The sequence below is a fragment of the Pseudorasbora parva genome, chromosome 16 (genome assembly GCF_024679245.1).
Source record: "Pseudorasbora parva isolate DD20220531a chromosome 16, ASM2467924v1, whole genome shotgun sequence".
Lineage (NCBI taxonomy): Eukaryota > Metazoa > Chordata > Actinopteri > Cypriniformes > Gobionidae > Pseudorasbora > Pseudorasbora parva.
This window is the reverse complement of record NC_090187.1, coordinates 966,182-1,027,129: the sequence shown is the minus strand read 5'-3', so window position 1 is coordinate 1,027,129 and position 60,948 is coordinate 966,182. Positions and strand designations below refer to the sequence as shown.

Genomic DNA, 60,948 nt, shown 5'->3' with positions numbered 1-60,948 from the left:
TGGATGAACTTTTATGATGGACAGATGCACTTTTATAATGGATAGATGCACTTTTATGATGGATAGATGCACTTTTATGATGGATAGATGCACTTTTATGATGATAGATGCACTTTTATGATGGATAGATGCACTTTTATGATGGATAGATGCACTTTTATGATGGATGGATGAACTTTTATGATGGATGGATGAACTTTTATGATGATAGATGCACTTTTATGATGATAGATGCACTTTTATGATGGATAGATGCACTTTTATGATGGACAGATGCACTTTTATGATGGATAGATGCACTTTTATGATGGATAGATGCACTTTTATGATGGATGGATGAACTTTTATGATGGATAGATGCACTTTTATGATGATAGATGCACTTTTATGATGGATAGATGCACTTTTATGATGGACAGATGCACTTTTATGATGATAGATGCACTTTTATGATGGATAGATGCACTTTTATGATGGATAGATGCACTTTTATGATGGATGGATGAACTTTTATGATGGATGGATGAACTTTTATGATGCTCTTTTATGATGGATAGATGAACTTTTATGATGCTCTTTTATGATGGATGGATGAACTTTTATGATGGACAGATGAACTTTTATGGGCTTTAAATTTTGGACTACCTTTCACTGCCATTTTAAAGCTTGTACGAGCCAGGGCATTTATTATTATAACTCTGATTGTGCTCGTCTGAAAGAGGAACGTCTTCTATTTTAAAATGCATTATCAAGTTAAAGGAATTTTAATAAACATGCATTTATTCTAGTATGTAAATTACTGGTGCATATAATCAAGAAAGGACTCGAAGAGTGGCAGCTGCGCTCTCTCTCTCTCTCTCTCTCTCTCTCTCTCTCTCTCTCTCTCTCTCTCTCTCTCTCTCTCTCTCTCTCTCTCTGTATCCTCTCGGATGAACATCACTTCTCCGGACTCTACGATGAAAGCCAGACCTCTCCTCATCCTCCACTCCTGCTTCTCTCTGCTTTCTCTTCTGTCGGGTGAGTCAGATCCGAACCTTCGGCTACTTGTTGTGAAATATTAATATGCTCAAGTGTTATTTTCACGAGTGCACATGAGACACATATACAGATAAAATAAACGATTTTGCATAGGCTATATTTATATATTTACTGTGTTTCGTGTAGATCGGATGTTGGATTTTTTTTATAATACACGTTAATCTCTCTGTGACAACATGCCCCGATATTCCACGGACTCGGACATTAAACACATCTAACACACACTATTGTTTTAGGCACAATAAAGATAGCCATATCTTACATTTAAAGTCTAATGTTGTACAATGATCAAACTATCCTTACTAATAGCTAATGATATTAACATGTCAGGCTTGATATTAAAAAACGTGCATTGTGCAATAAAGAAGTGCTCCAAATAAAGTTAAATTATAATTGTTGTATAAGTAAGTCTCAAGCAATATGTCAGTAAATATGTGACCCTGGACCACAAAACCATTAGGGTCGATTTTTGGAAATTGTGATTAATAAATCAGCAATAAATAATCTGTACGTTGATATGTGGTTTGAAAATCTGAAATCTGAGGGTGCAAAAAATCTAAATATTGAGAAAATCTCCTTTAAAGTTGTCCAAATGAAGTCCTCAGCAATGCATATCACTACTAATAATACATTTAGGATATATTTACAGTAACAAACTGTCTTCATGGAACATGGTCTTAATATCCTAATGATTTTTGGCATGAAGAAAAAATGTATAATTTTGACCCGTACAGTGTATAGTTGGCGACTGCCCCGGATAATGATTTTTATAAATTTTCAGGATTGTTTAATTTATAGAAAGCTGACGTTTTTGGTCAATTTAACGCATCCTTGCTGAATAGAAATATTCAACAGTCTGATCTCAAAGCTATGATGATATGTATTTAATTTCACTTTGTTGGTTTTTATTTAGTTTTTTGTGTGCTGCTACCTTGGCCAGGGCTCACTTGTAAATGAAATATCTCAATGTGATTGTATTCCCTGGTTTAATAAAGGTATAGTAAAATAATAATAATATGGGTTGAGCATGTGTTTTCTTGGCCTGTAATCAGGATTATAGTGTTATATGATGGTGTGTGTGTGTGTGTGTGTGTGTGTGTGTGTGTGTGTGTGTGTGTGTGTGTGTGTGTGTGTGTGTGTGTGTGTGTGTGACGAGACGAGGCGCTTTGTCCCATTGCTCGTCTGTAAGTCAGTGTCTGCTAAATGAATGTTGGTCATCAGTGTTTGGCAGCCTGCGCTCCTGTAATGCTCGAGTCTGTGGTTTATGATCCTGAGGTTATGGAGTGTATTTCTGGTCCTGATTCAGGGGTTTTCTGCTCCGATGCTGAGCACAGGCTGTTCTCCGGCATCTTCTCCGGTTATAACCAGCACATCAGACCAGTGGAGAACGTGTCGGACCCAGTTGTGGTTCAGTTCGAGGTGTCCATGTCACAGCTGGTCAAAGTGGTGAGTGAGTTCAGATTTTCACAGATCTCACATGATTTCCGATGTGTCGAGGATTAGTCAGCTGCAAATATGGTTTGACCCCCAAAAAAAATTCTAACAAAAGGTTTCTCAGTGGTTTACAGTAGTATCAGATGAACTTAAAAACATACTAAAAGTTTACCAAAGTTTGACTCCAAGAAAGTCCCCATTTTCAAAATGGCGGCTGTCAGGTCCTTAAAATGACCATTACTCATTCGTATTTCTCTTAGACCAGGAATAATAGTGCCTGATACATGTTTTGGCCATATAATATTTGAATTAGCACATCTGCATGATAGATAAGTGATTACAAGTACAATTATATATTAAGGCAATTGGTTACAAGCATATTTATGCAAAAAATAAGTATAATTCCCACACTGTAAAAAAAAGGCACATTTTGATCTTTTGCAGTACAATCAACAATGTTAAACTGACTTTAAAAAATGAGTTACATCTTGTTTAACAAATAAAAAGAAGTTTAACATTTCTTAACTTATTTTGATGAGTTAAAACAATGTAAAAACATATGTTGTCATAACTTATTGAACATATATTTTTTTATAGTGCATTAAGTCATTTCATATTTCTCATTTCTCATATCGGTTTGACTACACATCAAACTCCACACTCAAGTGTGTTAAAAATAACTTTGAAGCAGTGTTAAAGTTAATGAGATAATTAAATGATTGAGTGGTGATTGACGATTAGTGATGAACACCTGCTGTTAACAAGTAGATTTGCTGAAGGGAAGAGTCACCATTATGGTGATTAGTGTTTGCTTTGGTTGAATTTTTTACTTTTAAAACATTTTTTCCTGGCTGCTTTAACTGTGTTTAGAAAAACAAACTTGCTGTGGCAAAGAAAGCACAGAGAGAAAATGTCTTCAGGTATCGTTATATTTTGATAGAGACATAATCATCATGTAGTTAACCATTTTAGAGGGTTCACACATTGTTTAAGATCAAAGTTATACAACTGCAATTTAAGCTTCTGCCAAGTCTGTGTTTTAGCAACAGAAAAAAAGGGTATGAATGCAAAAACACGTACTGAGTTGGACTTACATGAAACAGGCTAAATCATTTACATCTCTGGTTCACCCCAAACAAAGAAAAAACCTTAATCTCCCAAAAAAACATGTATTCCATAAGTATGTAATTATGTCAGTGCAATTAAGACAAGTCCAATGGATTCATAAACCCAGATAACATGGGGTCAGACACCAAGATTACTTGGCTAGGTCAAATAATGAAGGAGTTAGGATACTTTAAGGCCTTCCTGCCCACCTTGGACGCCATCTTGAAATTTACGCCTTTCTAGTTGTCAAACATTGGTAAATATTTAGTATGTTATTAAGGACACATAATACTGCAAAAAATAGCTGAAACATCATCATCATGAACCGAATCATGAATCAATATGTGTTTGTTATTTTTGGACCCAAATGTATTTTGGATGCTTCAAGAGACTCTAATTAACCCACTGATGTCTCATATGGACTACTGTGATGATGTTTTTATTCCCTTTCTGGACATGGACAGTATAGTGTGCATACACTTGCATACGCTCTCGGACTAAATATAAAATATCTTAAACTGTGTGTGAAGATGAACGGAGGTCTTACGGGTGTGGAGCGACATTAGGGAGAGGAGTTAATGACAGAAGATTCACTTTTGGCTGAACTAACCCTTTAAGCCCGACTGAAGTGCTTTGAAACACGTCGCATTATTCAATGTGTTGACGTAATTTCTGCTGAAACGGCTCCAGCTGTTAGCAGCTCCTCCCCTTTTTTGAAACAGCCAATAGCGTTTCGTTAATATACAGTTTGACTAGAGCGGACCTTTCTGTTTGGTAAAGCCAGTTTCCTCCAACCGTTTATCATCATAATCTCCTGCACATCGTTTTGAAATGCAGCATTCTGTGCAGAATTAAAATGGGTCGATATGTTTGTTGTCAGCGCCGACTCGCGCATATGATCCGCGCTGCGCTCTCGTGTCTGCAGTCTAACTTTAGACCACAGCCGTTGGTGTGTGTGTGTGTGTGTGTGCGTGTCTGCTGCGGTGCGTGAAACTAACGTGAAAACAGACTTCATTCTTCAACAAATGAAAGCATATTTACACTGAAACGTTTCCTATCGCATATATAGTGTGCTCTGTGCCTTATGTAGAAATGAGTAAATGTGTGTTAACAACTGACCAATCAGCCGCAGCTTCAGCAGCGTAGGGGGCGGGGCTTTAGAGTCTAGAGGGCATTTGATTGGACAGAAGAAGATTTGACGAGAAGGTGAAGTCTGTGATGATGTCATCAAAATCTGAGATTCGTTTTAGCGGAAGTGAGAATTTTGAAAGCTTATATCTCCTAAATGCAAATTTTGCCGTTGTTTTGGAACACAGCAGCTTATTCATAGCGTACGGCTAACACAGTCACACTAAAAGCTAAACAAATTCAATTTTGATTTCAGTGTGTCCTTCCTAATACAAAAAAAAAAAAAAAAACAGCTGAAAACCCTTTTGTTAGAATTTATTTAGGGTTAGGTTTTTTCTCCATATAAGCAGCCGCCTTCAGAGCAAGTGCATTTGCTTGAGCTTCATTGGCTGTGGCTTGGTGAAAAGGTTTCTGTGAGGCGCGGGAGCTCTTAAAGGGACAGGTCACCCAAAAATGAAATTCTGTCATCATTTACTCTCCCTTATGTTGTTCCAAACCTGTATGAGCTTCTTTGTTCTGCTGAAGACAAAGAGGATATTTGGAAGAATGTTCAGAGAGAACAACCATTGACTACCATAGTATTTTTTTTTTCTCTGCTTGGTTATGAACATTCTTCCAAATATCTTCTTTTGTGTTTAGCAGAGCAAAGAATCTCATACAGGTTTGGAACAACATGACGGTGAGTAAATGATGACAGAATTAAATTTTTGGGTGACCTGTCCCTTTAAGAGCTCCCCCGCCGTGAGCTTCACACCCTGATCAGATCATAAATTAAGTTTCAACCAATCATTATTGTGTTTCCATCCAAAATTGTGAGATTAACTTGTGAACATAACTGAAATATTGCATAAAACATTTGTGAATAAAGCATCCGTGTTTCCATGTGTTTGTTTTTTTGTTGCACTTTGAGAGATTTAGTCAGTAAGTGTGTTTCCATCCAATTTATTTACATCTTGGCATTTCCATCCAGTGTTTTTTTTTTAATGCAATATCCCGAAATGTGCTATAAAACAGGTGGATGGAAAATGGCTATCGATTGTGTGTCCAGATTACACTGATCAAGCATAACATTATGAGCACCTTCTTAATATATTGTGTTGGCCCTTTTGCTGACCCGTGGAGGCATGGACTCCACCAGGCCACCTTCTTCCATTGCTCCGTGGTCCAGTTCTGATGCTCACGTGCCACTGTTGGTGCTTTCGGCGGGGTCAGAGGTCAGAGGTCACCCTGACTGGTCCATACGCCTCAAACTGAGCTGCTCTGTGTATTCTGACAGCTTTCTATCAGAACCAGCATTAACTTCTGGAGCAGTTTGAGCTCCAGTAGCTGGTCTGTTTGATCGGACCCCACGGGCCAGCCTTCGCTCCCCACGGTCATCAATGAGCCTTGGCCGCCCATGACCCTGTGGCCGGTTCTCCACTAGTCCTTCCTTGGAGCACTTTTGATAGATACTGACCACTGCAGACCGGGAACAGCCCACAAGAGCTGCAGTTTTGGAGATGCTCTGACCCAGTCGTCTAGCCGTCACAATCTGGCCAAACTCGCTCAAATCCTTACGCTTGCCCATTTCTCCTGCTTCACACACATCAACTCTGAGGACACAATGTTCACTTGCTGCCTAATATATCCCACCCACTAACAGGAGCCGTGATCAAGAGATCATCAGTGTTAGTCACCGGTCATAATGTTATGCCTGATCGGTGTATTTGAGCATTAAAAAGTCCTCTAGAAATAACACTTAAAATGATGAACTGTGATGGCTAGGCCTTCGGGCGAAGGGACTCAGGTGGTTCTCCGAGCTCAGCCCATCTGCGAGACGAGCCGCTCAGACTGACGGCTGGAGAATGATCGCTTATGACAGCCTGTTTCTTCTTTAAGATGTAAAATATTAATCTGGAGCCGTGTTGGATTCCCGCAGGGGATTTGTCTGAGACGCTCTGTTCCTTTTTTCACAGGATGAGGTGAACCAGATTATGGAGACCAATCTTTGGCTGCGACATGTAAGCTCATGCATTATTCATGCTCATCATCGATTGAAAGGTCATTGATTCATTTAGATAACTGAACACCGTTTCATTCGCTATCTGTGCAGTCACTGTTTAAAATGATTGGTTTTAATAATTCCCAGTGGAAAACAGATGCAAATCTGGATGAGCTGTGAATGTTTGTACATGTTAAACATGAATCACGTACAAACCTTTTAATTGATAAAACATGGTAAAAACCATACTAAAGGTGCCTAATGACCTCAATCCACAAGCTCCAGCTTTACTTAAACTTGCAGTTGGACTTGCAGAAAACAATTATGTTGCCTTGGTTTGAATATTACTGTGTATTAGTTCATTGTAAACTCATTATTACTGCTTTTGTTTCTTTATAAGAATTTGTCTGTCAGAAGTGTAATGAACTGTTGTTAGCGGTTTACATTTACAGTGCGCCACGTGAAGAGAACATTATAAGTAAACATCGGGTTATGTGCTTCTCCAGGCCATGAGGATGACAGGATTGTGGTCTCAGTTTATCCCCAGATGTCTAATATTTTTAATTAAATGAAGACTGGGAATGGTCTACTTAAACAAGACAGCTTCAGATTGCCAGAAATGAAGGAAGTGCATCTCATCATTTGTTTAGAGAGGGATTATGTGAAGAGGATTTTTTAAAAACTCCGTCCAAGAATAGACGAATACAGCAAAGATGGCCTAATCAAATCAAATTAAGTTAATCGCGCTGGTCATTAACATTTGGATGCTCAAACTAATCAAATGTAATACATAATTAATTCACCTGTGTGGAAATACATACAAAATATTTAAACAACTGACCTGGACAATAGAAATAACTCTGCATCTATTGGCCGCGTCAGATATATTATATATATATATATATCGGCTGCATGTCCTCTGAGTTTTGCTCTTGTTCTGACACCGCCTGCAGGAAAGCAAATGAGAGCATGGCTTATAGCCATATTTCTGAAACACTCTTAATGCCTTAATATTAAAAGATCCACCGCTGTGTTCCTCATGCCAGACTCAAGTAGCCTTGAACAAAATGTGCTTGGTAAACTTTTACTCAGCAAACACTTGGGAAGAAATTTACAATGCATGCTTTAAAATATAAAAATTATTTAAACATTTATACAGGTTTTTAAACTAATCTTTTATACTATTTCAACTTGTTCCTCACCATGAACATAGCCAAGTAAGCTGGCGTTAAAACACCAACCAACCAAACATCTTCTTGAACATCTACAGTGATTTTGGAATACAGAATGTAAATCAGCATTATGCACAAGCCTGATGCAAATACACTATATTGCCAAAAGTATTGTGCCGCCCCTCCAGATCCCTGAGTTCAGGTGTTCAGTCTCTTCATGGCCACAGGTGTATAACTCCAGCTCTCTGCCTGCAGACGCTTCTACACACATTAGTGAAAGAATGGGTCGCTCTCAGGAGCTCAGTGAACTCAAGGGGAATCATTGGGGACAACCACAAAGTGTTAAATCCCAGAGCGGGGTCAGCGCATGCTGAGGGTCACAGTGCACAGAAGTCTCCAACTTTCTGCAGAGTCAACAGCTCCAGACCTCCAGACTTCTGTGGCCTTCAGATGAGCTCAAGAACAGCAGAGAGAGCTTCATGGAATGGGTTTCCAAGGCCGAGCAGCTCATCCAAGCCTTATATCACCAAGAGCAATGCAAAGCGTGGGATGCAGTGGAGTAAAGCAGCCGCCACTGGACTCTAGAGCAGTGAGACGTGTTCTCTGAGCGACCAATCACGCTTCAGTCTGACAATCCCATGGACGAGTCTGGGTTTGGCCGTCGCCAGGAGAACGGGACTCGCCTGACTGCATTGTGCCAAGTGTAAAGTTTGGTGGAGGGGGGATTATCATATACCAAGACATTTTGGACAATTTCATGCTCCCGACTTTGTGGGATCAGTTTGTGGACAGCCCCTTCCTGTCCCAGCATGACTGCGCTCCAGTGCACAAAGCGTCGCTCCATAAAGACATGGATGAGGAGTTTGGTGTGGAGGAACTGGACTGGCCTCCACAGAGTCCTGAGCTCAACCCGATAGAACAGCTTTGGGATGAATTAGAGCGGAGACTGAGAGCCAGGCCTTCTCGTCCAACATCAGTGCCTGACCTCACAAATGAGCTTCTAGAAGAATGGGCAAAAATCCCCATAAACACACTCCTAAACCTTGAGGAAAGCCTTCCCAGAAGAGCTGGAGCTGTTAGAGAGGGTGGGCCGACTCCAGATTAAACCCCACGGGTTAACAATGGGGAGCTCATGTGTGTGTAACACTTTTGGCAATATAGAGTACCTCTAATGTTCCCAAAATGTTCAAAATGTCCAGTTTTCTAAATGTTTTTTCTTGGTAACTTGAATGTTGAGGAAACATTCCAAATCATCATTCTTCAAATGTTACTTTTGAATGTTTTCTGAAACAAGAAGTAACATTAGACAAACATCCAATAAAGGAAAACACCTTCCATGAATGATGTACACACAATGCTTTTGTGCTAATGTTTTAAGAACAGCATTAAATACCAGACATCTCTGAACAAACCTTACTGGATGAACGTTTGTTCATATCTTTGAGAGAACATCAAACATCATTCATATTGTGTGCTTACAAACTCTCTGAACTATTTCGAATTTTTATAGGTTTGGAATGATTATAAGCTCAGGTGGAATCCCAAGGATTTCGGAGGAGTCGAGTTTATCCGTGTGCCCTCCAAAAATATCTGGAAGCCGGATATTGTGTTGTACAACAAGTAAGTCTGCCGGTTCCGGTATGCTCCTCGCTGCAGTATTACCAATTCCAGTCCTTCAAGATCTGTTTCTGTTTCCAGAGCTGGACAGTCCCTCAGCTCATTTACTCGAGTCCTGTACTGAAGTTCACTGTTTGAGTCTCTGTGCTTTACTGGAGTATTATTCTTTCTGTAATCTTCTGACTTTAACTTCACTCCATCTGAAAGACAAATATCGTCCTCTTTACTCCACTACATTTCTATCAAGGTCCTCGAAGTGGAAAGTCGTTTCTGTCGCAGCTTTGAAAGCCAATGATGATTTTTTTCTTCTTTTAAAGGTGTTTGGGTTTTTGCAGAAAGCCTTTCAGGAATCACTCTTGTAGAGTCTCGTGAAGTTCAATGATTTCACAGCATTTATTAAACACTGATTTATAGTTTAGAGCAAAATGGAAGAAGACGGATGTCCAAATGCTCATTTAGTGGAGGATTCACATAAACAAAGTTGATTCTGTCTTCAGTGAAGGTGAACAGTGTGAGAATATCAGATGTGTGTCAGTGTATTGGATCCGTGCATTCGGCCTTAAAGTGACAGCAGCTTTGTAACTTTTCTACAAGTATTTAAATGAGTTTAAGTTAGTCGTCTGCTAGTGTGTCAGATGGAGCGTCACTGACTGGCTTAAACCATGATGGCATAATGTGCATTTATACGACTATAATACAATAATGCGGCGACATAAAGGAGGAAATGTACTTTTGATACTTTAAAAATGAATACTTCTGTACTTTTACTTGAGTAAAAATCTGTTTTTACAGCTTTCACTCGGAACAGAGTAATATTTATCCAGCAGTACTGTTACTTTTACTCAAGTAATGAAGTTTAAACTCAAGTAAAGTGTATTTGTCCACCTCTGTCTGTTTTCAAACCACAGTGCAGTCGGAGATTTCCAGGTGGACGATAAAACGAAAGCTCTTCTGCGCTACAATGGAGACGTGACCTGGATCCCACCGGCCATCTTCAAGAGCTCCTGCAAGATCGACGTCACGTACTTCCCATTCGACTACCAAAACTGCACCATGAAGTTCGGCTCGTGGACCTACGACAAGGCCAAGATCGACCTGGTGCTGATCGGCTCCACCATCAACCTGAACGATTTCTGGGAAAGCGGCGAGTGGACGATTATCGACGCTCCCGGATACAAGCACGACATTAAGTACAACTGCTGCGAGGAGATTTACACGGACATCACGTATTCTCTCTATATCCGGCGCCTTCCGCTGTTCTACACCATCAATATGATCATTCCCTGTTTGCTCATCTCCTTCCTGACGGTTCTGGTCTTCTATCTTCCCTCCGACTGTGGCGAGAAAGTTACGCTGTGCATTTCCGTCCTCCTTTCGCTCACGGTTTTCCTCCTGGTCATCACGGAAACCATCCCATCCACATCTCTAGTCATCCCTTTAATCGGAGAGTACCTTCTTTTCACCATGATATTCGTCACGCTCTCCATCGTGATCACGGTTTTTGTGCTCAATGTGCATTACCGCACTCCGAAGACGCACACCATGCCGAATTGGGTGCGGCGGGTCTTTCTCAGTTTGCTTCCGCGGGTCATGTTCATGACGCGGCCCGAGAGAGATCCGGAAAGACCCACGAAACCGTGCGCTCTTCACGCTCCATCTGCTGTATCACATCATCCTCATCTCCTTCTGTGCACAACTGAGCTCAACAACCTGGCCGAGGCGTCCAAGATGGCGTCCGGCTTTCTGTGCAGAGAAGGCCGATGCACATGCTGGAACCAACACGGCACCGAAGCGGGAGAAGACGGAGGAAGAGGAGCCAGTCCCTGCTCCAGCTCCGAGTCCTCTGATGGGTTTCTGTGCATGTCGGCTCTCTCGCCACAGGTCAGAGAAGCCATTGAGAGCGTAAAATACATCGCAGAAAACATGAGGCTACAGAATGAGGCCAAGGAGGTAAGAGAACTGGTGTAGTGCTGAAGACCAAACATTTAGAAGAACATTTAGCCAAGCGAGGTGTCATATGACATTTGTGCATTAATGCATTATATTGCATTAAAGGTCTAATGTTAATGCATTCCATGGAAGTTGCAATATTTAATTGTTGAAAATATTAAATCAGATTTTTTAATGGGAGTTTATTGAGCTTATAGGCAATATATATATATATATATATATATATATATATATATATATATATATATATATATATATATATATATATATATATATATATATATATATATTAGGGCAGGGACTTTGACCCGTTAATTAAGATTAATTAATTACGGGACTTTAACGTGTTAATTAATAATAATTACGCAAAAAATAAATTATTTTAACCGCACGTATTTTTGCATCGCGGAACGTTTTTCAATGAATGCGTTTCGACGGACCGATTATACTGGAACACCAACTAGCACTCCGAAGTCACGACGGTCACCACAACAACAAACCATAGTGAACATTTACGAAGAAGCTGATGAGACCGCTTTGCTCGGCCCCGTGGATGGGAAAGTTTGTTTTAAAAAACGAAAGGATGGAAGCGTCGACAAGAGCACGGTTGTGTGCAAGCTATACAACAAGGAGTTTGCGTGTCACCGCAGCACATCGAGCCTCAAATATCACAAATATGCTTTTGCTACACTTAATGGCAAACATTGCTCTGGTCTGCTGGACTGAAATAAATAAGCAATATTTTGTTGATTAAGCTTATGTATTCAGTCATTATTCAATGGTATACTAAAAATCCATGTGAAAAATGACTTCTCATTGTTCTCAGGTCAAATATTTATATGCAATTAAAATGCGATTCATTTAGATTAATTAATTACAAAGCCTCTAATTAATTAGATTAATTTTTTTAATCAAGTCCCGGCCCTAATATTTATTCAAATGTGTTTTGCATTATATGAGGTGCATCAGGAGTTTTTGGCTCATATGCAGTGGGGCAATAATGTATTTAGTCAGCCACCAACTGTGCAAGTTCTCCCCCTTAAAAAGATGGGAGAGGCCTGTTATTTTCATCATAGGTACACTTCAACTATGAGAGACAGAATAAGATAATAATCCAGAAAATCACATTGTCTGATTTTTAAAGAATTTATTTGCAAATTATGGTGGAAAATAATTATTTGGTCACCTAAGATTTCTGGCTCTCACAGACCTGTAACTTCTTCTTTAAGAGGCTCCACTGTCTCGTTACCTGTATTAATGGCACCTGTTTGAACTCGTTATCAGACGCCTGTCCACAACCTCAAACAGTCAGACCCTAAACTCCACTATGGCCAAGACCAAAGAGCTGTCAAACGACACAAGAAACAAAATTGTAGACCTGCACCAGAGAGCTGGGAGAGAGACCTGGAGAGAGCTGCAACCAAAGTAACAAAGGCTACCATCAGTAACACACTACGGCTCCAGGGACTCAAATCCTGCAGTGCCAGACATGTCCCCCTGCTTAAGCCAGTACATGTCCGGGCCTGTCTGAAGTTTGCTAGGGAGCATTTGGATGATCCAAAAGAAGATTGGGAGAATGTCATATGGTCAAATGAAACCAAACTAGAACTTTTTGGTAAAGACTCAACTTGTCGTGTTTGGAGGAGAAAGAATGCTGAGTGTCACCATACCTACTGTGAAGAATGGGGGGGGGGCATCATGCTTTGGGCTGGTTTTCTGCAAAGGGAGCAGGACGACTGATCCGTGCAAAGGAAAGAATGAATGGAGCCATGTAACATCAGTGCTCTAGAGGAGATCTGAGGGAGGAATGGGCCAAACTACCAGCAACAGTGTGGAAAAACCTTGTGGAGACTTTTAACTTCTGTCATTGCCAACAAAGGGTATATAACCAAGTATTGAGATGAACTTTTGTTATTGACCAAATACTTATTTTCCACCATAATTTGCAAATAAATTCTTTAGAGGGGTGGTAAAACACATTCTTTCGAAGGCTGGATTGTGTTTGCGGGCTGCATTGTAACGTGTTCATGCTTCGTTTTTAAAAAAATACATTATTTTTCACACACTTTACTGTTATTGTACTCTGCTCTGTGTTTCCTTGTAAAAACGGTCTGATGGTTTCTGGGCTCTATAAAGCCGGTCCCTCAAAAATACACAATGGGTTCAGATTGGTTAGCTGACCCAGCTGTGTTGTGATTCGCTAACTGCCTAGCGTACTCCAGCCTACTCTTCTCCACAGGAGGAGGGGTTTATGTAAATTTTGGAGCTGCTGATGTCAGCGAATGTCTGTAGTTCCTACCGGCCGTTTGCTGTAGTCCATAGAAATTGATTTCTTTAAAAGCAAATATCTCCCTTTGCTTCAAAATTTGAACGTTGTAACTTTACAGATGTTGTTTATGCACAGCAACATTAAACACTAGCTAAAGTTAGAAAAGTAATATCGTGTTTTACCGCCCCTTTAAAAATCAGACAATGTGATTTTCTGGATTTCTTGTTCTCATTCTGTCTCATATATGAGACAGAATGAGAACAAGAAATCCAGAAAATCACATTGTCTGATTTTTAAACGTTCAACTATAGTTGAAGTGTTCCTATGATGAGAAATTTACAGGGCTCTCTCATCTTTTTAAGTGGGAAAACTTGCACAATTGGTGCATATACTTATCAATATCTGCCAATAATCTTAGTAAGATGATATTTAAATAGTTTTATGATCAGAGCTCTGTAATTTTAAAAGATATAATGCAATGCAATGATGATTGAGAGATGACCAAATAAACCTCTCATATTTTATACTCATGATTTTTCTAATAAATGATATCTGGATAATTAAGTAAACTTCAGTCTGGCTGAAATATTACTAACAGTGTGTGTGTTTACATGCACGTTCTTAATCTGATAATGCCTAATAATCCGACAATGATCATGGTCATGTAACCGCGGTAACCCGTTTTCTTTTATCTGAGTAAGGTCATGAACATAAACCGCTCGACACAGGTCGTTTTCTTCCTCTTAGCCTGATTTCGTGCTGCATGTAAACCCATTAACCTGCCTTCCGTCGGCTTATTGAAGTGCTCATGTGTGATCGGTGACAAAAACGCAAACTTTTTAACACATTTAAACGCATCCAGACAGAGCGAGCATTTTGCATGAAATAAGGACATATTTCACAAACTCAGACTCTCTAAAGATGTGTTCTCATCTCATTCAGAAGTAGAAGAGGTTCAGTCAGACGCTGCATGAGGGATAATATGAGCCGTAAATCTCCCGCTGACTCGCTGCAAGCCCCAGTATATTGATACGCATCGGTACTCCTGAAAGCCTTCTAGCGATCCCCACGGTGGGCGCTTTATTAACATCACAACTGACGAAACATTAGACAAACTAAAGTCAGATACGGACATTATTATTTTTGACATCACTACAAGGAAATAACCGGTTTATTAATAAAGTCATGTAAACGCGGTTTACTTGCGTTGTCAGTTTACTGATTATTTCAATAAGCTGATTTTTTTGAGTTATCAGCTACTGGTGTGCATGTAAACGCTCCCAGTATAAAAGTTATACAGCGTATCAGGTCAGATCTGACACGTGACGCATGAGCTGAAGGACATTCACACTAAAGGTCTTTTACCTGATAAAATGTCACTGAGACGACAGAAGGCATGGAGGAGATTGTGTGCTTTAGGTTTTTCTAATGTGAGATATAGAGTTTAATGTCTTGCTTCCGACTCTTGTCTTCAAAGGTCCAGGATGACTGGAAGTATGTAGCGATGGTGATTGATAGGATCTTCCTGTGGGTGTTTGTCCTGGTGTGCATTCTGGGAACGGCCGGCCTCTTCCTGCAGCCGCTGCTGTTGGCTGAGGACATGTGACCCTAACCCTTCAAGACCAGCATTTGGATAGCCACAATCTAATTTTAGCAAATTTTTACGTATTGATCCCATGTTTTGTTCAATGAAAAGACTTAAGGGTTAAACTGGATCTACATCATCGGGAAAGTTTCCACGCACCCAACGGCTCACTCTCCTCCGGTGTCCATTCACATTCTCATCAAAGCCATGCAACCCTGTGTCCTTATACACGGATAAAAAGTCTGGACTCAATATTTGGCGAGTGCTTATGGAAATGTTGGAGTATTCAGTGTCTTAAAAGAATAATTCACCCAAAAATTTATAATACGCCAATTTGTATGCCATTTTGGCGTGCTATCAACACGCATAATTGCTTTTTAGCGTGTTCATCAACGCCATTCTGGCCTCCATTGACTTAGATTACCTTGTGATTGCGTGTTAATATAAACACACACACACACACACACACACACACACACACATATCTTGTGTTTTTGTGAATTATGTGGATTTTCCATTAGTGTAATGGATTTACACTGTACAAACTGTACATTCTATCCCCCTACTCTACCCCTGTCCCTAAAGCCACCCATCACACACACACACACACACACACACACACACACACACACACACACACACACACACACACACACACACACACACACACACACACACACACACACACACACACACACACACACACACACGTTTGTTTTTGTGACATTCCATAGGCGTAATGGTTTTTATACCGTACAAACCGTATTTTCTATCCCTTTACACTGCCCCTAAACCTACCCATCACACACACACACACACACACACACACACACACAGGTTAGTTTCAATGTAGACATTCACGCAGATAGCTTAAAATGTGTACAGATAACACGCCACTTGGCTTTAGAAGTCTTTGTCATGTTGACATTTTGTCTTTTTTTCTTCTTCTGTGGTTCCAGAAATGTTGTATTTAGAACAGTTCTCACACAGGTCTTTTCCACAGCTCATAGTAGCTCCAAAACATGAAAGAAAAATAAGAAAGGCAATTGCAACGTTTTTCCATAATTCTGACTTATTTTCTCGCAATTGTCTCCCAGAGAATTGCCAGAAAAAAATGTTTTATTTTTTAATCAATAAAGCACCCAAAAAGCTTGCACAACTTGTGCTGTATTAAACCTTTTCATGATGAACAGACTAGAATTGAAGTTACACACACTCTAGTCCGCTGTTTAACTGGAGAACGAAAGGATGAATCTGTTCAGTTCCTTTAAGAATCGGTCCGAGAGCACATTAATGTCCTCATGAAGATTCCTGCTTTAGTCTTGCAGGAGAAAATAACAGCACACAGGTTTAGAATGACATGCGGGTGAGTAAATAATAATGTAGTTCTTCCTTTTTTTATATGCGTTATCCCTTTAAAGTGTAATCAAATGTGACAACTCACATATTCATCCCTTCAAGAGATATGGCAGCTGTTTCTTTTGGTCATTTATGATCATTTTATTACATAAAACAGTCCAATCCTTTACTGTTAAGCAGCTTGCGTTCAGCACCACCTGGTGGTCACTGTGAGTAAGGCCCAGGGATCTAATCCACATGACTATTACAGGTGAAGTCTGTGAATAAACATGCTGTAATTCAGTAATGGGTACATGTTAATATACTCTTCCTGTAGAATGTAAAACCTTAATGCACATTTCCACCTTTTCAAGCAATCCTGCAAATAAAGAAACCCTGAGAAATATGAACGTCTTCTGTTCTACTGTCACGAAGTTGGCAGGTTTGTAAATGATTTATCTTTGGTCTTGTGAGATTTGTGCATTTCTGAATATGTGCCCCTGGCTGCATTGGCATCGATCACAGAACGTATAACTCTTTATAACACACTGAACATTACCGTCATGCACCTTTATCTGAAGACTCGACTGAAAGTCCAGCATTAACAACAATCATTTAACACAAATCAATTGTTCCTGGCAGTGGCAATGAGAAGCAAACTGACATCCAGAAAAATGAACTTTAAAGCAAGTGTGTTGAATTGAATTGCATCTTCATTTATACATCCACTAATGCCTTTAACTCAAGGGTTTCTCCGCTTAAAAACAGGGTTAGATCCTTCAGGCCCTTCACACTCAATGCAAATGTTCGGCTAGATGAAGATTTTACATTTTATCATCAGGTGTGAACATTTGCACACTGACAAAACAAGTTACTAATTTTATTACTCATCAGAGTAAACCTGGCATGATGACAACATGTTACTTAATAACTGACATCATGCTTTAAATAACTGGTTTATGCAGAGCACTAAAGGGCAAACCTCCGGCTCTTGAGATAAGTCACATCAAATGTGCTTTGAATTAGGCATTGAAGTACAAAAGTTTATGCAGTAATGACTTGCATCTCAAAGCCCAGTGAAACGACCACAGAAGGGGTAATGTGGGCCACAAGCATATGTTTGCATATTGCAGAATCAAATCATATAGTGGCAGCGTTGTGGAACCTTTTCAGCTGTTAAACAATTCATAAGCAAATTCATTAATTGAAACTAAATAGTTGTCAACTGTTTGTGACTCGGAGGAATTATACTGGACTGTACTTTTGTTATAACCTTCATAATTATTATTTTTTTAACTTAGACTGCCTCAAAACCACACAATAACATAAGTGGAGTAAATCCTTTCAGAGATGAGATGTGTGAGCATTAAGAACAGCATTATGTTCTGATCCTGGATGTTGCCTTTCGTGCTTTTCACTTTATGACCTTGTGAGAATCCTGCTGACTGAGCAATGCATTTGTTAATCAAAATCACCGGTCTGCCCTCCGGCTGGAACAGGTTTAGCTAAAATGTCATAACATGCTATAAATTACATGACTATCGCACTACTTGTTGGGCTCATGTTACAACATTAAAAGGGACACATTATGCAGATTTGTTGATGAACCGGCAAACACACAAGTCTCAGTAGCCGCGTTTACATGCACACTTTTTTGTCATTCTGATTAAAATAATTTTGATTGAAAGATTTAGTGGACTGTTTACATGAGACGTTATCTAAACCGATCTGGGGTTTCCATGAGCTGCCTTTCAATCGCAGTCATCACAGAGCGTTTGTCTGCCGCTTCAGAAATGTCGACCGCGTTCTCTCCAGCAGCTGAATGTGTTCGCGGATGCCAACGCACCTCTCAACAACCACCAGGACTTACACGGTTTTATAAAAGATATGTATTTATTGTAAAGTGTAATCATCTCAGAAAAAATTATTTCTTCTGTCAGGTGAAGTAAAAAGTTGAAGTAAAAAGTGCCTGGGACAAACGCTGTCAAGATGAGAGTGTGTAGGCGGGCTAAGTCTGTGTCATTACGCCAACATTATCTTCATAACTTCTAACGAAATAAAAAGTTTACCCCTCAGAAAAAATTTACTTTCCTCTTAACATTATAGCCTGGTGTGTATCACGTCATAAGGACGCACACTGAAAAGTGTCAGGCGTTTATCAAACCCATCTAATCTGCTGCCTGTTATTTGTCAAACTAAGATTAATGTGGGGGGGAATTAGTGCTGTTAAGTTGGCACTTTTAAACACTTTTTCACTTAATAACAAATCATTTCTAGCCAAAAACTTAATAACAAATAACAACCTAGATTTTTTACTTCTAAATGAAACGAGGCTTGATGAAAACTGAACTTTACTTTACTAACTTTACTTTTATGAGTGCCTGCTGAGTGGTTAGGAGAGGTGGAGGTGTTGCTGCTCTTTTTAAAGATGTCGATCAATGTAAGCAAGTATCATTTGGTGACTATTTGTCTCTTGAATATCTGGGTATTATGTTAAAAAGTGCTCCCCGCATCCTGCGTATCATTATTCACAGGCCTCCAAAATACTCTCCAGGCTTAAAGGTGCACTATGCAGCTTTCCGTCCACTGGAGGGCGCCTATTCAAAACAAATCGTAGTTTGATGACACAACGTGTGAGCGCAGCATCTTGGGAGATGTGGTCTTCTCATCACAGCCGGTGGAAAATAGGACTCGGGCAGAAATCACGTTCATGCATGCGGTTATTAACGTTACTGTAGTGTAAAGCAGAGCAGGAGCGAGTGTTGTGGACCTGAGCACGGCCGCTGGAGCGATTGTTAAACACACACCCGCCTCGCGAATACCGGGACTTTTATTATGACGGGACGGGAGACAGTCGCCGGTCGCCTGCACTGATCCGCTCTTCCGGTTATGATTTTGAGGTAATGTAGCTCTGTTTATCATATTAGATACATTTAAGTGTGTTCAAAACGATGTTATGACGTTACTCCGTGCGTTCACTTGTTCACACTGCTAAGAGTAAAGCGCTCCTGCCAAATAAAAGCCGAAACCGAGGGTAACGCAGATATGACGCGATTGATAGGCGACTCCCTCAAATGCAATGCTGCAACGTCCCTGTCCTTAGTTAAAATAGCAATTTTCTCACAATTTACAAATAGTTGGAAACTTCTGGGATATTGTAGGTACGCAACTGAACAAAATATATAACACTGGCCTAGTGGTTTTTGGATATTTTACTGCAAAAATACTACATACAGTATTGTTCAAAATAATAGCAGTACAATGTGACTAACCAGAATAATCAAGGTTTTTCGTATATTTTTTTTATTGCTACGTGGCAAACAAGTTACCAGTAGGTTCAGTAGATTCTCAGAAAACAAATGAGACCCAGCATTCATGATATGCACGCTCTTAAGGCTGTGCAATTGGGCAATTAGTTGAATTAGTTGAAAGGGGTGTGTTCAAAAAAATAGCAGTGTGGCATTCAATCACTGAGGTCATCAATTTTGTGAAGAAACAGGTGTGAATCAGGTGGCCCCTATTTAAGGATGAAGCCAACACTTGTTGAACATGCATTTGAAAGCTGAGGAAAATGGGTCGTTCAAGACATTGTTCAGAAGAACAGCGTACTTTGATTAAAAAGTTGATTAGAGAGGGGAAAACCTATAAAGAGGTGCAAAAAATGATAGGCTGTTCAGCTAAAATGATCTCCAATGCCTTAAAATGGAGAGCAAAACCAGAGAGACGTGGAAGAAAACGGAAGACAACCATCAAAATGGATAGAAGAATAACCAGAATGGCAAAGGCTCAGCCAATGATCACCTCCAGGATGATCAAAGACAGTCTGGAGTTACCTGTAAGTACTGTGACAGTTAGAAGACGTCTGTGTGAAGCTAATCTATTTTCAAGAATCCCCCGCAAAGTCCCTCTGTTAAAAAAAAGGCATGTGCAGAAGAGGTTACAATTTGCCAAAGAACACATCAACTGGCCTAAAGAGAAATGGAGGAACATTTTGTGGACTGATGAGAGTAAAATTGTTCTTTTTGGGTCCAAGGGCCACAGGCAGTTTGTGAGACGACCCCCAAACTCTGAATTCAAGCCACAGTACACAGTGAAGACAGTGAAGCATGGAGGTGCAAGCATCATGATATGGGCATGTTTCTCCTACTATGGTGTTGGGCCTATTTATCGCATACCAGGGATCATGGATCAGTTTGCATATGTTAAAATACTTGAAGAGGTCATGTTGCCCTATGCTGAAGAGGACATGCCCTTGAAACGGTTGTTTCAACAAGACAATGACCCAAAACACACTAGTAAACGGGCAAAGTCTTGGTTCCAAACCAACAAAATTAATGTTATGGAGTGGCCAGCCCAATCTCCAGACCTTAATCCAATTGAGAACTTGTGGGGTGATATCAAAAATGCTGTTTCTGAAGCAAAACCAAGAAATGTGAATGAATTGTGGAATGTTGTTAAAGAATCATGGAGTGGAATAACAGCTGAGAGGTGCCACAAGTTGGTTGACTCCATGCCACACAGATGTCAAGCAGTTTTAAAAAACTGTGGTCATACAACTAAATATTAGTTTAGTGATTCACAGGATTGCTAAATCCCAGAAAAAAAAAAGTTTGTACAATGAGTTTGTACAGTCAAAGGTAGACACTGCTATTTTTTTGAACACACCCCTTTCAACTAATTGCCCAATTGCACAGCCTTAAGAGCGTGCATATCATGAATGCTGGGTCTCATTTGTTTTCTGAGAATCTACTGAACCTACTGGTAACTTGTTTGCCACGTAGCAATAAAAAAAATATACGAAAAACCTTGATTATTCTGGTTAGTCACATTGTACTGCTATTATTTTGAACAATACTGTAGTTCACCTTTAATTGAGGATTTACAGAACTGTTATCAATAATTCCCTCAGAGTTTGACTGTTTTGCTATTGCTGGGGATTTTAACATTCACATAGACAATATTAAATCCAGTACAACAAAAGAGCTCTCTGTTCCTAACACTTTTGATTTGACACAGCATGTACATGGACCCACACACAATCGTGGACACACTCTAGATTTACTTATCAGTAACGGTCTAAACATTTCATCGATTCTTATTAAGGATGTGGCACTGTCTGATCATTTCTGTATTTTCTTTGACATATCAATCTCTCCTACCATTGAAGCTAGATCTGTCTCTGTCAAAAAGAGATGCTTAAATGAGAACACTAACGTGCTGTTTATGAAGGCTTTATCTCTAACACCAAGCATATCTGCAGACTCTGTTGATCTTCTCCTTGACTCCTTTAACTCAAAAGTTAAGAGTGTAATTGATGATATTGCTCCTCTTAAAGTCAGGAAAAAGAGTGGCAAACAAAAGGCACCTTGGAGAAACTCAACAGCATTGAAAAGACAAAGCAGGAAATCTGAACGCATGTGGCGGAAGACAAAACTTGTAGTCCATTATAACATCTATAAAGACAGCCTTCATGCTTTCAATGTTGAACTAGGCAAAGCTAGACAGACCTTCTTCTCAAATATTATAAACAGAAACATAAACAACACGCGCACTCTTTTTGCTACTGTAGAGAGACTAACAAACACCCTGAGTCTCATTTCCAATGAAATGCTCTCAGACAGCAAATGCAGCGAGTTTGCTTCCTACTTCTCAGAGAAAATCAATAATATCAGAAAGGCAATCAGCAGTACCTCGAGTTGCTCTGGGGTCAGACAGATCAGACCACAACCTCAGAAAGTTACTATGTCTGATTTCAAAGCAATTGACAGTACAATTTTAGAAGAAATGGTACAGCATCTTAAAACATCAACCTGTGCCCTTGACACACTCCACACGTTAAAAAGTGTGTTTAACTGTTTAGAAGCAGATCTCCTAGAAGTGGTGAACTCCTCACTTCTCTATGGGACTTTTCCAACCGCCCTTAAAACCGCAATAGTTAAGCCTCTTCTGAAAAAGAGAAATCTGGATAACTCCATACTGAGCAACTACAGACCAATCTCAAATCTCCCCTTCATAGGCAAAATCATTGAAAAAGTTGTTTTCAGTCAGCTGAACAAATTCTTAAACTCAAACGGATTCTTTGACAATTTTCAATCTGGTTTCCGACCGCATCACAGCACAGAGACAGCGCTCATAAAGATTATAAATGATATTCGCTTAAATAATGATACAGGCAAAACATCAATTCTGGTTCTACTCAACCTCAGTGCTGCATTCAACACTGTTGACCACAACATACTTCTAGACAGGCTGGAAAACTGGGTCGGGCTTTCTGGGATGGTCCTCAGATGGTTCAGGTCATACTTAGAAGGGAGAGGTTATTATGTGAGTATAGGAGATCATAAGTCTGAGTGGACGTCCATGACATGCGGAGTCCCACAAGGGTCAATTCTAGCACCTCTCCTGTTTAACCTGTATATGCTGCCACTGAGACAAATAATGAAAAAGAACAATATTGCTGACCACAGCTATGCTGACGACACCCAGCTCTACTTAGCACTGTCACCTAATGACTACAGCCCCATTGACTCCCTGTGCAAATGCATTGATGAATTTAACAACTGGATGTGCCAAAACTATCTTCAGTTAAACAAAGACAAAACCGAAATCACTACATTTGGAAACAAAGATAAAATTCTCAAGGTGAACGCATATCTTGAGGCTAAAGGCCTGATAACAAAAAATCAAGTCAGGAATCTTGGAGTGATTTTGGAGTCAGACCTGAGTTTCAGTAGTCATGTCAAAGCAATAACTAAATCAGCATACTATCATCTGAAAAATATTGCAAGAATTAGATGCTTTGTCTCCAGGCAAGACTTAGAGAAACTGGTTCATGCTTTCATCACCAGTAGGGTGGACTATTGTAATGGCCTTCTCACTGGCCTTCCCAAAAAGACCATTAGACAGCTGCAGCTCATACAGAACGCTGAGCAGAACCAGAAAATATGACCATATCACACCAGTCCTCAGGTCTTTACACTGGCTTCCAGTTACATCCAGGATCGACTTTAAAGTACTATTACTTGTTTATAAATCACTCAATGAGCTAGGACCTCAATACATCGCAGATATGCTGATTAAATACAACACCCAACAGATCACTCAGATCAGCAGGATCAAGTCAGTTAGAAATACCAAGAGTTCACTCAAAGCAAGGAGAGTCCGCCTTTAGCTATTAGGCCAGCCGCAGCTGAACCAGCTTCCTGAACAGATCAGATGTGCTCCAACAGTAGCCACATTCACATCCAGACTCAAAACACATCTGTTCAGCTGTGCATTTACTGAGCTCTGAGCACCGTATGTCCGACTGATCGCATCTTATCTTATCTGTGCGTCAACTGTTTTAGTTTACCTTTGTTGAAGGTTATTATTTTGTAACAAGGAGGTTCCTGAGTATAAATCAGGGAAAAGAGATTGAAATGGATGTTATGAACGTGTTTGAGAAATAAATGAAGATGTGATGTAATTAAGATGGTACATGTATGTGGACTGTAAACTGAAGGATGTTTTATGTAGAGACTGAATGTAATTGGATGTATCATTATGTCTATTTATTTTATTGTTGTTTAGTTTTATTTAAGACCACTATTGTGTATTTGACCATTTTATTATTTTTAATTCTCTTTTAAACTGTTTTAATTATCCTGGTTTGTCTTTTTAACCCTTACGCATGGTATTCTTATTTCTCATCCATATGTTATCACTATTTTAATTAATTTCTATGTAAAGCACTTTGAATTGCCATTGGTTATGAAATGCGCTATACAAATAAACTTGCCTTGCCTAGATTCGTAAAAGGTGTTTTTATGCATATTTGGCCTGGGTTTTTGATCATTTTGCGTCAACTGTTTCAAGCCATCACTAAATCCATATACATATAATATAATTATTAGGGATGGCTGACGCGAACCTGACGTTTCGACGCTGTGTCGAGATCCCGAAGCGCAGATGTTTCGAAACACTGCTCCGAGCTGTGATTCGACACACCCATGTCACGTGACTACCGCTAAACGAAGCGCTGAAGTGTTTCATCAGGTGCGCCTGTCGAAACTGCTTTGATTAAAAGGGGCGGGAACAAACCACACAGTCACACATCTGAATGAACCTCATTCCCCACAGTTTAAAAGAGAAGTTAATCCATCTTCACCTCATGGGTTTTGTGAGAGGAGAGAGATTGTGATAAAGCCTAAGTGAGATATATTGTGCATAGTAACACATTCACATAGGCTAACTTAGAATTATAAAATATGTAGAATTATATAGATATATAGAAGATATATCCTAGATATCCATAGGTAATACATATTTCTATTTTATTCGTTTATTTAATAGACCAAGCATATTCATGAACATTGTTGTAGGCTATAAAAATTCACAATGTAAATATGCCAGAATTAGTAAAAATAACTATTTTTCGTCTGCAGTCCCTGCAGATAACATAAAAATAACAAAGACAGCCAACAATCATTCAACATCATTCACATTCACCTAAAAAATAAAATAAAAAATACACAAATGGCAAGACATTGTTCATTCACCTCTATACTACATTTAGATTTACAGTGTAAGTGTACATACTATTGATAAATGTATGACAGTTAAATATGAGTACACCTCCGGTTTCAAGAAGCCACTGTTTTAAGAGAGTTTTAAAGATGTTGAATGTAGGACATTCTCTTATTGAAAGGGGCCCGTGTACCACCTCCACTGTCAAGTCTTTGAAAAAAGCCATGCAGTGGAGGGGGAGCAAGATTATGTAGCCTAATATTTTGTATACTAAAGAAGTGTAGGCTACTTAAAACGTTTGCAATTATCAAAGCTTAAAAATGTATGCCTCTCTAAAATATTGCAATGATGAAATGACAATGCTTTTTTATCAAAAATCTCGTACTACATCTGGTGTGGGAGCATTTCCATTTGGAAACACTACATAAAGTGAAATGTGTGTATTGTATATTGACCCAGAATGCATGATCCATTAACTTAATTTTCAGTAATTTTTCCTCATTTGTGTGTAGGCTACTTGATTATAAAATTATTTGAAAAAATAGTTTTTAATCATTTTTTCAAAGGCTGGAAATTATATGTAAAAAAAAAAAATCAATCAAGTCCTTCAACAGCAGAGCAATTCATATTTTTTTGAATAAAAATGTTATGTAACAAATAACACATTGTGGCTTTATTTCTTTTAATAATCTTAATTTTTCATGACAAAAAAAAACTAAATTTATTTACAATGAGGAGGCTACAGGTTACAAAACCAAGTAGTTGTCAGACCGATGTTAAAAACGTTTTTTACATAGTAGATCACTTTCAGAGCAATACACGCAAGTGTCCACTAGATGGCGTCGTGGAGACGGGTGTCGGGTGTTGTTTCGAAGCTTCGGCACATTTGCTTCAACTGTTTCAGTGCTTCACGAAGCCTCGGTCTGCCCATCACTAATAATTATACAAATTAAAGGCAACGGATCAAAACACAGGCAGGCAGTCCAAAAAACAAAAAAAACAAAACACAAGGCAGGGAACAGAGGCAAAAGGATAAATTACTGAGATAACAGGCTAGATATAGGCAGAGTAAATGTGGTAAATGAGACACAGGTTTAACCAATGAGTGCTGATGAGTCCGAGCAAAGGTTAATGGGTAATGTAGTTCTTAATGGAGTGCCAGTCCGGGGTCAAGTGCCCTCTGGTGGTAATCAAGGGCACTCCCACTGGTGAATCATGACAAATATATATACTTCCTTCCCAAAACATGATATAATGCAATGTATAGTACACAACATAGTCAAAAGTAATCAAACAGCAGTCAGATGTGTAATTTAATAAATCATGTTACAAAAAAATGTATCATGCATTTTGTTTATAGTATTGGACTACAATTTGAACGTAATCTACCCAGCACTGCTGGACAGCAGGCGATTTATCTCATGCATTGCAGAGATTGTTATAATTTAAGACCAAAAATTGAAAAGTCAGCTCAAATGAACTGCAAAATGCTTTCAGTCATTGAACACTGATGCACAATGTGGCTTTGGGCAAAACTGTTGTGAGAACGCAAATGATTCCATCCATCATAGCTTGAAATTTTGCCTTTGGCTTGCTAAGCTAAACTGAACCGGTTACAATATTTGACAATGCCTTGTAGCTAAAAGTGCCCTGAAGGCTGAACCACTCCCACCTACTGAGAGTATAAACCCAAGACCACCACCTGCAACGCTCATCCCGAATTGAGAATATCCATCTGTGCATCAGTCCAGCTTCCCGAGTGACCGCCAACATGAGCTTTGTGTTTCAGTCAGCGTTCCAGTCAAGCTTCCAAACCATCTCCGGCTTCGTGAGTGATCCCTCAGCCTTTACTGCACTCCTGACTTTTATCATTTTCTTTTGTGTATTTTCAGAGTATATTTGAGTTAGTTCCACACTGTGAACTTTACCATAACATACAGAATTTTTTTTTTTACTATGCAGAGCGTTCCCTATGCGAGTCCTATCTCTGGAGGACTGAAAGCTGGGAAATCCATCTTCATTCAGGGAGCTGTTCCCTCTGGATCTGACAGGTTCATCTTTCTTTTCAAGACTAGAGAGTGGAAGTTAGTTTGAGTTAGTAGTTCATGTTGTCTTTTCTTGTTGCAGCTTTGTGGTGAATCTGAAGTGCGGCGAGTCTGAAGGAGATGACATTGCTCTTCAATTCAGACCCCAGTTTAGGAACAATTGGATTGTCCTAAACAGCCAGCAAAATGGGTCTTGGGGAAAAGAGGAGAAACTGGAGTTACCTTTAAAACAGGGGAGCAGCTTTGATCTGAACATTGCTGTAAATTCTGAAAGCTATCAGGTGTGTTTTGGTGTTCTTTTCAATGGGTGCATCATGCAAAGTCTAAAAGAAATAAGATTAATCTGAATGTAGTATTTTCAATCTGAAGGTGTGTCTGAGTGGATCCGAAGTTGGCCGATTTCAGCATCGTATACCTCTGGAACGTGTCACCGCTCTGAGTGTTGCCGGAGAGGTTTCTTTAACAAATGTGGTGTTCACTGAGGTAAGTCTCTTTTACAGACTACATTAATTTAATTTAGTTCACAGGCTTTCCTATTATTTTGGCATCAGGCTATGATACCGGAGACAGATCCCAAGGTTTATTTTTCTCCATCATGCCCTGATGGAGTTTCGGTTCCTTTGGTCGCCTTTGGCTTGGTTTGCTCAGTTGGGGACACTAACATTATGATCTAAGTTATTCAACTAAATATCCAAATAAAATTAATTAATTAGGTCTTAATTATTTCTATAACCTATAATACTGATCTGCCCACATTGTCTCTCTCTGATAAATTAAAATAAGCTGATAACATCACTGTTTACTCCAGAACGACTGTACAGCCAAATCTAATTCTGCTGCAGTATTGTCCTGTTTAACACTGAAGCTGCTCTGACACAATCGGCGCTGGAGAAGAGCGATAGAAATAAAGTTGACAGATAAATGCTTCAGAATGCTGATCGTGTCCTCATGTACGTGACTATCCCAACAGACATGCAATCCTCCAACAAAAACTATTGTTTTATAATATGCAATAGTATTGTACATATAGTATTCTATAACTACAATTGTAAGTTACCTTGGATATTTAACAAATTCAAGTCACTAAAGGAACACTTGAATAAAAGAAAGCAAATGTTTATGGGGAAAAAACATTATGACATTGGTAGAAATGTTTGTGTTATTAAACTCTTACCATCTGGCTTTTGCAGAGCTGGACTGGATCGTCCATGTTTGGGCAGGGCGGAAGCATGATCCACTCGCAGGGCGGGACTATGACTTTTGAGGAGCGTTCATCTGTGCTGAATGGAAGCTGGTCTCTGATGGGCACCGAATGCAATCTGACAACTATCCAACCATCGGCTGAACTTTCATTGAGCAACCCAGTCCAAAATCCTGTGAGTAGCAGAAACTTTACAGGAACTCAGAACAGCATCTTGCAAGACAAAACTTTAAACTGTAGTTTTGTTATTTTGTATGCCTCTTTTAAAAAAATTATAAAATAAAATAAAAAGTTTAAAACCTGCCATATGAATCTGGTAAATATAGGATAATGCCTATGTTCTTGTGTTTACTGCAGACTCTTCCTTATGTGGGCCCAATTTCAGGAGGACTGAGAGAAGGCATGGCCTTATACTTGCAGGGAGTTGTTCCTACTAATGCTGACCGGTAAGGAATTGTTTTGGTGGACAACTGGGAGAGAGGGGATGGGGACAATTTACTGTCATTTAGAATCGGTTGCTTTAACGCTTTAACTTCCAACAGGTTTGAAGTAAATTTCAAGACCGGGCCGTCTGACACTGATGACATTGCTTTCCACTTCAACCCTCGAATGGACCAGAATGTGGCCATGAACAGCTTCAGGAACGGAGGATGGGAGGTTGTGGAAAGTATCTCTGATAACCCCTTTAAAAAGGGTCAAGCTTTTGAGATGATCACTGTCATTAAACCTGAAGGATATCAGGTATGTGCTTTGAAACACAAAACTCACTGCCCACCCCTAGAAGAAATCTAGGAACTTGTCCTCACATGGGTTGTGTTGCTTTGGACCATCAGGTATACGTGAATGGCAAGGAGCAGTACACATTCAAGCACCGTATACCACTGGAAAAAGTGTCAGTGCTAAATATCAAAGGAGATGTTGCTGTGAACCTTTTGGGCTTCATTCAAGTAAGTTACATTTTGTTCAGCAGCATTTAAAATATTTGGCAATGATGATACTGATTTGGAATCCAGTGCGATCGATGTGGAAAGTAAAGAGATTTCTAAATACTTTCTTTCTTTCTCTCTCGGTTCCCTCATTAGGCCTGGGACACATCTTCATATCCTACTGAATTTACAACAAAAATCATCAGTCTGGGCAGCTCACGTGGAAAACGTTCCACTGTACATTCAGAGATCTTGCAGCCAGTCCAAAACCCTGTGAGTGACCGATCCATTCCAGTGACTTCTGAACGCACAACAAAGAGCAAACTCTTAATAAAACAGAAGTGCATGAGAAATGTTTCACACAACAGCAATGGTCTCACCATAGTTTCAGGATTATGTTGACAACTTTAAACATCAATGAATTTCTTAATGCCCCATTTCAGTGGGTTCAATAACCTGCCATAAGAATCTAGTCAACAGGATAATGCCTATGTTCTTGTGTTTACTGCAGACTCTTCCTTATGTGGGCCCAATTTCAGGAGGACTGAGAGAAGGCATGGCCTTATACTTGCAGGGAGTTGTTCCTACTAATGCTGACCGGTAAGGAATTGTTTTGGTGGACAACTGGGAGAGAGGGGATGGGGACAATTTACTGTCATTTAGAATAGGTTGCTTTAACGCTTTAACTTCCAACAGATTTGAAGTAAATTTCAAGACCGGGCCGTCTGACACTGATGACATTGCTTTCCACTTCAACCCTCGAATGGACCAGAATGTGGCCATGAACAGCTTCAGGAACGGAGGATGGGAAGCTGAGGAAAGTATCTCTGATAACCCCTTAAAAAAGGGACAAGCTTTTGAAATGTTCATTGTCATCAAATCTGAAGGATATCAGGTATGTGCTTTGAAACACAAAACTCACTGCCCAACCTTAAAAGAAATATAGGAACTTGTCCTCACATGGGTTGTGTTGCTTTGGACCATCAGGTATACGTGAATGGCAAGGAGCAGTACACATTCAAGCACCGTATACCACTGGAAAAAGTGTCAGTGCTAAATATCAAAGGAGATGTTGCTGTGAACCTTTTGGGCTTCATTCAAGTAAGTTACATTTTGTTCTGCAGCATTTAAATATTTGGCAATGATGATACTGATTTGGAATCCAGTGCGATCGATGTGGAAAGTAAAGAGATTTTTTAAATACTTTCTTTCTTTCTCTCTCGGTTCCCTCATTAGAACTGGGACACATCTTCATATCCTACTGAATTTACAACAAAAACCGTCAGTCTGGGCAGCTCACGTGGAAAATGTTCCACCGTACATTCAGAGATCTTGCAGCCAGTCCAAAACCCTGTGAGTGACCGATCCATTCCAGTGACTTCTGAACGTACAACAAAGAGCAAACTCTTAATAAAACAGAAGTGCATGAGAAATGTTTCACACAACAGCAATGGTCTCACCATAGTTTCAGAATTATAATGACAACTTTAAACATCACTGAAATTCTGAATTTCCAAGTTCAGTGGGTTCAAAAACCTGCCATAAAAATCTAGTCAACAGGATAATGCCTATGTTCTTGTGTTTACTGCAGACTCTTCCTTATGTAGGCCCAATTTCAGGAGGACTGAGAGAAGGCATGGCCTTATACTTGCAGGGAGTTGTTCCTACTAATGCTGACCGGTAAGGAATTGTTTTGGTGGACAACTGTGAGAGGGGGGACGGGGTCAATTTACTGTCATTTAGAATAGGTTGCTTTAACGCTTTAACTTCCGTGCAGGTTTGGAGTAAATTTCAAGACCGGGCCGTCTGACACTGATGACATTGCTTTCCACTTCAACCCTCGAATGGACCAGAATGTGGCCATGAACAGCTTCAGGAACGGAGGATGGGAGGTTGTGGAAAGTATCTCTGATAACCCCTTTAAAAAGGGACAAGCTTTTGAGATGATCACTGTCATCAAATCTGAAGGATATCAGGTATGTGCTTTGAAACACAAAACTTACTGCCCACCCCTAGAAGAAATCTAGGAACTTGTCCTCACACGGGTTGTGTTGCTTTGGACCATCAGGTATACGTGAATGGCAAGGAGCAGTACACATTCAAGCACCGTATACCACTGGAAAAAGTGTCAGTGCTAAATATCAAAGGAGATGTTGCTGTGAACCTTTTGGGCTTCATTCAAGTAAGTTACATTTTGTTCTGCAGCATTTAAATATTTGGCAATGATGATACTGATTTGGAATCCAGTGCGATCGATGTGGAAAGTAAAGAGATTTCTAAATACTTTCTTTCTCTCTCTCTCGGTTCCCTCATTAGAACTGGGACACATCTTCATATCCTACAGAAGCTACGACAAAAAACATCAGTCTGGGCAGCTCACAGGGAAAACGTTCCACCGTACATTCAGAGATCTTGCAGCCAGTCCAAAACCCTGTGAGTGACCGAATCCATTCCAGTGACTTCTGAACGCACAACAAAGAGCAAACTCTTAATAAAACAGAAGTGCATGAGAAATGTTTCACACAACAGCAATGGTCTCACCATAGTTTCAGGATTATGTTGACAACTTTAAACATCAATGAATTTCTTAATGTCCCATTTTAGTGAATTCAATAACCTGCCATAAGAATCTAGTCAACAGGATAATGCCTATGTTCTTGTGTTTACTGCAGACTCTTCCTTATGTGGGCCCAATTTCAGGAGGACTGAGAGAAGGCATGGCCTTATACTTGCAGGGAGTTGTTCCTTCTAATGCTGACCGGTAAGGAATTGTTTTGGTGGACAATTGGGAGAGAAGGGACGGGGACAATTTACTGTCATTTAGAATCCGTTGCTTTAACGCTTTAACTTCCGTGCAGGTTTGGAGTAAATTTCAAGCCCGGGCCGTCTGACACTGATGACATTGCTTTCCACTTCAACCCTCGAATGGACCAGAATGTGGCCATGAACAGCTTCAGGAACGGAGGATGGGAGGTTGTGGAAAGTATCTCTGATAACCCCTTTAAAAAGGGTCAAGCTTTTGAGATGATCACTGTCATCAAACCTGAAGGATATCAGGTATGTGCTTTGAAACACAAAACTCACTGCAAACCCCTAGAAGAAATCTAGGAACTTGTCCTCACATGGGTTGTGTTGCTTTGGACCATCAGGTATACGTGAATGGCAAGGAGCAGTACACATTCAAGCACCGTATACCACTGGAAAAAGTGTCAGTGCTAAATATCAAAGGAGATGTTGCTGTGAACCTTTTGGGCTTCATTCAAGTAAGTTACATTTTGTTCTGCAGCATTTAAAATATTTGGCAATGATGATACTGATTTGGAATCCAGTGCGATCGATGTGGAAAGTAAAGAGATTTCTATATACTTTCTCTCTCTTTCTCTCTCGGTTCCCTCATTAGAACTGGGACACATCTTCATATCCTACTGAATTTACAACAAAAATCATCAGTCTGGGCAGCTCACGTGGAAAACGTTCCACCGTACATTCAGAGATCTTGCAGCCAGTCCAAAACCCTGTGAGTGACCGATCCATTCCAGTGACTTCTGAACGCACAACAAAGAGCAAACTCTTAATGAAACAGCAGTGCATGAGAAATGTTTAACACAACAGCAATGGTCTCACCATAGTTTCAGAATTATGATGAGCACTTTAAACATCACTGAAATTCTTAATGTCCCATTTTAGTGAGTTCAATAACCTGCCATAAAAATCTAGTCAACAGGATAATGCCTATGTTCTTGTGTTTACTGCAGACTCTTCCTTATGTGGGCCCAATTTCAGGAGGACTGAGAGAAGGCATGGCCTTATACTTGCAGGGAGTTGTTCCTACTAATGCTGACCGGTAAGGAATTGTTTTGGTGGACAACTGGGAGAGAAGGGACGGGGACAATTTACTGTCATTTAGAATCCGTTGCTTTAACACTTTAACTTCCAACAGGTTTGGAGTAAATTTGAGGACCGGGCCGTCTGACACTGATGACATTGCTTTCCACTTCAACCCTCGAATGGACCAGAATGTGGCCATGAACAGCTTCAGGAACGGAGGATGGGAGGTTGTGGAAAGTATCTCTGATAACCCCTTTAAAAAGGGTCAAGCTTTTGAGATGATCACTGTCATCAAACCTGAAGGATATCAGGTATGTGCTTTGAAACACAAAACTCACTGCAAACCCCTAGAAGAAATCTAGGAACTTGTCCTCACACGGGTTGTCTTGCTTTGGACCATCAGGTATACGTGAATGGCAAGGAGCAGTACACATTCAAGCACCGTATACCACTGGAAAAAGTGTCAGTGCTAAATATCAAAGGAGATGTTGCTGTGAACCTTTTGGGCTTCATTCAAGTAAGTTACATTTTGTTCTGCAGCATTTAAAATATTTGGCAATGATGACACTGATTTGGAATCCAGTGCGATCGATGTGGAAAGTAAAGAGATTTCTAAATACTTTTTTTCTTTCTCTCTCGGTTCCCTCATTAGAACTGGGACACATCTTCATTTCCTACAGAAGTTACGACAAAAACCATCAGTCTGGGCAGCTCACGTGGAAAATGTTTCACCGTACATTCAGAGATCTTGCAGCCAGTCCAAAACCCTGTGAGTGACCGGATCCATTCCAGTGACTTCTGAACGCACAACAAAGAGCAAACTCTTAATAAAACAGAAGTGCATGAGAAATGTTTCACACAACAGCAATGGTCTCACCATAGTTTCAGGATTATAATGACCACTTTAAACATCACTGAAATTCTGAACTTCCAAGTTCAGTGGGTTCAAAAACCTTACTAAAAGATATTGCCTATGTTCTTGTGTTTACTGCAGACTCTTCCTTATGTGGGCCCAATTTCAGGAGGACTGAGAGAAGGCATGGCCTTATACTTGCAGGGAGTTGTTCCTACTAATGCTGACCGGTAAGGAATTGTTTTGGTGGACAAATGGGAGAGAAGGGACGGGGTCAATTTACTGTCATTTAGAATCCGTTGCTTTAACGCTTTAACTTCCGTGCAGGTTTGGAGTAAATTTCAAGACCGGGCCGTCTGACACTGATGACATTGCTTTCCACTTCAACCCTCGAATGGACCAGAATGTGGCCATGAACAGCTTCAGGAACGGAGGATGGGAGGTTGTGGAAAGTATCTCTGATAACCCCTTTAAAAAGGGACAAGCTTTTGAGATGATCACTGTCATCAAACCTGAAGGATATCAGGTATGTGCTTTGAAACACAAAACTCACTGCAAACCCCTAGAAGAAATCTAGGAACTTGTCCTCACACGGGTTGTGTTGCTTTGGACCATCAGGTATACGTGAATGGCAAGGAGCAGTACACATTCAAGCACCGTATACCACTGGAAAAAGTGTCAGTGCTAAATATCAAAGGAGATGTTGCTGTGAACCTTTTGGGCTTCATTCAAGTAAGTTACATTTTGTTCTGCAGCATTTAAATATTTGGCAATGATGATACTGATTTGGAATCCAGTGCGATCGATGTGGAAAGTAAAGAGATTTCTAAATACTTTCTTTCTTTCTCTCTCGGTTCCCTCATTAGAACTGGGACACATCTTCATATCCTACTGAATTTACAACAAAAACCATCAGTCTGGGCAGCTCACGTGGAAAACGTTCCACTGTACATTCAGAGATCTTGCAGCCAGTCCAAAACCCTGTGAGTGACCGATCCATTCCAGTGACTTCTGAACGCACAACAAACAGAAAACTCTTAATAAAACAGAAGTGCATGAGAAATGTTTCACACAACAGCAATGGTCTCACCATAGTTTCAGGATTAAGTTGACAACTTTAAACATCAATGAATTTCTTAATGTCCCATTTTAGTGAATTCAATAACCTGCCATAAGAATCTAGTCAACAGGATAATGCCTATGTTCTTGTTTTTACTGCAGACTCTTCCTTATGTGGGCCCAATTTCAGGAGGACTGAGAGAAGGCATGGCCTTATACTTGCAGGGAGTTGTTCCTTCTAATGCTGACCGGTAAGGAATTGTTTTGGTGGACAATTGGGAGAGAAGGGACGGGGACAATTTACTGTCATTTAGAATCCGTTGCTTTAATGCTTTAACTTCCGTGCAGGTTTGGAGTAAATTTCAAGACCGGGCCGTCTGACACTGATGACATTGCTTTCCACTTCAACCCTCGAATGGACCAGAATGTGGCCATGAACAGCTTCAGGAACGGAGGATGGGAGGTTGTGGAAAGTATCTCTGATAACCCCTTTAAAAAGGGACAAGCTTTTGAGATGATCACTGTCATCAAACCTGAAGGATATCAGGTATGTGCTTTGAAACACAAAACTCACTGCAAACCCCTAGAAGAAATCTAGGAACTTGTCCTCACATGGGTTGTGTTGCTTTGGACCATCAGGTATACGTGAATGGCAAGGAGCAGTACACATTCAAGCACCGTATACCACTGGAAAAAGTGTCAGTGCTAAATATCAAAGGAGATGTTGCTGTGAGCCTTTTGGGCTTCATTCAAGTAAGTTACATTTTGTTCTGCAGCATTTAAAATATTTGGCAATGATGATACTGATTTGGAATCCAGTGCGATCGATGTGGAAAGTAAAGAGATTTCTATATACTTTCTCTCTCTTTCTCTCTCGGTTCCCTCATTAGAACTGGGACACATCTTCATATCCTACTGAATTTACAACAAAAATCATCAGTCTGGGCAGCTCACGTGGAAAACGTTCCACCGTACATTCAGAGATCTTGCAGCCAGTCCAAAACCCTGTGAGTGACCGATCCATTCCAGTGACTTCTGAACGCACAACAAAGAGCAAACTCTTAATGAAACAGCAGTGCATGAGAAATGTTTAACACAACAGCAATGGTCTCACCATAGTTTCAGAATTATGATGACAACTTTAAACATCACTGAAATTCTTAATGTCCCATTTTAGTGAGTTCAATAACCTACCATAAAAATCTAGTCAACAGGATAATGCCTATGTTCTTGTGTTTACTGCAGACTCTTCCTTATGTGGGCCCAATTTCAGGAGGACTGAGAGAAGGCATGGCCTTATACTTGCAGGGAGTTGTTCCTACTAATGCTGACCGGTAAGGAATTGTTTTGGTGGACAACTGGGAGAGAGGGGACGGGGACAATTTACTGTCATTTAGAATCGGTTGCTTTAACGGTTTAACTTCCAACAGGTTTGAAGTAAATTTCAAGACCGGGCCATCTGACACTGATGACATTGCTTTCCACTTCAACCCTCGAATGGACCAGAATGTGGCCATGAACAGCTTCAGGAACGGAGGATGGGAAGCTGAGGAAAGTATCTCTGATAACCCCTTAAAAAAGGGACAAGCTTTTGAAATGTTCATTGTCATCAAATCTGAAGGATATCAGGTATGTGCTTTGAAACACAAAACTCACTGCCCAACCTTAAAAGAAATCTAGGAACTTGTCCTCACATGGGTTGTGTTGCTTTGGACCATCAGGTATACGTGAATGGCAAGGAGCAGTACACATTCAAGCACCGTATACCACTGGAAAAAGTGTCAGTGCTAAATATCAAAGGAGATGTTGCTGTGAACCTTTTGGGCTTCATACAAGTAAGTTGCATTTTGTTCTGCAGCATTTAAAATATTTGGCAATGATGATACTGATTTGGAATCCAGTGCGATCGATGTGGAAAGTAAAGAGATTTCTATATACTTTCTCTCTCTTTCTCTCTCGGTTCCCTCATTAGAACTGGGACACATCTTCATATCCTACTGAATTTACAACAAAAATCATCAGTCTGGGCAGCTCACGTGGAAAACGTTCCACCGTACATTCAGAGATCTTGCAGCCAGTCCAAAACCCTGTGAGTGACCGAATCCATTCCAGTGACTTCTGAACGCACAACAAAGAGAAAACTCTTAATGAAACAGCAGTGCATGAGAAATGTTTAACACAACAGCAATGGTCTCACCATAGTTTCAGAATTATGATGAGCACTTTAAACATCACTGAAATTCTTAATGTCCCATATTAGTGAGTTCAATAACCTGCCATAAAAATCTAGTCAACAGGATAATGCCTATGTTCTTGTGTTTACTGCAGACTCTTCCTTATGTGGGCCCAATTTCAGGAGGACTGAGAGAAGGCATGGCCTTATACTTGCAGGGAGTTGTTCCTACTAATGCTGACCGGTAAGGAATTGTTTTGGTGGACAACTGGGAGAGAGGGGATGGGGACAATTTACTGTCATTTAGAATAGGTTGCTTTAACGCTTTAACTTCCAACAGATTTGAAGTAAATTTCAAGACCGGGCCGTCTGACACTGATGACATTGCTTTCCACTTCAACCCTCGAATGGACCAGAATGTGGCCATGAACAGCTTCAGGAACGGAGGATGGGAAGCTGAGGAAAGTATCTCTGATAACCCCTTAAAAAAGGGACAAGCTTTTGAAATGTTCATTGTCATCAAATCTGAAGGATATCAGGTATGTGCTTTGAAACACAAAACTCACTGCCCAACCTTAAAAGAAATATAGGAACTTGTCCTCACATGGGTTGTGTTGCTTTGGACCATCAGGTATACGTGAATGGCAAGGAGCAGTACACATTCAAGCACCGTATACCACTGGAAAAAGTGTCAGTGCTAAATATCAAAGGAGATGTTGCTGTGAACCTTTTGGGCTTCATTCAAGTAAGTTACATTTTGTTCTGCAGCATTTAAAATATTTGGCAATGATGATACTGATTTGGAATCCAGTGCGATCGATGTGGAAAGTAAAGAGATTTCTATATACTTTCTCTCTCTTTCTCTCTCGGTTCCCTCATTAGAACTGGGACACATCTTCATATCCTACTGAATTTACAACAAAAATCATCAGTCTGGGCAGCTCACGTGGAAAACGTTCCACCGTACATTCAGAGATCTTGCAGCCAGTCCAAAACCCTGTGAGTGACCGATCCATTCCAGTGACTTCTGAACGCACAACAAAGAGCAAACTCTTAATGAAACAGCAGTGCATGAGAAATGTTTAACACAACAGCAATGGTCTCACCATAGTTTCAGAATTATGATGAGCACTTTAAACATCACTGAAATTCTTAATGTCCCATTTTAGTGAGTTCAATAACCTACCATAAAAATCTAGTCAACAGGATAATGCCTATGTTCTTGTGTTTACTGCAGACTCTTCCTTATGTGGGCCCAATTTCAGGAGGACTGAGAGAAGGCATGGCCTTATACTTGCAGGGAGTTGTTCCTACTAATGCTGACCGGTAAGGAATTGTTTTGGTGGACAACTGGGAGAGAGGGGACGGGGACAATTTACTGTCATTTAGAATCGGTTGCTTTAACGGTTTAACTTCCAACAGGTTTGAAGTAAATTTCAAGACCGGGCCATCTGACACTGATGACATTGCTTTCCACTTCAACCCTCGAATGGACCAGAATGTGGCCATGAACAGCTTCAGGAACGGAGGATGGGAAGCTGAGGAAAGTATCTCTGATAACCCCTTAAAAAAGGGACAAGCTTTTGAAATGTTCATTGTCATCAAATCTGAAGGATATCAGGTATGTGCTTTGAAACACAAAACTCACTGCCCAACCTTAAAAGAAATCTAGGAACTTGTCCTCACATGGGTTGTGTTGCTTTGGACCATCAGGTATACGTGAATGGCAAGGAGCAGTACACATTCAAGCACCGTATACCACTGGAAAAAGTGTCAGTGCTAAATATCAAAGGAGATGTTGCTGTGAACCTTTTGGGCTTCATACAAGTAAGTTGCATTTTGTTCTGCAGCATTTAAAATATTTGGCAATGATGATACTGATTTGGAATCCAGTGCGATCGATGTGGAAAGTAAAGAGATTTCTATATACTTTCTCTCTCTTTCTCTCTCGGTTCCCTCATTAGAACTGGGACACATCTTCATATCCTACTGAATTTACAACAAAAATCATCAGTCTGGGCAGCTCACGTGGAAAACGTTCCACCGTACATTCAGAGATCTTGCAGCCAGTCCAAAACCCTGTGAGTGACCGAATCCATTCCAGTGACTTCTGAACGCACAACAAAGAGAAAACTCTTAATGAAACAGCAGTGCATGAGAAATGTTTAACACAACAGCAATGGTCTCACCATAGTTTCAGAATTATGATGAGCACTTTAAACATCACTGAAATTCTTAATGTCCCATATTAGTGAGTTCAATAACCTGCCATAAAAATCTAGTCAACAGGATAATGCCTATGTTCTTGTGTTTACTGCAGACTCTTCCTTATGTGGGCCCAATTTCAGGAGGACTGAGAGAAGGCATGGCCTTATACTTGCAGGGAGTTGTTCCTACTAATGCTGACCGGTAAGGAATTGTTTTGGTGGACAACTGGGAGAGAAGGGACGGGGACAATTTACTGTCATTTAGAATCGGTTGCTTTAACGCTTTAACTTCCAACAGGTTTGAAGTAAATTTCAAGACTGGGCCGTCTGACACTGATGACATTGCTTTCCACTTCAACCCTCGAATGGACCAGAATGTGGCAATGAACAGCTTCAGGAACGGAGGATGGGAAGCTGAGGAAAGTATCTCTGATAACCCCTTTAAAAAGGGACAAGCTTTTGAGATGATCACTGTCATCAAATCTGAAGGATATCAGGTATGTGCTTTGAAACACAAATCTCACTGCCCAACCTTAAAAGAAATCTAGGAACTTGTCCTCATACGGGTTGTGTTGCTTTGGACCATCAGGTATACGTGAATGGCAAGGAGCAGTACACATTCAAGCACCGTATACCACTGGAAAAAGTGTCAGTGCTAAATATCAAAGGAGATGTTGCTGTGAACCTTTTGGGCTTCATACAAGTAAGTTACATTTCGTTCTACAGCATTTAAAATATTTGGCAATGATGATACTGATTTGGAATCCAGTGCGATCGATGTGGAAAGTAAAGAGATTTCTAAATACTTTCTTTCTTTCTCTCTCGGTTCCCTCATTAGAACTGGGACACATCTTCATATCCTACAGAAGTTACGACAAAAACCATCAGTCTGGGCAGCTCACGTGGAAAACGTTCCACCGTACAGTCAGAGATCTTGCAGCCAGTCCAAAACCCTGTGAGTGACCGAATCCATTCCAGTGACTTCTGAACGCACAACAAAGAGCAAACTCTTAATAAAACAGAAGTGCATGAGAAATGTTTCACACAACAGCAATGGTCTCACCATAGTTTCAGGATTATAATGACCACTTTAAACATCACTGAAATTCTGAATTTCCAAGTTCAGTGGGTTCAAGAACTTTATTAAAAGATAATGCCTATGTTCTTGTGTTTACTGCAGACTCTTCCTTATGTGGGCCCAATTTCAGGAGGACTGAGAGAAGGCATGGCCTTATACTTGCAGGGAGTTGTTCCTACTAATGCTGACCAGTAAGGAATTGTTTTGGTGGACAACTGGGAGAGGGGGGACGGGGACAATTTACTGTCATTTAGAATCGGTTGCTTTAACGGTTTAACTTCCAACAGGTTTGAAGTAAATTTCAAGACCGGGCCGTCTGACACTGATGACATTGCTTTCCACTTCAACCCTCGAATGGACCAGAATGTGGCCATGAACAGCTTCAGGAACGGAGGATGGGAAGCTGAGGAAAGTATCTCTGATAACCCCTTTAAAAAGGGAAAAGCTTTTGAGATGATCACTGTCATCAAACCTGAAGGATATCAGGTATGTGCTTTGAAACACAAAACTCACTGCCCACCCCTAGAAGAAATCTAGGAACTTGTCCTCACACGGGTTGTGTTGCTTTGGACCATCAGGTATACGTGAATGGCAAGGAGCAGTACACATTCAAGCACCGTATACCACTGGAAAAAGTGTCAGTGCTAAATATCAAAGAAGATGTTGCTGTGAACCTTTTGGGCTTCATTCAAGTAAGTTACATTTTGTTCTGCAGCATTTAAAATATTTGGCAATGATGATGCTGATTTGGAATCCAGTGCGATCGATGTGGAAAGTAAAGAGATTTCTATATACTTTCTCTCTCTTTCTCTCTCGGTTCCCTCATTAGAACTGGGACACATCTTCATATCCTACTGAATTTACAACAAAAATCATCAGTCTGGGCAGCTCACGTGGAAAACGTTCCACCGTACATTCAGAGATCTTGCAGCCAGTCCAAAACCCTGTGAGTGACCGATCCATTCCAGTGACTTCTGAATGCACAACAAAGAGCAAACTCTTAATAAAACAGAAGTGCATGAGAAATGTTTCACACAACAGCAATGGTCTCACCATAGTTTCAGGATTATGATGAGCACTTTAAACATCACTGAAATTCTGAATTTCCAAGTTCAGTGGGTTCAAGAACTTTATTAAAAGATAATGCCTATGTTCTTGTGACTGCAGACTCTTCCTTATGTGGGCCCAATTTCAGGAGGACTGAGCGAAGGCATGGCCTTATACTTGCAGGGAGTTGTTCCTACTAATGCTGACCGGTAAGGAATTGTTTTGGTGGACAACTGGGAGAGGGGGGACGGGGACAATTTACTGTCATTTACAATCGGTTGCTTTAACGCTTTAACTTCCAACAGGTTTGAAGTAAATTTCAAGACCGGGCTGTCTGACACTGATGACATTGCTTTCCACTTCAACCCTCGAATGGACCAGAATGTGGCCATGAACAGCTTCAGGAACGGAGGATGGGAAGCTGAGGAAAGTATCTCTGATAACCCCTTTAAAAAGGGAAAAGCTTTTGAGATGATCACTGTCATCAAATCTGAAGGATATCAGGTATGTGCTTTGAAACACAAAACTCACTGCCCACCCCTAGAAGAAATCTAGGAACTTGTCCTCACACGGGTTGTGTTGCTTTGGACCATCAGGTATACGTGAATGGCAAGGAGCAGTACACATTCAAGCACCGTATACCACTGGAAAAAGTGTCAGTGCTAAATATCAAAGGAGATGTTGCTGTGAACCTTTTGGGCTTCATTCAAGTAAGTTACATTTTGTTCTGCAGCATTTAAATATTTGGCAATGATGATACTGATTTGGAATCCAGTGTGATCGATGTGGAAAGTAAAGAGATTTTTTAAATACTTTCTTTCTTTCTCTCTCGGTTCCCTCATTAGAACTGGGACACATCTTCATATCCTACTGAATTTACAACAAAAACCATCAGTCTGGGCAGCTCACGTGGAAAACGTTCCACCGTACATTCAGAGATCTTGCAGCCAGTCCAAAACCCTGTGAGTGACCGAATCCATTCCAGTGACTTCTGAATGCACAACAAAGAGCAAACTCTTAATAAAACAGAAGTGCATGAGAAATGTTTCACACAACAGCAATGGTCTCACCATAGTTTCAGGATTATAATGACAACTTTAAACATCACTGAAATTCTGAATTTCCAAGTTCAGTGGGTTCAAAAACCTTACTTAAAGATATTGCCTATGTTCTTGTGTTTACTGCAGACTCTTCCTTATGTGGGCCCAATTTCAGGAGGACTGAGAGAAGGCATGGCCTTATACTTGCAGGGAGTTGTTCCTAATAATGCTGACCGGTAAGGAATTGTTTTGGTGGACAACTGGGAGAGGGGGGACGGGGACAATTTACTGTCATTTAGAATAGGTTGCTTAAACACTTTAACTTCCGTGCAGGTTTGGAGTAAATTTCAAGACCGGGCCGTCTGACACTGATGACATTGCTTTCCACTTCAACCCTCGAATGGACCAGAATGTGGCCATGAACAGCTTCAGGAACGGAGGATGGGAGATTGTGGAAAGTATCTCTGATAACCCCTTTAAAAAGGGACAAGCTTTTGAGATGATCACTGTCATCAAACCTGAAGGATATCAGGTATGTGCTTTGAAACACAAAACTCACTGCAAACCCCTAAAAGAAATCTAGGAACTTGTCCTCACACGGGTTGTGTTGCTTTGGACCATCAGGTATACGTGAATGGCAAGGAGCAGTACACATTCAAGCACCGTATACCACTGGAAAAAGTGTCAGTGCTCAATATCAAAGGAGATGTTGCTGTGAGCCTTTTGGGCTTCATACAAGTAAGTTACATTTTGTTCTGCAGCATTTAAATATTTGGCAATGATGATACTGATTTGGAATCCAGTGCGATCGATGTGGAAAGTAAAGAGATTTCTAAATACTTTCTTTCTTTCTCTCTCGGTTCCCTGATTAGAACTGGGACACATCTTCATATCCTACTGAATTTACAACAAAAATCATCAGTCTGGGCAGCTCACGTGGAAAACGTTCCACCGTACATTCAGAGATCTTGCAGCCAGTCCAAAACCCTGTGAGTGACCGATCCATTCCAGTGACTTCTGAATGCACAACAAAGAGCAAACTCTTAATAAAACAGAAGTGCATGAGAAATGTTTCACACAACAGCAATGGTCTCACCATAGTTTCAGGATTATGATGAGCACTTTAAACATCACTGAAATTCTGAATTTCCAAGTTCAGTGGGTTCAAGAACTTTATTAAAAGATAATGCCTATGTTCTTGTGACTGCAGACTCTTCCTTATGTGGGCCCAATTTCAGGAGGACTGAGCGAAGGCATGGCCTTATACTTGCAGGGAGTTGTTCCTACTAATGCTGACCGGTAAGGAATTGTTTTGGTGGACAACTGGGAGAGGGGGGACGGGGACAATTTACTGTCATTTACAATCGGTTGCTTTAACGCTTTAACTTCCAACAGGTTTGAAGTAAATTTCAAGACCGGGCTGTCTGACACTGATGACATTGCTTTCCACTTCAACCCTCGAATGGACCAGAATGTGGCCATGAACAGCTTCAGGAACGGAGGATGGGAAGCTGAGGAAAGTATCTCTGATAACCCCTTTAAAAAGGGAAAAGCTTTTGAGATGATCACTGTCATCAAATCTGAAGGATATCAGGTATGTGCTTTGAAACACAAAACTCACTGCCCACCCCTAGAAGAAATCTAGGAACTTGTCCTCACACGGGTTGTGTTGCTTTGGACCATCAGGTATACGTGAATGGCAAGGAGCAGTACACATTCAAGCACCGTATACCACTGGAAAAAGTGTCAGTGCTAAATATCAAAGGAGATGTTGCTGTGAACCTTTTGGGCTTCATTCAAGTAAGTTACATTTTGTTCTGCAGCATTTAAATATTTGGCAATGATGATACTGATTTGGAATCCAGTGTGATCGATGTGGAAAGTAAAGAGATTTTTTAAATACTTTCTTTCTTTCTCTCTCGGTTCCCTCATTAGAACTGGGACACATCTTCATATCCTACTGAATTTACAACAAAAACCATCAGTCTGGGCAGCTCACGTGGAAAACGTTCCACCGTACATTCAGAGATCTTGCAGCCAGTCCAAAACCCTGTGAGTGACCGATCCATTCCAGTGACTTCTGAACGCACAACAAAGAGCAAACTCTTAATAAAACAGCAGTGCATGAGAAATGTTTCACACAACAGCAATGGTCTCACCATAGTTTCAGGATTATAATGACAACTTTAAACATCACTGAAATTCTGAATTTCCAAGTTCAGTGGGTTCAAAAACCTTACTTAAAGATATTGCCTATGTTCTTGTGTTTACTGCAGACTCTTCCTTATGTGGGCCCAATTTCAGGAGGACTGAGAGAAGGCATGGCCTTATACTTGCAGGGAGTTGTTCCTAATAATGCTGACCGGTAAGGAATTGTTTTGGTGGACAACTGGGAGAGGGGGGACGGGGACAATTTACTGTCATTTAGAATAGGTTGCTTAAACACTTTAACTTCCGTGCAGGTTTGGAGTAAATTTCAAGACCGGGCCGTCTGACACTGATGACATTGCTTTCCACTTCAACCCTCGAATGGACCAGAATGTGGCCATGAACAGCTTCAGGAACGGAGGATGGGAGATTGTGGAAAGTATCTCTGATAACCCCTTTAAAAAGGGACAAGCTTTTGAGATGATCACTGTCATCAAACCTGAAGGATATCAGGTATGTGCTTTGAAACACAAAACTCACTGCAAACCCCTAAAAGAAATCTAGGAACTTGTCCTCACACGGGTTGTGTTGCTTTGGACCATCAGGTATACGTGAATGGCAAGGAGCAGTACACATTCAAGCACCGTATACCACTGGAAAAAGTGTCAGTGCTCAATATCAAAGGAGATGTTGCTGTGAGCCTTTTGGGCTTCATACAAGTAAGTTACATTTTGTTCTGCAGCATTTAAATATTTGGCAATGATGATACTGATTTGGAATCCAGTGCGATCGATGTGGAAAGTAAAGAGATTTCTAAATACTTTCTTTCTTTCTCTCTCGGTTCCCTGATTAGAACTGGGACACATCTTCATTTCCTACAGAAGTTACGACAAAAACCATCAGTCTGGGCAGCTCACGTGGAAAACGTTCCACCGTACATTCAGAGATCTTGCAGCCAGTCCAAAACCCTGTGAGTGACCGAATCCATTCCAGTGACTTCTGAACGCACAACAAAGAGCAAACTCTTAATAAAACAGCAGTGCATGAGAAATGTTTCACACAACAGCAATGGTCTCACCATAGTTTCAGGATTATAATGACCACTTTAAACATCACTGAAATTCTGAATTTCCAAGCTCAGTGGGTTCAAAAACTTTACTAAAAGATATTGCCTATGTTCTTGTGTTTACTGCAGACTCTTCCTTATGTGGGCCCAATTTCAGGAGGACTAAGAGAAGGCATGGCCTTATACTTGCAGGGAGTTGTTCCTACTAATGCTGACCGGTAAGGAATTGTTTTGGTAGACAACTGGGAGAGGGGGGACGGGGACAATTTACTGTCATTTAGAATAGGTTGCTTAAACACTTTAACTTCCGTGCAGGTTTGGAATAAATTTCAAGACCGGGCCGTCTGACACTGATGACATTGCTTTCCACTTCAACCCTCGAATGGACCAGAATGTGGCCATGAACAGCTTCAGGAACGGAGGATGGGAGGTTGTGGAAAGTATCTCTGATAACCCCTTTAAAAAGGGACAAGCTTTTGAGATGATCACTGTCATCAAATCTGAAGGATATCAGGTATGTGCTTTGAAACACAAAACTCACTGCAAACCCCTAGAAGAAATCTAGGAACTTGTCCTCACACGGGTTGTGTTGCTTTGGACCATCAGGTATACGTGAATGGCAAGGAGCAGTACACATTCAAGCACCGTATACCACTGGAAAAAGTGTCAGTGCTAAATATCAAAGAAGATGTTGCTGTGAACCTTTTGGGCTTCATTCAAGTAAGTTACATTTTTTTCTGCAGCATTTAAATATTTGGCAATGATGATACTGATTTGGAATCCAGTGCGATCGATGTGGAAAGTAAAGAGATTTCTAAATACTTTCTTTCTTTCTCTCTCGGTTCCCTCATTAGAACTGGGACACATCTTCATATCCTACTGAATTTACAACAAAAACCATCAGTCTGGGCAGCTCACGTGGAAAACGTTCCACCGTACATTCAGAGATCTTGCAGCCAGTCCAAAACCCTGTGAGTGACCGATCCATTCCAGTGACTTCTGAACGCACAACAAAGAGCAAACTCTTAATAAAACAGAAGTGCATGAGAAATGTTTCACACAACAGCAATGGTCTCACCATAGTTTCAGGATTATAATGACAACTTTAAACATCACTGAAATTCTCAATTTCCAAGTTCAGTGGGTTCAAAAACCTTACTTAAAGATATTGCCTATGTTCTTGTGTTTACTGCAGACTCTTCCTTATGTGGGCCCAATTTCAGGAGGACTGAGAGAAGGCATGGCCTTATACTTGCAGGGAGTTGTTCCTACTAATGCTGACCGGTAAGGAATTGTTTTGGTGTACAATTGGGAGAGAAGGGACGGGGACAATTTACTGTCATTTAGAATCCGTTGCTTTAACGCTTAAACTTCCGTGCAGGTTTGGAGTAAATTTCAAGACCGGGCCGTCTGACACTGATGACATTGCTTTCCACTTCAACCCTCGAATGGACCAGAATGTGGCCATGAACAGCTTCAGGAACGGAGGATGGGAGGTTGTGGAAAGTATCTCTGATAACCCCTTTAAAAAGGGACAAGCTTTTGAGATGTTCATTGTCATCAAATCTGAAGGATATCAGGTATGTGCTTTGAAACACAAAACTCACTGCCCAACCTTAAAAGAAATCTAGGAACTTGTCCTCACACGGGTTGTGTTGCTTTGGACCATCAGGTATACGTGAATGGCAAGGAGCAGTACACATTCAAGCACCGTATACCACTGGAAAAAGTGTCAGTGCTAAATATCAAAGGAGATGTTGCTGTGAACCTTTTGGGCTTCATTCAAGTAAGTTACATTTTGTTCTGCAGCATTTAAAATATTTGGCAATGATGATACTGATTTGGAATCCAGTGCGATCGATGTGGAAAGTAAAGAGATTTCTAAATACTTTCTTCCTTTCTCTCTCTGTTCCCTCATTAGAACTGGGACACATCTTCATTTCCTACAGAAGTTACGACAAAATTCATCAGTCTGGGCAGCTCACGTGGAAAACGTTCCACCGTACATTCAGAGATCTTGCAGCCAGTCCAAAACCCTGTGAGTGACCGATCCATTCCAGTGACTTCTGAACGCACAACAAAGTGCAAACTCTTAATGAAACAGAAGTGCATGAGAAATGTTTCACACAACAGCAATGGTCTCAGCATAGTTTCAGGATTATGTTGACAACTTTAAACATCAATGAATTTCTTAATGTCCCATTTTAGTGAGTTCAATAACCTGCCATAAGAATCTAGTCAACAGGATAATGCCTATGTTCTTGTGTTTACTGCAGACTCTTCCTTATGTGGGCCCAATTTCAGGAGGACTGAGAGAAGGCATGGCCTTATACTTGCAGGGAGTTGTTCCTACTAATGCTGACCGGTAAGGAATTGTTTTGGTAGACAACTGGGAGAGGGGGGACGGGGACAATTTACTGTCATTTAGAATAGGTTGCTTTAACGCTTAAACTTCCGTGCAGGTTTGGAGTAAATTTCAAGACCGGGCCGTCTGACACTGATGACATTGCTTTCCACTTCAACCCTCGAATGGACCAGAATGTGGCCATGAACAGCTTCAGGAACGGAGGATGGGAAGCTGAGGAAAGTATCGCTGACAACCCCTTTAAAAAGGGACAAGCTTTTGAGATGATCACTGTCATCAAATCTGAAGGATATCAGGTATGTGCTTTGAAACACAAAACTCACTGCCCACCCCTAGAAGAAATCTAGGAACTTGTCCTCACACGGGTTGTCTTGCTTTGGACCATCAGGTATACGTGAATGGCAAGGAGCAGTACACATTCAAGCACCGTATACCACTGGAAAAAGTGTCAGTGCTAAATATCAAAGAAGATGTTGCTGTGAACCTTTTGGGCTTCATTCAAGTAAGTTACATTTTGTTCTGCAGCATTTAAAATATTTGGCAATGATGATACTGATTTGTAATCCAGTGCGATCGATGTGGAAAGTAAAGAGATTTCTAAATACTTTCTCTCTCTCTCTCTCTCTGTTCCCTCATTAGAACTGGGACACATCTTCATTTCCTACAGAAGTTACGACAAAAACCATCAGTCTGGGCAGCTCACGTGGAAAACGTTCCACCGTACATTCAGAGATCTTGCAGCCAGTCCAAAACCCTGTGAGTGACCGGATCCATTCCAGTGACTTCTGAACGCACAACAAAGAGCAAACTCTTAATAAAACAGAAGTGCATGAGAAATGTTTCACACAACAGCAATGGTCTCACCATAGTTTCAGAATTATGATGAGCACTTTAAACATCACTGAAATTCTGAATTTCCAAGTTCAGTGGGTTCAAAAACTTTACTAAAAGATATTGCCTATGTTCTTGTGTTTACTGCAGACTCTTCCTTATGTGGGCCCAATTTCAGGAGGACTAAGAGAAGGCATTGCCTTATACTTGCAGGGAGTTGTTCCTACTAATGCTGACCGGTAAGGAATTGTTTTGGTGGACAACTGGGAGAGAGGGACGGGGACAATTTACTGTCATTTAGAATCGGTTGCCTAAACACTTTAACTTCCGTGCAGGTTTGGAGTAAATTTCAAGACCGGGCCGTCTGACACTGATGACATTGCTTTCCACTTCAACCCTCGAATGGACCAGAATGTGGCCATGAACAGCTTCAGGAACGGAGGATGGGAGATTGTGGAAAGTATCTCTGATAACCCCTTTAAAAAGGGTCAAGCTTTTGAGATGATCACTGTCATCAAACCTGAAGGATATCAGGTATGTGCTTTGAAACACAAAACTCACTGCAAACCCCTAAAAGAAATCTAGGAACTTGTCCTCACACGGGTTGTGTTGATTTGGACCATCAGGTATACGTGAATGGCAAGGAGCAGTACACATTCAAGCACCGTATACCACTGGAAAAAGTGTCAGTGCTCAATATCAAAGGAGATGTTGCTGTGAACCTTTTGGGCTTCATTCAAGTAAGTTACATTTTGTTCTGCAGCATTTAAATATTTGGCAATGATGATACTGATTTGGAATCCAGTGCGATCGATGTGGAAAGTAAAGAGATTTCTAAATACTTTCTTTCTTTCTCTCTCGGTTCCCTGATTAGAACTGGGACACATCTTCATTTCCTACAGAAGTTACGACAAAAACCATCAGTCTGGGCAGCTCACGTGGAAAACGTTCCACCGTACATTCAGAGATCTTGCAGCCAGTCCAAAACCCTGTGAGTGACCGAATCCATTCCAGTGACTTCTGAACGCACAACAAAGAGCAAACTCTTAATAAAACAGAAGTGCATGAGAAATGTTTCACACAACAGCAATGGTCTCACCATAGTTTCAGGATTATAATGACCACTTTAAACATCACTGAAATTCTGAATTTCCAAGTTCAGTGGGTTCAAAAACTTTACTAAAAGATATTGCCTATGTTCTTGTGTTTACTGCAGACTCTTCCTTATGTGGGCCCAATTTCAGGAGGACTAAGAGAAGGCATGGCCTTATACTTGCAGGGAGTTGTTCCTACTACTGCTGACCGGTAAGGAATTGTTTTGGTAGACAACTGGGAGAGGGGGGACGGGGACAATTTACTGTCATTTAGAATCGGTTGCTTTAACGCTTAAACTTCCGTGCAGGTTTGGAGTAAATTTCAAGACCGGGCCGTCTGACACTGATGACATTGCTTTCCACTTCAACCCTCGAATGGACCAGAATGTGGAAATGAACAGCTTCAGGAACGGAGGATGGGAGGTTGTGGAAAGTATCTCTGACAACCCCTTTAAAAAGGGAGAAGCTTTTGAGATGATCACTGTCATCAAACCTGAAGGATATCAGGTATGTGCTTTGAAACACAAAACTCACTGCAAACCCCTAGAAGAAATCTAGGAACTTGTCCTCACATGGGTTGTGTTGCTTTGGACCATCAGGTATACGTGAATGGCAAGGAGCAGTACACATTCAAGCACCGTATACCACTGGAAAAAGTGTCAGTGCTAAATATCAAAGGAGATGTTGCTGTGAACCTTTTGGGCTTCATTCAAGTAAGTTACATTTTGTTCTGCAGCATTTAAATATTTGGCAATGATGATACTGATTTGGAATCCAGTGCGATCGATGTGGAAAGTAAAGAGATTTCTAAATACTTTCTTTCTTTCTCTCTCGGTTCCCTCATTAGAACTGGGACACATCTTCATATCCTACTGAATTTACAACAAAAACCGTCAGTCTGGGCAGCTCACGTGGAAAACGTTCCACCGTACATTCAGAGATCTTGCAGCCAGTCCAAAACCCTGTGAGTGACCGATCCATTCCAGTGACTTCTGAACGCAAAACAAAGAGCAAACTCTTAATAAAACAGAAGTGCATGAGAAATGTTTCACACAACAGCAATGGTCTCACCATAGTTTCAGGATTATGATGACAACTTTAAACATCACTGAAATTCTCAATTTCCAAGTTCAGTGGGTTCAAAAACCTTACTTAAAGATAATGCCTATGTTCTTGTGTTTACTGCAGACTCTTCCTTATGTGGGCCCAATTTCAGGAGGACTGAGAGAAGGCATGGCCTTATACTTGCAGGGAGTTGTTCCTACTAATGCTGACCGGTAAGGAATTGTTTTGGTGGACAATTGGGAGAGAGGGACGGGGACAATTTACTGTCATTTAGAATCCGTTGCTTTAACGCTTTAACTTCCGTGCAGGTTTGGAGTAAATTTCAAGACCGGGCCGTCTGACACTGATGACATTGCTTTCCACTTCAACCCTCGAATGGACCAGAATGTGGCCATGAACAGCTTCAGGAACGGAGGATGGGAGGTTGTGGAAAGTATCTCTGATAACCCCTTTAAAAAGGGACAAGCTTTTGAGATGATCACTGTCATCAAATCTGAAGGATATCAGGTATGTGCTTTGAAACACAAAACTCACTGCCCACCCCTAGAAGATATCTAGGAACTTGTCCTCACACGGGTTGTGTTGCTTTGGACCATCAGGTATACGTGAATGGCAAGGAGCAGTACACATTCAAGCACCGTATACCACTGGAAAAAGTGTCAGTGCTAAATATCAAAGAAGATGTTGCTGTGAACCTTTTGGGCTTCATTCAAGTAAGTTACATTTTGTTCTGCAGCATTTAAATATTTGGCAATGATGATACTGATTTGGAATCCAGTGCGATCGATGTGGAAAGTAAAGAGATTTCTAAATACTTTCTTTCTTTCTCTCTCGGTTCCCTCATTAGAACTGGGACACATCTTCATATCCTACTGAATTTACAACAAAAACCATCAGTCTGGGCAGCTCATGTGGAAAACGTTCCACCGTACAGTCAGAGATCTTGCAGCCAGTCCAAAACCCTGTGAGTGACCGATCCATTCCAGTGACTTCTGAACGCACAACAAAGAGCAAACTCTTAATAAAACAGCAGTGCATGAGAAATGTTTCACACAACAGCAATGGTCTCATCATAGTTTCAGGATTATGTTGACAACTTTAAACATCAATGAATTTCTTAATGTCCCATTTTAGTGAGTTCAATAACCTACCATAAAAATCTAGTCAACAGGATAATGCCTATGTTCTTGTGTTTACTGCAGACTCTTCCTTATGTGGGCCCAATTTCAGGAGGACTGAGAGAAGGCATGGCCTTATACTTGCAGGGAGTTGTTCCTACTAATGCTGACCGGTAAGGAATTGTTTTGGTGGACAACTGGGAGAGAAGGGACGGGGACAATTTACTGTCATTTAGAATTCGTTGCTTTAACACTTTAACTTCCGTGCAGGTTTGGAGTAAATTTCAAGACCGGGCCGTCTGACACTGATGACATTGCTTTCCACTTCAACCCTCGAATAGACCAGAATGTGGCCATGAACAGCTTCAGGAACGGAGGATGGGAGGTTGTGGAAAGTATCTCTGATAACCCCTTTAAAAAGGGACAAGCTTTTGAGATGATCACTGTCATCAAACCTGAAGGATATCAGGTATGTGCTTTGAAACACAAAACTCACTGCCCACCCTTAAAAGAAATGTTGGAATTTGTCCTCACACAGGTTGTGTTGCTTTGGACCATCAGGTATACGTGAATGGCAAGGAGCAGTACACATTCAAGCACCGTATACCACTGGAAAAAGTGTCAGTGCTAAATATCAAAGAAGATGTTGCTGTGAACCTTTTGGGCTTCATTCAAGTAAGTTACATTTTGTTCTGCAGCATTTAAAATATTTGGCAATGATGATACTGATTTGGAATCCAGTGCGATCGATGTGGAAAGTAAAGAGATTTTTAAATACTTTCTTTCTTTCTCTCTCTCTCGGTTCCCTGATTAGAACTGGGACACATCTTCATTTCCTACAGAAGTTACGACAAAAACCATCAGTCTGGGCAGCTCACGTGGAAAACGTTCCACCGTACATTCAGAGATCTTGCAGCCAGTCCAAAACCCTGTGAGTGACCGATCCATTCCAGTGACTTCTGAACTCACAACAAAGAGCAAACTCTTAATAAAACAGAAGTGCATGAGAAATGTTTCACACAACAGCAATGGTCTCACCATAGTTTCAGGATTATAATGACAACTTTAAACATCACTGAAATTCTGAATTTCCAAGTTCAGTGGGTTCAAAAACCTTACTTAAAGATAATGCCTATGTTCTTGTGTTTACTGCAGACTCTTCCTTATGTGGGCCCAATTTCAGGAGGACTAAGAGAAGGCATGGCCTTATACTTGCAGGGAGTTGTTCCTACTAATGCTGACCGGTAAGGAATTGTTTTGGTAGACAACTGGGAGAGAGGGGATGGGGACAATTTACTGTCATTTAGAATAGGTTGCTTTAACGCTTAAACTTCCGTGCAGGTTTGGAGTAAATTTCAAGACCGGGCCGTCTGACACTGATGACATTGCTTTCCACTTCAACCCTCGAATGGACCAGAATGTGGCCATGAACAGCTTCAGGAACGGAGGATGGGAGGTTGTGGAAAGTATCTCTGATAACCCCTTTAAAAAGGGTCAAGCTTTTGAGATGATCACTGTCATCAAACCTGAAGGATATCAGGTATGTGCTTTGAAACACAAAACTCACTGCCCACCCCTAGAAGAAATCTAGGAACCTGTCCTCACACGGGTTGTGTTGCTTTGGACCATCAGGTATACGTGAATGGCAAGGAGCAGTACACATTCAAGCACCGTATACCACTGGAAAAAGTGTCAGTGCTAAATATCAAAGAAGATGTTGCTGTGAACCTTTTGGGCTTCATTCAAGTAAGTTACATTTTGTTCTGCAGCATTTAAATATTTGGCAATGATGATACTGATTTGGAATCCAGTGCGATCGATGTGGAAAGTAAAGAGATTTCTAAATACTTTCTTTCTTTCTCTCTCGGTTCCCTCATTAGAACTGGGACACATCTTCATATCCTACAGAAGTTACGACAAAAACCATCAGTCTGGGCAGCTCACGTGGAAAACGTTCCACCGTACATTCAGAGATCTTGCAGCCAGTCCAAAACCCTGTGAGTGACCGATCCATTCCAGTGACTTCTGAACGCACAACAAACAGAAAACTCTTAATGAAACAGAAGTGCATGAGAAATGTTTCACACAACAGCAATGGTCTCACCATAGTTTCAGGATTATGTTGACAACTTTAAACATCAATGAATTTCTTAATGTCCCATTTTAGTGAGTTCAATAACCTGCCATAAGAATCTAGTCAACAGGATAATGCCTATGTTCTTGTGTTTACTGCAGACTCTTCCTTATGTGGGCCCAATTTCAGGAGGACTGAGCGAAGGCATGGCCTTATACTTGCAGGGAGTTGTTCCTACTAATGCTGACCGGTAAGGAATTGTTTTGGTGGACAACTGGGAGAGAGGGACGGGGACAATTTACTGTCATTTAGAATAGGTTGCTTAAACACTTTAACTTCCGTGCAGGTTTGGAGTAAATTTCAAGACCGGGCTGTCTGACACTGATGACATTGCTTTCCACTTCAACCCTCGAATGGACCAGAATGTGGAAATGAACAGCTTCAGGAACGGAGGATGGGAGATTGTGGAAAGTATCTCTGATAACCCCTTTAAAAAGGGTCAAGCTTTTGAGATGATCACTGTCATCAAACCTGAAGGATATCAGGTATGTGCTTTGAAACACAAAACTCACTGCAAACCCCTAAAAGAAATCTAGGAACTTGTCCTCACACGGGTTGTCTTGCTTTGGACCATCAGGTATACGTGAATGGCAAGGAGCAGTACACATTCAAGCACCGTATACCACTGGAAAAAGTGTCAGTGCTAAATATCAAAGGAGATGTTGCTGTGAACCTTTTGGGCTTCATTCAAGTAAGTTACATTTTGTTCTGCAGCATTTAAATATTTGGCAATGATGATACTGATTTGGAATCCAGTGCGATCGATGTGGAAAGTAAAGAGATTTTTTAAATACTTTCTTTCTTTCTCTCTCGGTTCCCTCATTAGACCTGGGACACATCTTCATATCCTACTGAATTTACGACAAAAATCATCAGTCTGGGCAGCTCACGTGGAAAACGTTCCACCGTACATTCAGAGATCTTGCAGCCAGTCCAAAACCCTGTGAGTGACCGATCCATTCCAGTGACTTCTGAACGCACAACAAAGAGCAAACTCTTAATAAAACAGAAGTGCATGAGAAATGTTTCACACAACAGCAATGGTCTCACCATAGTTTCAGGATTATGATGACAACTTTAAACATCACTGAAATTCTGAATTTCCAAGTTCAGTGGGTTCAAAAACCTTACTTAAAGATATTGCCTATGTTCTTGTGTTTACTGCAGACTCTTCCTTATGTGGGCCCAATTTCAGGAGGACTGAGAGAAGGCATGGCCTTATACTTGCAGGGAGTTGTTCCTACTAATGCTGACCGGTAAGGAATTGTTTTGGTGGACAATTGGGAGAGAAGGGACGGGGACAATTTACTGTCATTTGGAATCCGTTACTTTAACGCTTTAACTTCCGTGCAGGTTTGGAGTAAATTTCAAGACCGGGCCGTCTGACACTGATGACATTGCTTTCCACTTCAACCCTCGAATGGACCAGAATGTGGCCATGAACAGCTTCAGGAACGGAGGATGGGAGGTTGTGGAAAGTATCTCTGATAACCCCTTTAAAAAGGGACAAGCTTTTGAGATGATCACTGTCATCAAACCTGAAGGATATCAGGTATGTGCTTTGAAACACAAAACTCACTGCCCACCCCTAGAAGAAATCTAGGAACTTGTCCTCACATGGGTTGTGTTGCTTTGGACCATCAGGTATACGTGAATGGCAAGGAGCAGTACACATTCAAGCACCGTATACCACTGGAAAAAGTGTCAGTGCTAAATATCAAAGAAGATGTTGCTGTGAACCTTTTGGGCTTCATACAAGTAAGTTACATTTCCATCAACTGATGCAATATTGCTTAATGATGATACTGTTTTGGAATCCAGTGAGAATTAGGTGGAAAGTAAAGAAAATACACTCTCTCTTTAGAACTGGAGCGCATCATCATTTGTTACTAAAGTCAAATCAACAATCATCAGTCTGGGCAGCTCACGTGGAAAACGTTCCACCGTACATTCAGAGATCTTGCAGCCAGTCCAAAACCCTGTGAGTGACCGATCCATTCCAGTGACTTCTGAACGCACAAAAAAGTGCAAACTCTTAAAGACATAGTCCACCCCAACACGTTTACTCACTCTTATGTAATTTCTAAGTAATATGAGCAATATGAGTTTTACCCAAAATACATTTTCTTGCCATAGCTTTACGATTGTAAAAAACACTTTTACATTAATGTATTGCCAATTTCCATTTTAATGAATTCAAACCCTGCCTGAAGATTTGGACTGATGCCTATGTTCTTGTGTTTACTACAGACTCTTCCTTATGTGGGCCCAATTTCAGGAGGACTGAGAGAAGGCATGGCCTTGTATGTGCAGGGATCTGTTCCTACTAATGCTGACCGGTAAGTGACAATTCCATTGGCCGAGTGTATGCAACCAACCCTTAGATATGCACTGAATAAGGGTTAGGTATTGCCAAACACCTCATGATAAGTATTGCAATAAGTAGACAACAGAATCTACACCAGTCAGGCATAACATTGGCAGGTGAAGTGAATAACGCTGATGATCTCTTCTTCACGGCTCCTGATAGTGGGTGGGATATATTAGGCAGCAAGTGAACATTTTATTCTCAAAGTTCATGTGTTAGAAGCAGGAGAAATGGGCAAGCGTAAGGATTAGAGCGAGTCTGAAAAGGGCCAAATTGTGACGGCTAGACAACTGGATCAGAGCATCTCCAAAACTGCAGCTCTTGTGGGCTGTTGGGGTCATGGGCTGCCAAGGCTCATTGATGCACGTGGGGAGCGAAGGCTGGCCCATGTGGTCCGATCAAACAGACGAGCTACTGGAGCTCAAACTGCTCCAGAAGTTAATGCTGGTTCTGATAGAAAGGGGTCAGAATAGACAGAGCAGCTCAGTTTGTTGTGTATGGGGCGGCATAGCCGCTGACCAGTCAGGGTGCCCATGCTGACCCCTGACCCCGCCAAAAGCACCAACGTGAGCATCAGAACTGGACCACGGAGCAATGGAAGAAGGTGGCCTGGTCTGAGGAATCACGTGTTCTTTAATATCACGTGGATGGTCGGGTGTGTGTGTGTGTGGCTTACCTGAGGAACACATGGCCCCAGGATGCCCTATGGGAAGAAGGCGAGCCGGTGGAGGCAGTGTGATGCTTTGGGCAATGTTCTGCATTTACATTTACATTTACATTTAATTATTTAGCAGACGCTTTTATCCAAAGCGACTTACAAAAAAGGGGAGAGCAATAGAAGCAACGAAACAAACAAGGCCAACAGCCTGTAAGAGCTGTAAGAAATCTCAATTAATTAGCACAGTACACAATTATTATTATTATTATTATTATTTATAGCAATCTACAACAAAAACTCACGTACGCAAATACAGAACACTAGATTTTGATAGCGAAGATAAGATAACAACCCATTAGGACTAAGGCTGTTGCCCCAACTGTTGTCGTTAATGCAGATTCAGTGACCCAATGGGTTTTCTGCTGGGAAACCTTGGGTCCTCCATCCATGTGGATGTTACTTTGACACGCTCCACCTACCTAAGCATTGCTGAGACCATGTTCAGCCTTTCATGGAAACAGTATTCTGGTGGCTGTGGCTCTTCCAGCAGGATAATGCTCCTGACACAAAGCACAAATGCTTCAGGAATGGTTTGAGGAGCACAACAACCAGTTTGAGGTGTTTTCCTCCAAATACCCCTGATCTCAATCCAATCGAGCATCTGTGGGATGAGCTGAACAAACAAATCCATGGAGGCACAACCTCGCAACTTACAGGACTTAAATGATCTGCTGCTAACATCTTGGTGCTAGATATCAAAGCACATCTTCAGGGGTTTAGAAGAGTCCATGCCTTGGCACTGTTGTTTTGTCAGAAAAGGGGACCAACTAAATATTAGGAAGGTTGTTATTTGTATATTTGAATGCATCACAATATTATAATATTACTGATACCTCACCAAACATGCAAGTGAAGTCTAGCCATGCATCAAACATTTAAAACATCTGTTATTACAATGTGGAGTAATCGCTGCAGTTTCATTAGGTTGATGAGATGAGTCATTTGTTTGGATTCAAATAATTTAACATGTCTCCACTTCCATGCAGGTTTGCAATCAATTTTAAGACTGGGCCTACTGACAAGCATGACACTGCTTTCCATTTTAACCCTCGGATGGGTTCAAAGGTGGCCATAAACAGCTTCACCAATGGAAAATGGGGAGCGGAGGAAAGTATCTCTGATAACCCCTTTAAAAAGGGTCAAGCTTTTGAGATGTTCATTGTCATCAAATCCGAAGGATATCAGGTATGTGCTTTGAAACACAAAACTCACTGCCCAACCTTAAAAGAAATCTAGGAACTTGTCCTCACACGGGTTGTGTTGCTTTGGACCATCAGGTATACGTGAATGGCAAGGAGCAGTACACATTCAAGCACCGTATACCACTGGAAAAAGTGTCAGTGCTAAATATCAAAGGAGATGTTGCTGTGAGCCTTTTGGGCTTCATTCAAGTAAGTTACATTTTGTTCAGCAGCATTTAAAATATTTGGCAATGATGTTTTAGAATTCGGTGAGAATGAGGTGGAAAGTAAAGAGTTTTCCAAATACTTTCTCTCTTTAGAATTGGAGCACATCCTCATTTGTTACTAACGTTAAGTCAACAATCATCAGTCTGGGCAGCTCACGTGGGGAACGTTCCACCGTACATTCAGAGATCTTGCAGCCAGTCCAAAACCCTGTGAGTGACCGATCCATTCCAGTGACTTCTGAACGCACAACAAAGAGCAAACTCTTAAAGACAAGTCACATGAGCATGAAAACTGTTTTACCCAACAGTTCTTGGCTTTACGATTTTTTTTCCTAATTTCCATTTTAATGAATTCAAACCCTGCCCGAAGATTTGGACTGATGCTTATTTTCTTGTTCACACTGCAGACTCTTCCTTATGTGGGCCCAATTTCAGGAGGACTGAGAGAAGGCATGGCCTTGTATGTGCAGGGATCTGTTCCTACTAATGCTGACCGGTAAGTGACAATTCCATCGGCCAAGTGTAGGCAACAACCTGGTAGGCACCAGTTATGCACTATTTTTACGTCTACATAGTTGACGATGAATGCATTTTACTAGATTTGTAATGAGATGCGTTTGTAAACACGTTTTCCATTAAAATAAAAGCTCAACTATATCACAACTATAAGAGGGTTGAGTCCCCTTTAAATTTCAGGTAGGCAAGGCAAGGCAAGGCAAGTTTATTTGTATAGCATATATCATACACAATGGCAAGATGGGCTCCTGTAGGGGACGTTACCTTTGCCCCACAGGTTCTCCCCTTTTTTGAGTGTGCCTCTTTGCACCATTAACAAGCAGAATGAAGTGAAGCACACTGCTCTCCTTTTACAATCTCTTCCAGTCAGACAGCCCTTACCAAAAATAATAATCAATGGATGCATAAGAAATAGAAATAAACAGTTGTAAAGGGAATTAAAAAAATGTAATGATATATAGATAAAATAACAATAACCGGATAAACGGTTGTCTTTCAAACTCCCTCTGCACGCGATAGGATAGCGCTACACCAACCAGAGCAACGAAGGTGAAGCAGAGCTCGCTGACTGATTAAACATTCGCCGTATCCGGTCGGCTAAACTCCGAACACATCTTCCCTTCTTCAGAATGACTTCAGTGCCGTTCTTTGTTCTTTTCTCAGAGAAAAGCTGAACTCCAAGTCTTCCAGAGTCGTGGTCAGAGCTGATTCGAAAGACCGCCGCCGTTCGCCAGTTTCTGTGTTTACTAGAAGCACGCAAACGCAACTCGGCCGTCGTCATTATGGCCCCGCCCACCGACTCTATACACAACGTGATTGGGCCGTCCAGATTTTGAAGAACACAGCTCAGAATGGTATTGAGAGTTCCTAGACGACACTTGCGGGCAAATTAAATTTGCTGCCGCTAGAGTGCGTCTAGATTTCTAGGCTACAGTTGACGCACAGATAAGATAAGATGCGATCAGTGGGACGTACAGTGGCACAGTGCTCATTCAGTAAATGCACAGCTGAACAGATGTGTTCTGAGTCTGGATCTGAATGTGGCTACTGTTGGAGCACATCTGATCTGTTCAGGAAGCTGGTTCAGCTGCGGCTGGCCTAATAGCTAAAGGCAGACTCTCCTTGCTTTGAGTGAACTCTTGGTATTTCTAACTGACTTGATCCTGCTGATCTGAGTGATATGTTGGGTTTGTATTTAATCAGCATATCTGCGATGTATTGAGGTCCTAGCTCATTGAGAGATTTATAAACAAGTACTTTAAAATCGATCCTAAATGTAACTGGAAGCCAGTGTAAAGACCTGAGGACTGGTGTGATATGGTCATATTTTCTGGTTCTGCTCAGCGTTCTGTATGAGCTGCAGCTGTCTAATGGTCTTTTTGGGAAGGCCGGTGAGAAGGCCATTACAATAGTCCACCCTACTGGTGATGAAAGCATGAACCAGTTTCTCTAAGTCTTGCCTGGAGACAAAGCATCTAATTCTTGCAATATTTTTCAGATGATAGTATGCTGATTTAGTTGTTGCTTTGACATGAC

General features: G+C 40.8%; 1 protein-coding gene across 1 annotated transcript; it reads left to right on the top strand.

Moving 5' to 3' along the window:
• Positions 1-943: 943 nt before the first annotated feature.
• Positions 944-15,728, top strand: chrna3 (cholinergic receptor, nicotinic, alpha 3). The gene is made up of 6 exons (XM_067419260.1): positions 944-1,017; positions 2,345-2,484; positions 6,663-6,707; positions 9,371-9,480; positions 10,386-11,427; positions 15,174-15,728. The coding sequence occupies exons 1-6, from the start codon at positions 957-959 to the stop codon at positions 15,300-15,302; spliced, it is 1,527 nt and encodes a 508-aa protein (XP_067275361.1). The 5' UTR covers positions 944-956; the 3' UTR covers positions 15,303-15,728.
• The last annotated feature ends 45,220 nt before the right edge of the window (positions 15,729-60,948 follow it).

What these genes read in the sequence shown, in the direction of transcription:
- chrna3 (XM_067419260.1), top strand. Translation starts at nt 957, where the DNA reads ATGAAAGCCAGACCTCTCCTCATCCTCCACTCCTGCTTCTCTCTGCTT. An exon ending in TCTGCTTTCTCTTCTGTCGG is followed by an intron (nt 1,018 to 2,344) that starts GTGAGTCAGATC and finishes GTCCTGATTCAG; the next exon opens with GGGTTTTCTGCTCCGATGCT. An exon ending in TACAGAATGAGGCCAAGGAG is followed by an intron (nt 11,428 to 15,173) that starts GTAAGAGAACTG and finishes TTGTCTTCAAAG; the next exon opens with GTCCAGGATGACTGGAAGTA.